At 33.4% G+C, this 72,089-nt stretch overlaps 4 protein-coding genes, 2 non-coding genes and 1 pseudogene across 6 annotated transcripts; 6 read left to right on the forward strand and 1 right to left on the reverse strand.

Moving 5' to 3' along the window:
- The first annotated feature begins 1,265 nt into the window (after window positions 1-1,265).
- Window positions 1,266-1,337, forward strand: TRNAG-UCC (transfer RNA glycine (anticodon UCC)). Its single transcript has one exon. It is a non-coding gene; the product is annotated as a tRNA-Gly (tRNA).
- Window positions 1,338-3,859: 2,522 nt separating this feature from the next.
- TRNAG-UCC (transfer RNA glycine (anticodon UCC)) lies at window positions 3,860-3,931 on the forward strand. The gene has a single exon. It is a non-coding gene; the product is annotated as a tRNA-Gly (tRNA).
- Window positions 3,932-32,430: 28,499 nt separating this feature from the next.
- LOC108342607 (uncharacterized) lies at window positions 32,431-33,535 on the forward strand. Its single transcript, XM_017580403.2, has one exon. It carries the CDS (start codon window positions 32,693-32,695, stop codon window positions 33,365-33,367), a length of 675 nt encoding a protein of 224 aa, XP_017435892.1. The 5' UTR covers window positions 32,431-32,692; the 3' UTR covers window positions 33,368-33,535.
- Window positions 33,536-35,463: 1,928 nt separating this feature from the next.
- Window positions 35,464-37,812, reverse strand: LOC108341861 (pentatricopeptide repeat-containing protein At3g62470, mitochondrial-like; annotated as a pseudogene).
- Window positions 37,813-41,518: 3,706 nt separating this feature from the next.
- LOC108341672 (ethylene-responsive transcription factor ERF119) lies at window positions 41,519-43,101 on the forward strand. Its single transcript, XM_017579326.2, has one exon. It carries the CDS (start codon window positions 41,855-41,857, stop codon window positions 42,917-42,919), a length of 1,065 nt encoding a protein of 354 aa, XP_017434815.1. The 5' UTR covers window positions 41,519-41,854; the 3' UTR covers window positions 42,920-43,101.
- Window positions 43,102-53,033: 9,932 nt separating this feature from the next.
- LOC108342594 (WAT1-related protein At3g30340) lies at window positions 53,034-55,608 on the forward strand. Its single transcript, XM_017580386.2, has 6 exons — window positions 53,034-53,281; window positions 53,665-53,727; window positions 53,842-53,958; window positions 54,063-54,480; window positions 54,932-55,083; window positions 55,171-55,608. The coding sequence occupies exons 1-6, from the start codon at window positions 53,097-53,099 to the stop codon at window positions 55,349-55,351; spliced, it is 1,116 nt and encodes a 371-aa protein (XP_017435875.1). The 5' UTR covers window positions 53,034-53,096; the 3' UTR covers window positions 55,352-55,608.
- Window positions 55,609-66,403: 10,795 nt separating this feature from the next.
- Window positions 66,404-70,721, forward strand: LOC108341124 (target of rapamycin complex subunit LST8-1). Its single transcript, XM_017578768.2, has 11 exons — window positions 66,404-66,542; window positions 66,736-66,887; window positions 67,299-67,400; window positions 67,489-67,601; window positions 67,701-67,770; window positions 68,211-68,288; window positions 68,644-68,760; window positions 68,846-68,940; window positions 69,627-69,706; window positions 69,791-69,850; window positions 70,384-70,721. Exons 2-11 carry the CDS (start codon window positions 66,780-66,782, stop codon window positions 70,509-70,511), a joined length of 951 nt encoding a protein of 316 aa, XP_017434257.1. The 5' UTR covers window positions 66,404-66,542; window positions 66,736-66,779; the 3' UTR covers window positions 70,512-70,721.
- Window positions 70,722-72,089: the final 1,368 nt, after the last annotated feature.

The following is a 72,089-nucleotide window of genomic DNA, read 5'->3' on the forward strand; positions in this document are numbered from 1 at the left end:
AAAAACAACCGACAGGATTTAGGTATTTGGCTGATAACATTTAAGTTAGCATTGTAGTTTAATATCAAGATTTTGATGTTTTTTATGTTAATGGTGTGAACTGAAGAGAAAATGTGTGTGGTTTAAAATGAGATTTGGAAATTAGGAAGCAGTTGGCGCGTGGGTGTGGAAGTTAGGTTGGTAGAGTTGGTCTTCCTGTTTTTGGTAACTTCCCATAAGTTTCTGTGTTTGATTTGTAGTGTATGAGTATGAGATGACGATGTTAGTATTGAAGTCAATGCGTCTTGGGCAGCTTGCTTTTACATTTCGAGACGATTCAAAATAGTCGGTGTCTTCTGCACGCCTTCTTCTTACTCTTCACTTTTAACAACTCTCATAAATCACACAAATATTAGATTCAACATTATACCATATTAACCAATTAGACCTTTCTATTTTTATTTTCCTCGCTTTCAACAAGCTGTGTGTAAAAATTAAAATACTAATGCAAAATAATAAAAAATAGAATAAAATTTAATATAATTTAACAAAACAATTACAAATGAAAATAAAATATTAAGAAAAAATTGAAACTAAAGAAAACCACTGGACTCATTATTGCTGGTGGTGACAATAACTCGCAAGTAATTAGGGTTTAACTAGGGTGACTTTTCATAAATATTTTTAATTGATTTAATTCAACCTTTTTGAATTACAATTTAGATTGACTAGAAATGAGGACAAATGTATTGGAGTGAATGTAAAGAAGCTAAAAGGTTACGATTTTTTTTGCTTTTTTTTTCGATGGTCCAAAATAACATGCATATTACACTAGAGTGTTAGATTTAAAGTTATTTTGTGTGTACGAATTTTGACTTTCTATATAGAAATATATGTATTGATAAAGGTGTTTTTGTGTAGTTTACTAAGTGTTAAGAGTTTTTTTTTTTTTTTGTGTGACCAAACTTTGTGTATAATTTGTAGATCATGTGACTTTTCCTAAATATAAAGAACCATTAAAGAATTATTTTCCAAGCTATTATTTTTACTTAAAAAAGTTATTAAAAAGTGCCAACACTTAAAATCTAAGAAAAAAGTTATTTAAATATATTATGTATATTATCATTGCTCTTCATTCTTATTTACTTAAGTTGGGTACTGACTCAAATGGAATGCCCTATAAAATAATCATATTTAGAAGACCAAGCATGTGACACTATTACATTTTTACGTGGTAAACTTTAACATATTATATATAAATTCTTAAAATTACAAGAACTCGTCAAGCGTTTGTAGTCCAACGGTTAGGATAATTGCCTTCCAAGCAATAGACCCGGGTTCGACTCCCGGCAAACGCATGTCATCTTCTTTTGGTTTTAACGGTCGTGTTATGAGAAATATCTACCATTTATTTTTTCAGAAAAAAATCTGCTTAAATTTTATTTATATAATAAAAATTACATAACTATAATTTTCTATCTTATTTTACCTCATTTGATAATTACTAACAAAAACTTTGGTTTTACAAATAAATAAAATATTTTAATTTTATTTAGCACAAGTTTAAATTCTAAAGGTCAAATTATATGTGTATACTTATATGACAATAATTTTTCTTTATCAAGATTTTAGTTGTAAGAAGGTTGTTAAAAATTGTAATATCCCATTGTCATAATAGGTAGGTGTGATTTATATTTGTGTATTGTTAGGTTAGTGTTTAATTGAGTCCACATGTATAAAACTTGGATGAAGAGTAGGGTATGGGGAAAAGTTAAGCAATTTGCAATATTTTCACTATTTCAGTGAGTTCAAAATATTTTTATCTGTGCACTGACCATTCTTGGATGCATAGTCTAGATTTGCTTTGTCATATTGTAGAAGCTACTTTTCTTACAATCGTAACAAGAGAACATTCTTGTGAAATGCAAAGGCATTTGTGAATGCTGCCATAAAGAATCTCATATTAATTAACTAATTATCATATTCACTAGTAAAACTTTTAAACTACTACATCAATTAACACTTTGAACAAAAGTTGTTTCGAAAACATGAAGTGTTTGAAGAACATACGCACCATGTTCTTTTCTTAATGGTTTTAGATGTGTGTATATCTCTTACATACTTTTATTTTGTACTTTTTTTATGTGTGAAAGGTTTGAAGCACTCCAAATGTTTTATAATTAATATATTCTTTATTGCTCATAAGAAAAGTACAGTGTTAGATTTAAAGTTTTGTTTTTTAATTTATTTTAAATTTTTAATTATAAAGTACACGTATTTTTTTTTAGATAATTTAAACTTTTTAAAAGACTTGTTTTTTTTAAACTTAAAATATGAAACACTCATTTTACTAAAGGAAAATTAGAAGAATTGGTAACAATGTATACATATAGATGTAAAAAAAAATTCTAACAAATATTTTTTTAACACATTATATTAGTTTTTTTAAAGCATATATTTCTTAATTGCTATTTTTATTTTTAAAATTTAAGAAAAAGTGTCAAGACTTAAAATATAAGAAACAAAGTGGCCTAAGTGAGCATTTCAAATCTAAGATGGATATTATCATTGCTATTTCTTTAATTTGGGTTCTGACTGAAGTGGAGTTCCGTATATTTTATGAGTGATTCTCCTTACACCTCATCTATTTCGTCCTGCACCTCCAACCTTTGTTTAATTTTCATCTTTGTCCTTGTCAGTCTTTCTCAGAAGAATCTTTAATCAACACATACAAAATTCCTACACCTCCTACGCATTTCAATTTCCTTTCTCAATGCACTTCATTTTCTTTCTCACAACACTTCATTTTATTTCTCACAGCACTTCACTTTATTTCTCGCTGCACTTTACTGCATCACTCTTTGCTTCTCTTATGGCTGGAGCACTTCACTGCTTCAAATTTTTTATCTACTTTTGTTGCAATTTTTTTCTAATTTTTTGTTAATTTATTATTAATTTGTAATTGTTTGAATTATTTATTAATTATTTCAATATTTTTTATTACGTAATTATTTATTGTTATTTTTGTTTGTTATTATATTTTTAATACAAAAAATCAACTACTAAAAAAATTACGTTTACAAAATTAACTAATAAATCATAAATAACAAAAATATTACAAACAAAATAATAAAAAAATAAAAACATATTTATTAACAAATAAATATCACAATTTAAATAAACAAATAAAGAAACATAAAAGTATTAAACAAATAAATAAAACATCATAATATATATCAAAAATAAGTTAACTAAAACTAAATCGTATTAAAAAAATATAATAACTCAAAAACATATAACATGCACAATTGGAAGTGGGCTAAAAATAATGGCAGAAGTTTGAAGTGCGTCAAATATTAATCGAACTTTGAAGTTCGGTTGAGGTCTATCGAACTTCAAAGTGCAACAAGACCTAACCGGTGTTCGGACGTCGGTGTTTCCTTAACCGCAGTTTCAACATTGGTTAAAGGTGTTTACTATTGTAACAAATAATCTCGAATGCTTTTCGAATGTATTTTTTTACTCTCTTTCTTCATCTTTTTCTTCCACGAACCACACTACACATACGACTACCACTAATATCCAGATCACAATGATCATCGATGTATCATCACGATACTTCAGAAGACAAGCTCTCATGAAAAAAAAATCTTACAAACAACAACTCAACAGTGAAATAATCAGCGCAGTGGTACATATACAAGGTTTATAATAACAACCGACAAAAATGAAAATAAATGAAGGATAAATAAGTCTAATGGGAGATACATGACGAAATGGATGAGGTACAGGAAGAACCACTCATCATATTCTAATTTAGATAATCAAGTATATTAAAAGATCATTAATTTCATTATAACATGCCTTAAGAATGCAACAAGCGTTTGTAGTCCAACGGTTAGGATAATTGCCTTCCAAGCAATAGACCCGGGTTCGACTCCCGGCAAACGCATTTTTATTTTTAATTACTTTCGGTTTTCAGGATACAAATAGTTTCATCTGTTTTTTTTATATGCTTGTAAGTAAAAAATCTATCAAATGTCACATTAATAGATATTTTTTTCTTCATATTTTCTACTTATTTTAAAAATTTGAAAATAAAATTTCTTGTGAATATTTTAGACCTAAATATAATATTTACCGTAAGTATTTATAGTATAAATTCCTAAGTTGATAGCGTAGACACGTCATAACTTGTTGAAAGTTAAACTTGACAAAAAGTTTTACTTACACAATTTCTACATATTACGAATTTTGCGCAAAGCAACAATGATTTCTAAATTAAAAAAATGTTTCCCCAAATTTTATGGTTAAGTTTAAATTCGCATAAAAATAAAAATTATATAAAAGCAACAAAAATTTTAAATGTTCATGTCAATTTTAAATTTACAGGAAAACTATATCCCAAATTTCTTAATTTAAAAATTTCACAAGAAATTATCTTTTAAATATTAAAATAGATAGAAAACATACTGCAAATTTTAAGTTCAGAAAGAAAACCATTAAAATATTATTTGTGAATTGTTATTTATAAGATAATTGACACTAAATTGTTATTTATCTCTAACTGAAAATTTGAGTTTTTCTGTGTTTCTACGTACTCGAACTCTCTTTTTTCGTTCATTCACAATATAATAATCTCTCTGAGAAATTAACCTCTAGGATGAGAAGCAAATTTTTGTTTTGTTTTCAACTCTTTCATTGAGCGAGGGAACATAGTTGCATGCTTGGGTGCTGAGCGAGTGAACTGTGGCCGAACGAAAAGGTTCTAAGAGACAGTCCTTAAATCTTCTTTAAATGTTATTTTTTTTTACACAATAATATAAAAAAAATCACAATATAAAAAGGAACAGAAAAAATTACATCATCTAAAAAAACACGTAATACATGAACAAATATAAAAGAGATTAAAAATAAACATAAATAATAAATATTTATCACACTTCTCAGTATTCCTTACTCAGTCTCTACGTTTCTTGGTGTATGGAGTCAGAAGAAGATGGAGAGAAAAAGAAAAATTAAAGAGGTAGAGAAGATGGTATGTGTAATGAAGGAGGCTATGAACGTGAGTGAGTGACAATGAAAGAGAAGAATGGATGAAAATTGAACAGTGTACATGGATGCTTGTTTGATGAGAAATAAAGAGATTTAAAGAAAAAATATAGAAAAAAAAATGTGGAAGCGAAGATATCAAGATAATAACGGAATTGCGCTAAAATTGGTTTGAGAACAAAGGAAAGGAAAAAAAAAAGTCATATTACAAATTATGTGAAAAGTATATGTATCATTTATAAAAGAAAAATGATGTTAATATATATTTTCCAGTTCAGAAATGGTTTGGCAAGTTATCTTATCGTACTACTGAACCAATAAATGAATGGTGTTAATATCTTTTCTTTTATTTATCAGTTGTCACTGTCTAAGCCTACGTATGGCTCTGACAAAGGAGCAGGGATTTAATAAAATAATTAAGACACTTTCAATTTCCAACCACCCACGCACTCCTTCATCAAAAGTCTTCAGAGTTATCTCAAGAAACTTACAGTCATTGTTTAATGGCAGCATTCCGCAATAACAAGGAACCTTCTCCCATTTACTATTCTACTTTTATACTTTTCATGTTATAACAGTTGAATTTAGCCTTCTAAACAAGCCAATCATCTTCGCCTTCAATAATTCCTTTTCCTATAAATATACGCAACAGCCGGAACCTAGTAATCGACCATTCCACTCCAAAAAATATTCAGAATCCTTTCTCGATCTAAATGGGTTTGGCAGGATTTTTAAGAAAACTTCAAGATTTTTATGCTGCACATAAAGCCATATTCACTATTTTCGTATGTTTCTGGGACGCACCTCTCTCCTTCTTCTACTGCTTCTCTGTGACGACGTATTTATCCAATGTTCTTGTCACAAATAGTGAAGACCTGAGCAGCTTTGCAGATGCAACCTTCCAGTATGTTTCATTTGTTGCACAAGTTGAATGTTTTGCCGTTCTGGGCATATCTATGTTTTCCTTGCAAATGCCTATTTTACACCTCTTAGCCTCTAAGAAGAGAGTGGATTCAGAAGCGGAGTTGAGCATCACAAGCCTGATATCAATAGTCACTAAACCCGCGAGAAGCTTACTTGCTACGTGGCTCTTGGTAAGGCTAATTAAATTGGGTTTTATATTCTTCGGAATGTTAGTTTTGCATCAGCGCATGGCTTTGATTATAGATTCTAGTTGTGAGCAGCAACATGAACTAAGTGAAATCTTAGCCAGCAACGTTGGTACAATGATTTTGGTTGCAGTAGGTATCTTAATGTTCTCGTATGTGGGCACTTTTGGGAACTTGGCAATTGCTATATCGGTTCTTGAAGAGATCAGTGGATGGAAGGCATTGAAGGCTTCAGAGGTATTAAAGGGAAAGAAGAAAGTTATTGGATTTGTGATGAATGCGGTGCTGGGAGTTATATCTGTAGGGTTGTTTTTAGGGTATTTGTATTTGAAGACATGCTCCAAAGTGTCGGTGGAGTCTAAGAAGTTCATGATGATGAGCATATGGAATAATGGTATATATCAGGTTGAGTTTTACACGTGGGGACTCTTCTCAATATTGCACTCAGTATCTCGCGGGAATAAGGTTGAACCCCTGGGAAGCTTTAAACACATTCTGATGAAGGAGGAAGAGAAGATGCCATTGGTTTAAGAAAGAAACTACGATTCCAATTGTAACTTGTTAAAACATGATGATAAATTTTAAGTTTTTATTTTGTAATTATTTATATTTTTATAATAGTATAGTTGTGGCTTATATTATCCATAAATTAACTTGATTGAGTCTCAAATAAGAACGAGACTGATGTGTATCTCTAAGAATGCCATATTTAAACGATTAACAAAGGAAAAAAAGTATTTAACAGATAAAATAAAGTTCGGAGATCGACAACATGGACTCACGGTTCCATTTTGGTCGGTCCCGCACGAGAAAGAAATATGAAGTAATTTTCTTTCCATCTTTCTTAACCGCTTTGTCGATCAGTTTGTAAAAGAATGATTTTGTTTTATAATTTTTTTTCTTTTAATTATAACATGGAAAACAATATGACGTAAGATTTTAATAATTTCATTTTTATTTGATTAAATTTTTATAAGTTTATTTATTAAAACAAATAATATTCAAAATTTTATAATTTTTAGTATAAATTTGTTAAAATATCACTATAAAAGTTTAGAAAATCGTGTTTTAAAATTGATCAATATATTTAAAAGGATGAGAATTTATTATTTTAATGTGAAAAATTTTAAGTTTAAATAAAGTTATTATAAATGAGTTTTAATATAAAAAAATGTTTTTTTTCTAAAAAAGGTTTAGAATTTTTTTATTCTCTAAATTATTTTTAAGATATCTTATGATCAGTTAATTTTTTAAGATAAGAGACCATAAGATTGGTGGTGAGCTCATTAAAATCAATCCATCAATTTTAAGGAAAACCATATGTTGTGATGTGTAGTGTATGTTGTAACACATGAGAGTTTAGAAAGTAGGTATTTTTGTATTCTACCAACAGTTAAACTTATATAGAGAGAAAAGGGGTGTGTGTGTAGGGGAGGGGAAGAGAGAATTGTAGAAAATCTTAACTATTAAACTATTTGGACCTAGGCGTGGAGGAAACTAGCCTTGCAAGTAGTAAGATGATAACTCCAAAATGTTTCGGCAGGATTTATCCAAAATATTTAAAGTTGTCCGCTCCATCATCAAGTTGCGTTGTCTTTTTTTTTCTTCTTCATATCTAAGCCGCGGGAGAGAGTGCCCTGCAAAAGACACTCCGACGCTCAAGTCAGTGACTTTGCGTAATAATCTTGTAATCAAGATTAGTTATCAGGGTTCAAAGTTACCTGTCCCCTTTGTCAGATAAATATTTATAAATTATAATGAGCTTACCGTTAGGTCTGACTCATTAATCACCAATAAATGATATTATTAATTGTCAATAAATGACAATTATTTTCATTAACTTCCGACAGTTATTACTATTGATTACCTTAACGGTTATTTTTACCGATCGATTAACTGTTTGTCCGCTCAGTTCATTTGCCTGGGAGGTATCATCGGTCGGCCATGAGTCCAAAATAACTTAGAGGCTCTCTTGCACCTTTACCGTTCGGTCGGCTATAAGCCCATAGGTACTTTTATTTATGGCTTTGTAAAGAATAAATACTTCTATTAGTGCACATATATAGTGAAATCCTATGTTAAAAGCATGTATCTAGATAATTGAGTATAGTGTTAAGTGTCTTGTGTGTTTATCTTGTGTGTTTATTTAAGTTAATGTATTTCATAAATGTTTAATTAGATATATAACGTACTTTAATTATCTTATGATATTGTTTTTTTTGCATATGATATTGTTTTTTTTGCATATTAGCTTACTCTGTTTCTATTTTCTTTTATATGTTATTGTGTTTTTGCAATGATTATATTTCAGTGTGCTGATAGTAAGTTGGATGCTGACATGTCTATGGTGAAAGATGATAACGCGAAAACATGGTTGTATAACTTTATCTAGTTGTTATGTACATGAATTTTTTTTCCTTTGAACAACTCACATAGTTTTCAGTTGTTGTGTACATATAGTATGTTATTTTATATGATTTATGTCAATAGGTTATTTATTATCAAAATTTATAATATTTTATTTAGTAGTTTTATATTATTAAATGTGATATTACAATCATAGTAATTGTATATAATTAGAATAACAATGAAAACTAAATTTTAAGTAACTAAATTATGAAACACAATTAAAAGTTAGTGAAATATTTTCTCAAAATTAAACTTAATTAATATCAAATCAATATATATATATATATATATATATATATATATATATATATATATATATCATAAATTATATTTGGAAATAAATCCATGGTTTTCTTTACCAAAGTGGTGTGCTTTTTGTACACAATTTACCATAATGGATAGTTTAAAAAAATTACATCGTCTAAGATAAGTTAGACCCAAGTTACATAACTTCAACTTCTATTTTACTGCCATCTTAGACCCAAAACACGATTTTGAATTTGAATGTAGAAAATTAAAAGTTATGTGCAGGAAGTACGCCTTCATTACTAAAGTCGTGGGCTGAGCCCATAATTTTCAATTTTTCTTTTGAAATTAATAGTCTGTGCAATAGAATTTTTGAAGTGGGCAACTAAAACCATGCGCTGGAGATACGACTACAAATTTAATTTTTGATGTACTAAAATAGTGCTTTTAGCTAACAATCTTCATTATAGAATTTTTCTTTTAAAGTTGTCGTGTTCGTTTTATGTGTTTTTTTTTCTTTGCAATGGTTTAAGAACTAAAGTGTTTAATAGTAAGAATAATTTTTGCTTAAGAAATAATATCTTTTTCTATTTTAAGGATGTTTTGGTTGAAATTGTCCGAGGATTGGTCGTCTTTTTTTGCTCTGCTCTTTTTTGATTATCTAATCCTCTCCGAGAATGCAATCCACTCTGATAAGTTGTTGACCTGCAAAAGAAACTCTGACCCTCAAGTTAGATATGTTTCATAAATATGTCACTATTTTATTGGGATAGTAAAAAATATCTGTACCTGGATACCAACTATATATTTATAGAACTTGTGGTAACCAAGTCGATTGATTAACCATTAGTGCACTATATTTTTGGACAATATAATCTGCGAATCACTCAAAAATACGGTATATTCATCCTTAATATGACCATTAAATATATTAATTCATCATCTATTTTTTCTGGTTTGCGCTTGCCAGCTTGCCAGACAGCCGATCGATTGACTATTTTCACTACGGATCTCTCCTTTGTAGATCGGTCACTTGGGGTATAATACAAAGGAGATACCTTGCATATTTTCATATTAAAATATTTTAGTATCTAGGTAGAAATTGTTTATTATGGTACGTGGATAATTTTTTTTAAAATAATTCGACATATTGTTTGTTAGTTTAGTAAATAATTATAAATTTATTTAAAAATTAATATTATATAGTTTAGAAAAAAATCCGTCCTCGTTAACAATGTCATCAACGCGAACACATTGTAAGTTTATACTTTGGTGAGATATTTTATTTCTAATTAATTACACGTGGTTATAAAAAAATGTCACTGTCACATTTATATTATTTACAAAACTATTATAAATAAATTGAAGTTATTTTATAATAATTTTATCCCAAATGTTTTAAAATTTAACTTATGTATATATCAAAGTTAACTTGATAATACTTAACTCTTTCTTGTAGACGTACGGACTCACTCGGCGTATAGATACTCTCCATTAAGTCTTTTAATTTTACCAGATAGGTTGTGAACACATTGTGTTTGCATTGTTGAGTGAAGGTTGGGATAACTTAATATCGACAATTTAATATTTGACAATGTTGACTGAAAATGTTCACATGCTGGGTCACTTGGTCCAGTGTCGTTTATACATCCATCTTCTTTTCCCTATATATATATATATATATATATATATATATATATATATATATATATATATATATATATATATATATATATATATATATATATAAACTATTTTTTGCTCTCTCATATAAAGACAAGGATTTTCATTGTTCTCTGTGTGACACTATGACTTTTAATACTATTCTTGTTTCTATGAAAAAAATAAAATAATAGTGAACTAATACCACATTAAGCAATAAACACAAAAAGAATTTTTATATTTGTATTGTTAAATGAATTATATATTTTGTATTATCCAATATCACTAAATTTTTTATTGGCATGATTTACTTCAATTCTTCAATTGAAATAGAATCTTTAAATAAAACTAAAGTAAAAGATCATTTTGTCCTAACTTCCATCTATATATAAATATATAAATATATATATATATATATATATATATATATATATATATATATATATATATATATATATATATATATATATAAAAGAAGAGTCGCTGTGCATATTTTGAAATCTATATGTCAATGCTGCTTCAAGTCTTTGCATAAAAGGAGCAATGTTAAAAGAACTTTCAACATAGAAAAGCAAAACCGAATATATTTCAGAATTTTCTTTTTCAAAGGTTAGTTTATACTTTTTTAGACTAACATATTCACGTAGAAATGTTTATTATATTTATTAATCATTACTAAAAGCATTTCAAGCATGCCAACGGGTTAAATGAAAATAAAAGATTAATTATATAATATCATGTCATGCTTGTGCATGTTTGATAATACAATATTGCTCATTCTACAAGTGTTCCCAGAAATCAACACTATTTGAGATACAAGTTTAGAATTGAATGTATTGCCTTATTAGAACTAAATGAAACTATAATTGAATAAAGTATAAAGAATTACAAGATGGTGAAACAATTGAATGGACCAAATTATAGCTTTGTGTAAATGACTTTACGGTTTCCCATTCAAGAAATCAAGATTTAGAGCATCACCAGTAAAATTACATAACCTACTGTTTAATCCGTAATGCATTTTTATAATTATAATTAGAGATCTTATATTTATCTATAAGGGAAAATTTCATTAGAAAGTTGAGAATGAAAGAGTCTGTTTAAATAAATTTCATACGATTCTACAGCCATTATGTCCGTAATACATATAGAGACATGTATCATTTTATTTAATCTTTTTACTGGCGATTGAATAAAAGGATTTCAGATAATAATAAGAAAAGAATGAAGATCAAACTTGGATATATCAGGTGCAAATACAATATCACAAACAACTTACAGTGATAAATAACAACTTACAGTGATAATATTAGCCAATCCAAAGGCTTTATTTTATACGTCAAAACCTTCCTTTAAGTTTGCCCAATCTGCTGATGGGGACATTACTTAAATACTAACAGTGAAAAAGAAACAAACTATAATATGTGTTCTTTAGTTAATTAGGTTGGAAGTCCGAACTCGACCAGAAATAATATCATTATACGAATTAGGTTTAAAATAATTTTTTTTTAGAAATATTTGTTATTTATTTGACATGTTAGTGTTAATTTATAGTATACTTGGTAGTTGCATTCGTTACTGACTTACTAAACAATTGGATGGATGTTTGCACAAATTGAAATATCTGAAATAGTGAAAAAGAAGAAGCAACTGACAAGCGGTATAATGCTAATTGAAGAATATGTCTGCTCTGCATAGAAAGACAAGGAAACGTGAAGGCATTCATTCACGATCGATAAGAAAAATATGTTAAACTCAAAGGAATAAAATGGTGTATCTTGAATGGAGAATTTTCATATGAATATCATTTAATTACAAGATGTGATCATACTGATTTTCAACCACCAAAATAGCCAAACTGCATATGTATCAGTAGATTTTCCTGATCAAATCAGTAAGGGTAACAAATACAATACAGTAAATGTACTATTGCTTATACTTTGTTTCTGCACTAAACTCCGTTGACAAAATATCCTATATAAATAGGCCTTAGCATATAGATATATACACACTCATGATAAACTCATGGTAAACTGTGAAATGTAATTGAGAAGATGGTAGGATTGTAGAATGGCAGGGCAATTCTCCTTTGGCAGAAAGGCCATTCTCATGCAAGAATAGATGTAGCACCATGCCAAGGGAGAATCGCACTGTTATTCTTACCCACCTATAAAATTAAAGCATACCTGGTAGCCCTTCTGTTTGCTGTGCTGCAAAGCAGCACAAAGAGGCAATATAGTCTACATTATTCGCACATTAAAAATGGATATTCGTTAAGAAATTGTTTGTTGGCATATGCTTTTGGATCATTCCTTGGGAAATTCTTCTGCTGTTGTGGCCACTGTGGTCCCCATCACAGCTCCCTTTTCATTCCAAAAGACCTTGTAGGTATACAGACACTATAAATAAAGGACGAAGACACCTTAGATTGTGCAATTAGTTTTGGTTTCCATTCACTTATATTGAATTGTAAAACTTAGTTAGTAGTTACTTATTCAATTGCCAAGCTCAGCAGCTTGCTAATTTCACCATTATGTCCCTACATTTCTGAGTAATTTATGCATGCAACATCAGATATAGAAACAAAATTTATCAATAATATATGCCTGGTGCTTCTGGTATGCAAACCTTTTTGCCTAAATTTATCTCTTTTTCTTTAGATTTTGTTCTTAGTTCGTTCATTATAGAAAAACGAATTGAACACTGGAAAATGTAACTGTTTTCTTTAGGCCAGTTCATGGTTCAGTTTGATTTGCTGAAACTTTTTAAACAGCCCTATATCGTGTCTAATTTTTCACCATGAAATTAAGATACCTTTCACATATCTGTTAGTGCTAATATCTAGCTCTATGATGTGTCGTGTTTCCTTAATACCAAAGGAATGAAAGGGACCACTACGTATTTTGGACAACTGCAATTTGATTGTTTAATAATTAAGTTATCAAAGATGTCAAGAGTCTATAGACCCATATTTTTCTCGCATCTTCTATTTTTTAAATAGTTCTCCCTATATTAATTCAATTATAGAATGAATGAAAATCTATGTATATGTACTTGTTCGTAAAAAATTTAGTAAAATCCAATGATAAAGATAGTTATTATTTACTCCATCTCTAGAAGAATAGCCAAAATAATTAGCTATTTTTTTTCGAGCGATCCTTTTACATGCAATGTAGGTCCATATACAAATATTAGTACAAAAGCTAAAGTTTGACAAAATATAAGAGCAATCCAATTATTGGATAAATATTAAGTTGAGTTGAAGTACGTCAGCTCCCTTTGGATTCTAGCCTAGAATGATAACTTTATTATCCTCTTTATCATGAGGGAGTTCGTGGCATTTATTTGATGGACAATGCCATGTGATGCTGTCACTTTAAACTGTCAACTGTACAAACAACTGTGGATATAGCTATTGCGTAAAGAAATAGTGACTAGAAGAATTTTTTTTTTTTTTGGCTAGGAACAACATATGCTAAGTTAAATTTCGTGGAAGCACCATTATTTGACAGAAATTGAAAGTGGTTAAGGAATGGAAGAGGGGAAGAAGATAGACAGAAAGTGAGAGAAGACATACACCTTTTTCTCGGCAACCTTATTATGGAAGAATATTTTACATGCACGTTTCTTAATTTTTCTTTACCCTTCCAATACCTAATTACAAAAATAATATTTAAACTTTTCTAGTTGATTCATTCCATACCATTTTATATTTTAATATAAAAGTGTTATTTTGTTGGTGTTGGATGAATGTTGAATAAAAGATGAGGCGTTTGTGTATCATCATCCTATTATATTCTTTTTCATCTCACTATTGTTTGGCAATCTTTTTTTTTTCTCAAGAGTGCACACATTTGGGTTTCATAAAATCCGACAAAATAGATTTTGAAATCTTTTTAGATATTTATAATATTTTAAAAGATTTATGTATTTTAAAAACTTGTTCCAGACAAACTCTAAGATTTCTAGATAGAGCGTTCAACATTGAGTGAGTTGTTCTTAGTGAAAAGGTACAAAGAGACTTGGCTCCCATCACTCTGCACCAGGTCCTCGGAGATTTTTCATCTGCCCGTCAAATTTTGGTAAGAACATGTCAGCTTTATTTATAGAACAGTTCCTTCAGCAAAAGCTACTGTGTGGAATTTTCAGGCGAAATATCATAGCATAGTTCACACAGTAAAAGTACAAGATCTGAAACTAATTACAAAGTCATATTCAATGCATGCATTTCTGGGGTATTATATGTTCACTATTACATACACACATGTTTGATCCTGAAATTATTGAGTGACGTGCAACAAGACATGTGTGTATTGTTGGGCAAATGACTCTTTCATGTCCATTTCAGGTTAAGAAGGGAGATTTGCCAGCAATTCATACTCCTGCACACTGCACAAGCTAAACTATGGTACGACAAGACATGCTCCAAACATAGTCATCTTCATATAAACACTCATATTACGATAATAATGTGAAGCACGTGCTATCCACCACATGTTCTTCAGCGTGTAGCTGGCTTTACGTTATTTGGGACCTTTATTGTGTTATTATATATTGCAAAAGATAAATATAACGTTGCGCAAGTTTCGTGCAGTTGCCAACGTTAATTTATTTTGTTATGCAACGTGCTGCCAACGTTTTCCGCAAGCAAAGGGCTCCAACGTTTTGCAACGTTTAAATTAATTAAAATATTATTTTTCTAAAAGATATTTTGGACTTTTGGGATCATGGGCTTGATCCATGAACTCTATAAATAGGGAGCTCCTCCTCCATTCCAATACACACAAAAATTTCATTCTTTCTTATTCTTCTCTTTTCTGAGTTTCCTTCTCTAGCTCTTTTTCTCTCCTAAAATTTATTCTGGGTTATTCTTATACTCTGTTTAGAGTTCCTTGCTAGTTCTGAGAACCTCAGAAATATCTGAGAAGTTCCTGTTGTATCCTGGGGGGCTTGCGCAATACACCGCGGATAAGTCCTTAAGGACAGTGATCTACACGCCTCAGGAAGTATTTTGTTCGTGATCTTTATTCTACTTTTATCAGCTTTTACAACAATCTTAAGGACTTATGGCTGACAACAACAACAACTCAATCCCGGAGAATCAAAATAATGTTTCCGGAACTCAGACGGTCTTCGCGAAACCTTTCCCGGATGTATCAAAAATTGAAGTCTTCTCTGGTCAGAATTTCCGGCGCTGGCAAGAACGCGTGTCGACCCTCTTAGACATGTACAGAGTCGCTTTTGCTCTTTCATCTTCAAAACCCGACTCCAGTCTCCCTCCAAATTCAAAACAAGTTGAAGATTGGGTTCATGCTAACAAGGTATGCCGTCATACTTTACTTAGTGCACTCTCTAACGATTTGTTCGATGTATATGATGAACAAATTTGTAAGCACCAAAATATGATGTCACAAACTTGTTTCACAATCGGCAAGTATGACCGAATCGTTCAAGTAATAAACTTGGTAAGACCAAGTATCGTTCTTCCCAAAGGACTCACGGCCTAGTTTAGTTGTGTGGTTTGTTGATTAGCTAAGACTTACAAACGAAATAATTGGATTATATTATGCAAGACGAAAACTAAACATGTATGCATGAATTGATCAATGGCAAAGACTAAAGATAAACACTTTCAATGGATTATATGAATGAATATGTTGTTGGGGGTCAATTTCATCTCATCCACTCTCATACATTTTAGGATTTCAACATTCAAATCATCATTGTTAATGCCACTCTCTAAAGTACCATTCTAGATGGCTTCTCCCTAATCAAATAGTTCATACAATTCCTAGCATTCCTAATGATTAGTTCATGAGCGCAGGAGCTTAACGACAACCAATATAATATTGTCAGTATAATATTGGGAGAAATTCCCCGGATCTAGACTTCCCCGTACGTGTCCGTATCGACAAAACCAATAATCATGCAATAGAATGAGTTAAACAATGCACGCATTGAGCAAAGAGGAAAAACCCTAACTAATGATGAAAGAAAGCATAAGTCTTAGATTAAGATGCAAGCATAAATTCCATATATGAGAGCTTCAAGAGATTACATTGATTCCCCAACAAACATACAAGGTTTAGTTCACCATATTCATGGTGAACCTAGATGAACAATAATGAAAGAATGAAAGAATAAACCCAATAAAGGTGAAGAGGTAGCCTGAGCATCCAAGATCCTCCTTCAAAGGGGTGGAAGAGAGAGTGTTTGCCTCGTTTCTGCCAAAGATCACTAACCCTAGGACGTGCAAGTCCTTATATACTATTCTAGAGTTACAAAAGATTACAAAAGCCCAAGCCCAAAAAGTGCCGCTCAGCGCTATTTACCGCTCAGCGGTGGTTGCGTGACTCGTTTCTTCCCCTCAGCGGCCATTTTGCCCCTCAGCGTGACTCCCGCAACCTCCTGAGTGCCGCTCAGCGGTAAAATGCCGCTGAGCGGTGCCTTCGACTTCTCTTTTTGCACTCTTTCTTGTCTTTTCTAATGTCATCTCTCTCCTTCTTCACTCTTTTCACTAAATTCACCTCAAAACCTGCACAAAAACACTTAAATCAAGCATAAACCTGTCCAGCTCTCTTATTTATGAAAATATAGATAAACTGCATGATTTCAAGCTAGTTTTTAAGTCTAAAGGTTGCTTTTAGTATCAATATTAAGCATGAAAATAACAGTTTTTCAACTGTTATCACAACCCCAAACTTAGAACTTTGCTTGTCCTCAAGCAAACAAAATGTAACTCCATCTCCAACCAATTCATATGATGGTTTACTCATTCAAAATCCTTTTCTCAAGATAAGTAACAACTTCACTCAAACTTATGACCAAGAGTTCAATCAAGATGTGCTCATGCTTTAGTGTTCACAAAGTCATTTAAATTCCAACAAATGCTATTTTTCATGAATGATCAATCAATTAAGCATGGATGTTCATGTGTCTATGGAATATTTCCTCACTAGGTAAAGTGTTTCACTCAACACACAAGTGTATAAGAGGTAAAGTGTTTCACTCATTCACTCCACTATCACAATGTCACATGAATCAACTTTGCCTTTCATTTTACCATAATCCAAAAACATTCACAAGCATGCATCATCACAAGGACTTTTCAATGGCTTATAATGTGGCTGGGCTAACAAGAAAATTGGTTTTTCTGGATCACAAAATCCTTGAGTTAAGAGAATCATAACAACACAATCATCTTATTCATTCCCAACTTTCTTTTACCTTTGCATTTGCATTGAGCTTTACTTCTTTTTCTTTTCTTTTCTTTTTCTTTGCATATTCTTACTTTTTAGCTCTTAGCTCAATGCTTTTCTTTTCATGTTTTCCTAACAACCCCAAACTTGAACATTTAACAATACCATACAAGATCTTCTACTTAACTCAAGGTAAAGATTTTCAATCAAAGGGTTTCAGTGTATGTTCAAGGCTAAGGGTTCAAAGGATAGAACACAACGTGTTCTCTTTTAGTAGGCTAACTTTATGAATTTGGCCAATAAAAAGGGTTCCAACAAATGGCCTTGATCACATGATGCAAAACAAGCAATTGATTCAATCATAGAAAACCTGGGCAAAATCATTCATGCTTTCAAAGTAATAGCATTCAATCATACCAAAAACTCTGGAGCTCAAAACCTCACATGTAAGCTCATTCACATTTGACATACACATCCTGCTTAATCTCACAATCACAATCATGATATCATGCATTTGTTCACAAAGCTTGTGAATCACCTGTATAAGCATTTTAATGTGCACATCTATCTCAACATCAATCAATCAATAAGCATCATCAAGCAGTACTTATCACACAATCACAGTTAATAGCAAACCATCATAACAAACTAGGTTTTCAATAGAGTACATCAAACCCTAATCTAAAAACAAAAACAAATGAGTTCAGAAAACTTAAACCACAAAAGCATAATCATTTGATAGGATTCATCAGTAAATGCTATCTCAGCTCCTCATCAGTCTGAGCTGTCCTCTGTATCTTCCTCTTCTTGGATCTTCTAGTCTTGATTCTTTTTGCCCGATGAGGAGGCCATCCCTGCATCAAACATAATTCACAAAACCAAAAGATACATTGTTAAGCATTAGTAAACCACAATGAAGAAATCAGCCCCTTCAATGATGCTCTCTCCCAACCCCAAACTTAGATGGAAAACTAGTGAGCAAGTGAGTGGAAGAGATTTTTTTCTTAAGAGGTAAGAGTGAAAAGATGTGGAAAACCTAGGAGAAGATGTGTGGAAGTGTTTGTGCAGAGAGAAGCCAGAAAATAAACCCTAAAACGCAGCTTGGGGTATAACAATACCCTAATGGGCTCGGGTCCCGCTAAGGGGAACTTAAGCCCATCTGCGATAGTACCGCTCAGCGGTAATTGCCGCTCAGCGGCACTTTCGTGAAGTGCTCCTCTCCTTCTTTTCTTGACCTACGTGCCTTCCCTACATGTCCCTCATAGGTTCCCTGCAATTCAATGTTAAAAATGCTTATGCAAAAACTAAAAATAAACAAACAAACAATCAACTGGGTTGCCTCCCAGGTAGCGCTTGTTTAACGTCACGAGCCTGACCCAAAATCCACCAACACCCATCAGTAGGTGTTTCAAACTTACCAGCACCCATCAGTAGGTGCAAAATTTCTTACCAACACCCATCAGTAGGTGTTACAACATAGTATCCCTCAGTAGATACTTAACCACCTAGCATCCTTCAGTAGATGCTATCTCCAACAAACTAGTTACAAAATAAAGTCCACAACTTAAAAATTACAAAACCAAAATAAAATCAAAAGTTCTTAAATCACTGGGTTGCCTCCCAGCAAGCGCTCTTTTAACGTCATTAGCTTGACCCAAACTCGAGTTCCTTCTTTTTTTTCTTCTTTCTACTGAACTTCTTCAGAAATTTGATCAAACCAGGAACCTGTTGTAGTGTCTCAATCATAGGAACTTTAATCTCCAATTTCTTGAAGATTTCCATAAAGCACTTGAACTTCTTTTCCTTCCTATGATGCTTCTTTAGATGAGGATGTGATTTTTCATATGATTTCTTCTTCTTTCCTCTCATCTTCTTTTTCTTCCTTTTTCTCTCCCTCAATTTTCTCTTTTTCTTTTCTTTTATTTTTTTCTTCCCTTTTCTTTTTCTTTTCAACTTCTTTATTTTCACACAAATCTTCTTTCTCTCTTCTCTCTCAACCACTTCGTTCTCTTTTTCTTCATCTTTATTTTTCTCACTCAACTCTTCTTTCTCTTTTCTCTCTATCTTTCCCGCATATCCCTCTATTCTTTTCTCATCAAGAATCTTGTCACTTTCAGTGACATTGGTTTGCCCTTCCTCCTTAAGGTTAACTTCAGTATTAACCTCATCATCCAATCTCTGATTAATGTAACGAAAGTGCATCTCCATCCTTTTACATGATTCTTCAATGCTTTTCTGAGTAGAGTCGGAATTTTTCAAAAATCGTTGAAGGGTGTCCTCCAACCTATCCAAACTTCCTGATAAAAAGGGTTGTTGCTGCCATTGTTGTTGTGGTTGGTTCTCAAATTGTCCGGCAGCTTGCCAAAATTGGCTTTGATCCATGCTTGAGTGAGGTTCCCACCATTGGTTGAGATTACTTTGGTAGAATTGAGTGCCCATATAGTTAAATTCTTGACCAAATTGCATTCTGCAGACATTAGGCACAAAACTCTAGGAAATATTTGTTAGCACAAAAGATATAGAAGAAGATATATATTCAGAAGATAAAAAGATTTAAAAGATAGAATCAAATAAAACCTAATCTAAAAAAATAGAATAAAATAAAATCTAACCTAATCTAAAAGATAAAATAAAATAAAATAAAATAAAATCTAACCTAATCAAATAAAATAAAATAAGATCTAACCTAATCTAAAAGATAAAATAAAATAAAATAAAATAAAATCTAACCTAATCTAAAAAATAAAATAAAATAAAATCTAACCTAATCAAATAAAATAAAATAATATAAAATAAAATAAAATAAAAACAAAAAAAAAATAAAAACAGAAATTCAAAAAGTCAAAGATAATCAATAATCACACAAATTAACCAGTTAAACCACGAGTCCCCGGCAGCGGCGCCAAAAACTTGATGAACAAATTTGTAAGCACCAAAATATGATGTCACAAACTTGTTTCACAATCGGCAAGTATGACCGAATCGTTCAAGTAATAAACTTGGTAAGACCAAGTATCGTTCTTCCCAAAGGACTCACGACCTAGTTTAGTTGTGTGGTTTGTTGATTAGCTAAGACTTACAAACGAAATAATTGGATTATATTATGCAAGACGAAAACTAAACATGTATGCATGAATTGATCAATGGCAAAGACTAAAGATAAACACTTTCAATGGATTATATGAATGAATATGTTGTTGGGGGTCAATTTCATCTCATCCACTCTCATACATTTTAGGATTTCAACATTCAAATCATCATTGTTAATGCCACTCTCTAAAGTACCATTCTAGATGGCTTCTCCCTAATCAAATAGTTCATACAATTCCTAGCATTCCTAATGATTAGTTCATGAGCGCAGGAGCTTAACGACAACCAATATAATATTGTCAGTATAATATTGGGAGAAATTCCCCGGATCTAGACTTCCCCGTACGTGTCCGTATCGACAAAACCAATAATCATGCAATAGAATGAGTTAAACAATGCACGCATTGAGCAAAGAGGAAAAACCCTAACTAATGATGAAAGAAAGCATAAGTCTTAGATTAAGATGCAAGCATAAATTCCATATATGAGAGCTTCAAGAGATTACATTGATTCCCCAACAAACATACAAGGTTTAGTTCACCATATTCATGGTGAACCTAGATGAACAATAATGAAAGAATGAAAGAATAAACCCAATAAAGGTGAAGAGGTAGCCTGAGCATCCAAGATCCTCCTTCAAAGGGGTGGAAGAGAGAGTGTTTGCCTCGTTTCTGCCAAAGATCACTAACCCTAGGACGTGCAAGTCCTTATATACTATTCTAGAGTTACAAAAGATTACAAAAGCCCAAGCCCAAAAAGTGCCGCTCAGCGCTATTTACCGCTCAGCGGTGGTTGCGTGACTCGTTTCTTCCCCTCAGCGGCCATTTTGCCCCTCAGCGTGACTCCCGCAACCTCCTGAGTGCCGCTCAGCGGTAAAATGCCGCTGAGCGGTGCCTTCGACTTCTCTTTTTGCACTCTTTCTTGTCTTTTCTAATGTCATCTCTCTCCTTCTTCACTCTTTTCACTAAATTCACCTCAAAACCTGCACAAAAACACTTAAATCAAGCATAAACCTGTCCAGCTCTCTTATTTATGAAAATATAGATAAACTGCATGATTTCAAGCTAGTTCTTAAGTCTAAAGGTTGCTTTTAGTATCAATATTAAGCATGAAAATAACAGTTTTTCAACTGTTATCAGTATACTGTTCCTATAAGGAAGCAAAAGAAATTTGGGATTCGTTGATTCTCAAATACACTGCTGAAGATATAGTTAGGCAAAGATTCATCATAGGGAATTACTATCGCTGGGAAATGGTTGAAGATAAGGACATAAAGTCGCAAATTAATGAGTACCACAAGCTACTCGAAGATATCAAAGCGGAGAACGTTCTTCTTCCAGATGAGTTTGTTTCAGAGCTTCTGATCGAGAAACTGCCGCCTTCTTGGACTGATTACAAGCAACAACTAAAACATAGGCACAAGCAAATGTCACTTTCAGAGCTGATCACTCACATAATTATTGAAGATACCAACAGGAAAGAATCTGCTGCTGTGAGGGCCAAAGCATTGTCTGCAAAAGCAAACATGGTAGAAGACAAACCTGCTCCAAAAAGGTACGAACACAAACCTGATCACAATAAGAAAAATAATTTTCGAAAATTTCGCCCCAACACATCTAACCCCACCTTTAAGAAGAAAGGAAATTGCTTCGTATGTGGGAAGCCAGGCCATCATGCACCGCAGTGCAGACGTAGAGTAAGAAACGACAATCCTCCTAAGGCTAATATAGTCGAAGGAGATGATATTATTGCTGCGGTCGTTTCTCAAGTAAATTTGATGACCAATGTGAGCAAATGGGTGGTAGACTCTGGTGCTACTAGGCATATCTGTGCAAACAGAAGTACTTTTACCTCTTACACTAGTGTAGGGGATGGAGAAGAAAACGTTTACCTCGGTGATTCCAGGACCACTCCTGTTCTGGGAAAAGGGAAAGTTCTTCTCAAACTCACATCTGGAAAGACTCTGGCCTTGAGTGATGTGCTACATGTGCCATCAATTAGAGTTAATTTAATCTCTGTAGCACTACTGGGAAAAGTGGGGGTTAAAGTGTCATTCGAGTCCGACAAGATTGTAATGACAAAAAATAATGTTTTTGTGGGGAAAGGATATTGTGATCAGGGTCTCTTTGTACTTAACATTTCTGAAAATATTAATGAATTATCTTCTTCTGCTTATATTATTGACTCATATGATATATGGCATGCTAGATTAGGACATCTAAATTCTTCATATGTTATGAAATTAAAACAACTAGGATTAATTAATATGCATGATAAACAGAGTAGTAAATGTGATATATGTGTAGAATCTAAAATAACAAAGAAAACATGTTTTACTGTAGAACGTCAAACTGAATTGTTAGGGTTAATTCATACTGATTTAGCTGATTTGAAACAAACAATGTCTAGAGGAGGTAAAAATTATTTTGTGACCTTTATAGATGATTATTCTAGATACACCAAAGTATACTTAATCAAACATAAAGATGAAGCCTTTGATGTGTTTCTTACCTACAAAGCAGAAGTAGAAAATCAATTGAATAAGAAAATTAAGAGGATTAGATCAGATAGAGGTGGTGAGTATGTGTTATTTAATGACTATTGTGTTAAAGAAGGTATCATCCATGAAGTAACCCCACCGTATTCACCTGAGTCTAATGGAGTAGCTGAGAGAAAGAATAGAACTCTAAAGGAGATGATGAATGCTATGCTTATTAGTTCTAGTGCACCTGATAACCTTTGGGGAGAAGCCTTGCTTACTGCGTGTTTTTTACAAAATAGAATACCTCATAAGAAAATTGGTAAAAACTCCGTATGAGATGTGGAGAGGTTATCAACCTAACCTTAAATATTTAAGAGTGTGGGGGTGCCTAGCTAAGGTGATGTTACCCGATCCTAAGAAAAGGAAAATAGGCTCTAAAACCTCTGATTGTATGTTCTTAGGTTATGCTGAACATAGTGCTGCCTATAGGTTTCTAGTTCTTAAAAGTGATACACTTGAAAGAAATTCTATAATGGAGACGAAAAATGCTGAGTTTTTTGAACATGTTTTTCCTTTAAAGGTTAGTGAGACGTCTCAACCTATAGAAGATAATAATAATAGTGATGCCATGTGTGAGGAATTAAGAAGAAGTAAAAGACAGAGGAAGGAAACTTCATTTGGTAATGATTTCTATACCTATCTAGTTGATAATGATCCAAGTAACTTTGTAGAAGCCATTAGTGCTCCTGATGCAAAACAGTGGGATAAAGCCATTAAGACTGAAATTGAATCAATTCAGAAAAATAATACTTGGACCTTAGTAGATTTGCCTAAAGGAGCAAAACCCATTGGTTGTAAGTGGATCTTTAAGAAAAAGTATCATCCTGATGGATCTATAGAGAAGTATAAGGCAAGATTAGTAGCAAAATGTTTTACTCAAAAACCCAACATAGATTACTTTGATACTTTTGCCCATGTGACTAGGATTTCCTCTATTCGAGTGTTGTTAGCTTTAGCAGCAATCCATAAGCTAGTGATACACCAGATGGATGTTAAAACTGCTTTTCTAAATGGTGATTTAGAAGAGGAAATTTATATGACTCAACCTGAAGGGTGTGTTGTACTTGGTCAAGAGAATAAGGTATGTAAACTTTTAAAATCTTTGTATGGATTGAAACAAGCACCAAAACAGTGGCATGAAAAACTAGATAATGTATTGTTATGTGATGGTTTTTCACCTAATGATGCTGATAAATGTGTGTACTCTAAATTTGAAAATGGTGATTGTGTCATTATATGTTTGTATGTGGATGACATGTTAATTTTTGGTACATGCAATGAGATTGTTACTAGAACTAAATTATTTCTAGGATCGAACTTTGAAATGAAAGACATGGGTGAAGCCAACGTAATTTTAGGTGTTAGAATCATAAGGAAGGGAGATAGTATATTACTATCCCAAGAACAATACATTGAGAAACTTCTTAAGAAGTTTGGGTATTATGATTTCAAACCCGTGAGTACCCCTTATGATGCTAACTCTAAATTAATGAAAAATAGAGGAGAATCATTATCTCAACCTCAGTATGCCCAGATAATTGGGAGCTTACTGCACTTGATGAGCTTTTCTAGACCCGATATTGCTTATGCAGTAGGTAGACTAAGTAGGTACACTCAATGTCCAAATCAAGAACATTGGGATGCACTTTCTAGGATTATGAGATACTTAAGAGGTTCAATGGATTATGCCATTGAATATAGTGGATTTCCCGCTGTACTAGAAGGGTATAGTGATGCTAACTGGATCTCTGATTCAGATGAGACAAAATCCACTAGTGGTTATGTATTCACACTTGGGGGTGGTGCGATTACATGGAGATCTTCCAGACAAACTATTATTGCAAGATCAACAATGGAATCTGAGTTTGTAGCTCTTGAGATGACTGGAAGTGAGGCTGAGTGGTTGAAAAACTTCTTAGCAAACATTCCACTAGGAATGAAACCAACCCCATCGGTGTCAATACACTGTGATTGCCAATCGGCAATAGCTATAGCTAAAAACAAGAATTACAATGGAAAGAATAGACATATTCAATTGAGACATAATTTGGTGAAGCAGCTGCTAAAGAGTGGAACTATTTCCATTGACTATGTGAAGTTAGAACGGAATCTAGCCGATCCTCTAACAAAACCCTTGGGAAGAAATATGATCTTAGAAACATCGAGGGGAATGGGACTTAAGCCACTAGCAAACAAACAAGTGATGGTAACCCAACCTTTGTGACTGGAGATCCCATGAATAAGGTTCATATGGGTAAAAACAAGTCATTTGTTAGTTCTGATAGCACTAATTTGATTTTAAATCAAATATGTCCATTCCTATGGTGTGTGTGAAAGTGCTAGAGACTGCATAATTGAGAGGTTAAACTTTGTAATTAAACAAAGTTTTTAATGATCTTCATATCCCTTACGGGTGGTGTATGAATTGCAGCATACACTTGATGAAATCACCTATATGAGTGTCAAGTGGGGCCGCTTGCATGAGATCTTGGCATGATCTCTAGAGCACTCATGAATACCGGGCACGCGCATGGCCTATTAAGCGCATCACAGCGATAACAACAAGGATTGTGGGGGTGTAATGTGATTGATAAACCTCTAACACACTCAAGTATCTTTGGTTCATATAGCTTGCTATACCAACTATACTGTGTGTTAAGTTTTTCATTCTAGGACTGGTTCATATAGCTTGCTATACCAGCTCTGATGCATTACATCTTATAAAACCCAGGATATTTTTTTCTTTCTTTCTTTCAATCATTGTTTCTTATCTTTTGCAATATGTGGGGGATTGTTATTATATATTGCAAAAGATAAATATAACGTTGCGCAAGTTTCGTGCAGTTGCCAACGTTAATTTATTTTGTTATGCAACGTGCTGCCAACGTTTTCCGCAAGCAAAGGGCTCCAACGTTTTGCAACGTTTAAATTAATTAAAATATTATTTTTCTAAAAGATATTTTGGACTTTTGGGATCATGGGCTTGATCCATGAACTCTATAAATAGGGAGCTCCTCCTCCATTCCAATACACACAAAAATTTCATTCTTTCTTATTCTTCTCTTTTCTGAGTTTCATTCTCTAGCTCTTTTTCTCTCCTAAAATTTATTCTGGGTTATTCTTATACTCTGTTTAGAGTTCCTTGCTAGTTCTGAGAACCTCAGAAATATCTGAGAAGTTCCTGTTGTATCCTGAGGGGCTTGCGCAATACACCGCGGATAAGTCCTTAAGGACAGTGATCTACACGCCTCAGGAAGTATTTTGTTCGTGATCTTTATTCTACTTTTGTCAGCTTTTACAACATATTGCATGTGTTCTCTTAATCCCTCTCTAACATATACCATTCATCTACTTGCACAAGAGCATTCCTATTCTTCCACTTTCAATAATTATTTTCAATTTTTTCAGGTAATAAAATCATCATAAAAATTTGATGCCATATATACGTTTCTATTTTCAAGTTTTTTTTTTTTGGAATTTCTTCTAAGGAACTTTTCTTGTAGCACAGAAAAAGGAGAAGTTTCTTCACGATCATGACCTAATATTGTGTTCACTTGTACGCTTGAATTTCGAATTTTGGTGTAGCCGTGTAGCATTGGTTATTCGTATGCATTTTCCGCGGTTTCAAATTTGGTCTTTGAGGTAATTTGAGGGAAACAACGCGAACTTTGAAAAATCCGCTCTTAGCGGTCAGCAGTTGACAAAATGCAATAAAATAAATTATAAACCAAGGAAATTGACAGAAGTATTACAAAAAGAATTAGTCTTGTGAATATATAAAGTATCTGCTGTGCAATTATTATATTTAGTGTCTACCGAAAATTAAGTTGTTAATATATATAGTACTATATATATTTTAAGTGAATTTTTACTTAAATATATAAATAAAATTAACTAACTACTGATTAAAAAAATATTTAATATCATTTAATTTTATTAATCATAACCAGAATAGATTTTTTAAGTATCCTTTATTAGAAATTTATAAAAAAATAATAATGAAATCAAATTTCAAATAATTAAAGAGTGTTTTTAGAAGTAATTGCGTAATTGTTATATAAAATGAAAAGAAGTTAAAATTTATTTATGTTTAGAAAAACATGACCCGTTATGTTAATATTGTTCTATGCAGCATAGAAAATTTAACTTTTTGTTTCAATTTGTAAAAACGGATGAAACCAAAATGAAGAAAAATTACAACAAATAATGAAAAAGCAAAAATCAGACGAATATTTTGTAATTAACGTTTTTTACTTAATAACGAAAATTTGTATAAAAAAGAAACACATTAAGATATAAAATAAAATAAGTAACAAAATAATCAATTTTGTGAATAGATAATCAATTTTTTATTACATAAAATCGATCTGTTTACTATTTTATTACATTTACGTATGTATTATATTTTTATATAAGCAATTGTTATTAATTTATTAATATTTATATTTTTGAAATAAAATGAAATATAATTAATGAATTTATCTCTCAATCCCAAAAAAGTATATGCTTTTTTTATATCAACATAACTATCTATTATTGTGATTCGTACGGTTATGCTAATTAACAATATAATTATTTATTAGATAAAATTTGTATATTGACACTGGTAATTAATCCTTAGGTATGAGATTTCTTGTCAAGGAATTGTATTGATTCTAATTTGGATTCATTCAACAATTGAGTTAGGGTTTTAATTCGTTACTACTGGGAAATCTACTTATATGTATTTAATTATCTCAGTAATTTAATATAAAAAATTGACTTTTTTAATTAGTTTTTATGTCTAAAATCAATTTCCAAAAATGCTGTATACTTGCATTTACTTGTATTATTTATAATGGTTTAATAGGTTCGGAGGTCCCTATATTTCTGGGTTCGTTTTAATTGGGTCCTTGAAAGTAATCAATTTGGTCCTAATTTAACAAAATTGAGTCAATAATACTCTTTCCGTTAAATGTAATGGACGGCGTTAACTTTTTAAACATGTGGCATGTTGAGGCATCCTTTTATTTGCAGGTGGCACAGTTTTATTTGAAGGATGCTTCAACATACCACATGTTTAAAAAGTTAATGTCGTCCATTGCATTTAACGGAAAGGGTATTATTGACTCAATTTTGTTAAATTAGGGACCAAATTGATCACTTTCAAAATTGGAGGACCCAATTGAAACGAACCACAAATATAGGGACCTCCGAACCTATTAAACCTATTTTTATCTATATTCATACTTTTTTTGTTATTAATGTGAGGATTTTTTTGTCAAAATAAAAATAAATTCAGATAATATTTATGAGAACAAATTTATTTGTTATTCTTCTAAGTCAACATTATACGTTTTAAATATTAATGGAAGAGTTGAACCGCAATCTCTTTTACCCTCTAATCCAATTTTATCACTAAATCATCTTATAATTAATAATGTAATTTATCATCATTCAATTAAAACAAAACGATCTCATAAAAATTGATTTATATAACCATACATTTTATTTTAAAGTTATTAGCATTGATTGATTCGTATCAATCTAGATTATTCCAAATGGATGAAACTCTTGCACAACTTGTGGTATTGTGTTCTTCCTTGTGGCTGCAGGTTACATAACATTAAGTGCTTGTATAAAAAAGATATGCTCTAATAAATGATGTTAGAAATTTTGCATTAGTGATCTGAAAAAATATAGATAATAAATAAGTGGATAGAAATTATTGTCTTTTTAGTTGCTTTTTAGGAAATTGAATTAACTTCAAATTTAAATTCTAAGATAATGTTAAAACGTATTTCAGTTGTTCAAACATCGATCACATCGTTCAAATGTATAGTTTTGTAAATTCAAAGTTGAAATGTTGAATCTTTATATACTATGACTTGTTTCAATCAATAAAAGAGTTTAAAAATATAGACAAATCACCGGTTCTGATACTACTGTTAGATCTATCACGGAGATGGTTTACTAGAAAGATTCAAACACTAATAAAATATGAGCTCAATCACATAAGAAACTGACACTATTTTTTACCAAAAATCTTAATAGAATAGGTTAATAGATCTTTCATCTTTATATATTGTTCTATTTTCTCATCTCTATTCAATATGAAATTTAGACTCACACTTAGATTCCCAACACATCCAACAACTCCAATGCAAAATAAAAACAATTAATCTGCAAAATACAATAAAAAGTCGTTTATTCAAGACATTGGGCAGATATTTTGAACCCTGCCAACATTACCTATCCACGCTCTATTACTGATGTAACCACAACAGTGATTTCAAATAATAATGTTAAAATTATCTATAGCTAACATTGACAGTTATGTCTTTTTTAATAATAGAAACTGTCATACATGCAAAATATTATCTTACAAATATAATAAGAAAATATCTGTTTAAAAGATTATCTTTATATAGTTAATTCACCACGACGAATTTAGAACATGTCCAACTTTGAATATACATGTATAAAGCAATTTCCAACTGAATTTTTTTTATTTAAGCAATTGTTACGGAACTCTTCTCCTCCAGAGTGGTCCTCTTTTCTATTTGCATATTATTTATTGATCTAAAATATCGTTTTTCATAATTTTAGAATATTAATTAATACTTATAAATTATAATCCAGGGTTTAATTTATTATATATTATTCAATGTTGTAAAGTCATAAGATCATAAGTCTTCTTCCAATCCAACAACCGTCCTCGGTTTACACAATCTGACAAAAGTCCCTGTTTGTGAATTGCAACTTCTTAGCTTACAAAAAATAATTTATAATGACAAGTTTCATTAAATTGAAGTATTAGGTAAAGGCCTATACCCTATGGTTTATAACATTTTTTTTTCATTAGCTTATAATGTTTTCTCATGCACTGTTGAAGTAGTACTGGAGGTCATTACGTGTAGCTTAAATGTTTTTCCTCTTTTTTTTTTTATCGTTCTTATTTACTTTATTAATTCTCTTTATTTTCATACAATTAAAAAGAACAGTACTTTTATTTTTCCTTTCGAATTTTTTATTAAATTTCCGTTAAAGATATTGTTTCTGCTGAATGGGACCGGGAAAAACTCCTGCTACCTCTGTCCGGAAACACTCCTCCTCCGATCGGTCTTCCTCCTCTCGCTGCCTTTGCACTCGGTATCAGTATGAATGGGTTGACCTGCAGCAAACACTCCGATGATCAAGTCAGAATGGGCTCTCGCAAGTCTATAATTATCAAAAGAATAGAGAATTTACCTTCTCCTACTATTTATACAATTTCAGAGAATATTCCCCATTAATTTACCTCTTAATGGCTTTCAATGCACATTTTAAATACTCGACAAGGACCGTTACCTCATTAACCATACATTTATGAGCATTCAACTGTTGTCTCCAGCCCGCAATTTTACACAACTACCCGATCGGCTACGTTGTGCTTACTAGCTCCGATCGGACATACCAGGTATGAAACACCCGATCGGGTGCGTCTAAATCTTCCCAAAGGGTGAAACACCCGATCGGTTGTGTCTAAATCTTTCCGGTCGGTTGTCCATCCTTAGTAGTAACAGATATTCTTTTCAATGTTAGATGCTAGTCAATCCTTCGAATGAAGAAAGATATCAAGTCTTTAATGGTAAATATTTATTTTAGGTTAAATATGAAGGTTTTCCTCTTATTTATTTAATATTATATAACTAATTAATAACTCTGTTTTTAATGAAGCGGTGATGTGCATGCTATGGCGAGGAAAAACGTAAAAGGGAAATCCCGTCTTCCCAATGGAACGTAAATTATTCTTTTAAAAAGGAGAGAAAATTAGATAAATTTTCTATAAATTAAAATTAATTTTAAAAAAAAATCATATTAATTTTTGTAAAAGATTATTTTTAAGTAGTGTATAAGATAATTTTATTCGCAACAAATTTATATTGTTTTTTATTAACAAAAAAGTTATTAAGCATACCTTTAAATTAAAATCATATACAAATGATGAAAATAAAATAGAAGCACGTGCGAATTAGGCTCTTCTGTAATTCCCGTCCTCGTTTAACAACGTTGAATGATTGAATTTGCCACAAAAACATACATGGTAGAATCTACGTTTATTATCAGAATATTCCAAATATTCCTTTCTGCGATGTGGAATAAATATATTTTATGTGGCTGAAGCCGCAGAAACTACAGAAAAGACCACTCACTTTATACGACCATAGATTACAGTCACAAAAAATCGTTACTTTTTACTTGTCTTTTATGTTTGGATAAGAAAAAAACCAGTCTGACAAATTAAACTCAATTCGTTACTTCTGTAAAGGGAATGTGGAGTGATGAAAGGAATTAGAGAAGAATATAACAGCAGAAAAAGATGAAAAGAAGAGTGTTACTGTTGTTATTGTTTTGTTCATACATGATGTAATAACTAATAAAAGCGATATATAGTACAATTAGGTACAGCACACATAGATGCATGATGTAACAAAAAGTGATACAGCAGCATGTTACATTAATTATTATAATACTGTGCTTTCGTTAATCACGTGAAGCTTAATTTAACATCAATTCATAACTACCATGAAGTGAATCCCACTCTGATTCCTTAGTTTTAGACCTATATATGTAATTTAGCAAATTTTTAACAGGAAAAGGGGAGCATTATATTAGATGTGTGTGAAATATCAGAAACAGCTTTAAATATCAAACGAAAATTATGTCTGTGGAGTAAATAAATTGGCAAAACCTGTTGAATCCATAAAAAAGGGCACATGCATTGTACCTTTCGTTAAAAAGTTTTTCTTTCTCCAAGTCTAAAATATGTACAGTGCTAGAAACTTAGCACGAAAGTTGCATCTAATGCCGATCACAGTAATAGGCTTTCAATTTTTGTGTAGTTTGGAAGCAACTGTCAATTATTGCTATTGCTACTGCTAACGCAATTAGTTTACACATGAAAGCTTTGATGCAATCACCAAACCAACAAGAAAGAGATGTGACCAAAAAATGTCAACATCTAAGAGAACAGAAAAAGATTGGCAACAGTGTTGATATGAACCAATGGCCAACCTCATATCTGGCTTTATCTAGTAGCATTCATAATTCTGTATTTTGTCATAAAAAGACCTTTTCTCTTGCCTCTTCTTAAAGCCATTCCATTCCAAACACTTTCATTTTTGTCCAAAACTAACGTTTTCCCCTTAACAAATACGAATATTAAACAACAAAAATCATACATTAATAACAAAATGTCTCAAATCCAAAACGTGGAAATGATTGGTTGAGTTCTTCTCGTGATTTCAAGGTTCAGCAAGGGCAAAATGGTCATCAAGGGCATCACATAATTATATAGGATATCTTATCTACCATGTCTTGACAGTTTCTGCTAATACAATTCTAAAGGCTCAGCTGATTATCCAAAGCTATCAGCACTCGTCATGGATGCAGAAGAAGTCTTGAGCCTCTTTGATTCATGCTGGTTTGGGTATCAAACATCGAAGGAACGCTCAAGTTCATCAACACCGACAAATTCTCATGAAAATTCAGATCATCAAATAAAAGAAGAACCATCAGAACCAATGCTTTTGCGCTTCCAAAGCACTCACAACAGGTCCATGAGCGACCAGTTGAGTTCCATGACATGTTTCAACGATGATTCTCTTTCCCCAGACTCAGTTTTTTCGCCAAAGCTTCAAACCATTCTCTCGGGAAAAGATGTCACAGACTCAGAAGTACAGGTGCGGCATGAAGTGTTGCCTAAGAAGAGGGAAAGGAAGAAGAAAAGGCAAAGCAAGAGTTTGTCAGACCTTGAATTTGAGGAGTTAAAAGGGTTCATGGATCTGGGGTTTGTTTTCTCAGAGGAAGATAAGGACTCTAGTTTGGCTTCAATCCTTCCTGGCTTGCAAAGGTTAGGGAAGAGTGACGAGGAAGAAGAGGATTGTGATGGGTCTGCAGTACAAAGACCTTACCTCTCGGAAGCGTGGAAGGTTCAAGAAAAAAGTAAGAAAGAGAACCCTCTCGTGAATTGGAAAATTCCTGCTCTGAACAATGAAATTGACATAAAAGATAGTCTCAGGTGGTGGGCTCATACTGTTGCTTCCACTGTTAGATGATGGAGTTTTGTAATTCCAGTTTTTCTTGTACTACATATTTTGCTTATATTTCAGAAATTTTGTTTAACTTTTTGCTATAGCAGCTTTTTAACCTTTTTCCGTCAGGAATTTCTGGAATACCACATTGTAATTTCAGATCAGAGGAGGGAAATGCATCTCAGATTTTAAGATCATTGTAGGTCACAGACAATTTCTGTTGCAGTAGGTCCATCTCAAGTTTGAAATTTTGTACTTCAAAATTAAGGCCACAAAGCTTGCACCGAACCCAATACCAGACTCTCCAAACCACAAAAAGGTTAAACATAATTAAATCACCCACTCATTCGGCTTTTTCCAATCACTTTTGTTTTGCTACCTTCACCGGAATGTATGAAAATGAGAAAGTAAGAAGAGAAATAATAGAATTACATTTGATATTATCTTTTTTTTATTTTTAAAATTTTTTAAAAATATAAAAATTTATTCTTTTATAATTATTTTATTTTTATAATATTTGTCAAATAAATGTAAACGTGTCTTTTTATTATAAGTAATATCATTTCTAATATAGTAGAAAAAAGAAAATTTGTTAGTTATATTGATTGATAAAAGTTTATCAATTTTAACCTTTACGTATATAATTATATGTATTCACTTTATTCAGTGACTGTAGAGAAGTTAAATTTAATGAAGCAAAAATCTGTTAAATGTATAATATTGGTAAGATAATGAATAGTGAATAGTGTATGAATCATTATTACAAGCTGATTGGCAAAACAATACTGGAAAAGTGTATTGGCAATATTTTAATGTTTCTTGTTCAGTAATTTGAGACGATCCAAGCACAAGGATAATTGTTGTGCAATCATTTGATTGATGTTTTTCAACCACTCAAAGATACTGCACAAGCGGTTGACTTTTCATCTCATATCTTAGAAGAAATTACCGATATGAAAATAAAATTCTCAATTATTATTATTCTCCTCTTTATCCTTTTTACCACCTTTCAAATTTATTTTTCCTTTATTTTAATTTTATTACCATTTAACAATGGAATAATATATGGAAAAGTTGAAAACGCATAAAATTTGACAGGAATCAAATTTAAAATATTAACCTCGAGGGGTAAATCTGTAAACGTACTTTTGTTTTGGTTGCCTTAACCACGTCACTTTAAAACCTACGCTTTTAAGTTCCGATTGGGGGGACATGAAGTCCGATAGATAGATATGTTGGGCCAAAAATTGGTAAGGAAAGACCTAAATTTTTGGATCTGTGAGACTGGTTTAGTTATATTCTGCTACATTTAATTATTTTCGTCCCATTTAATTATATTATTTCAAAAATACTTTTCAATTAACTAAGAATTTATTTTATATCAATAATATTTAAAAATTAAATTTCAATAAAGAACATTTCAGAAAAGAAAATTAAATGTGATGTGTAAAATTAAGCTATACTGATTAACTTTTTAATTACCACAAAGATTAGTTATTCTTTTATGAATCTCGATTATTTCATTGCCATGTCTGTTTTTAAAATATTTTTATTAATTTTTGATTATTTATAAAAATACATTAAGTGTTTGAGACAATATAATTAAAACATTTTTTGTCAGCAAATAAGAGGATTAATAGAAAAATATTGTAAAAGATATATAATTATTCTGTAAACTTTATCCTGCACAATACTTTTAGCATGCTCATAATCTAATAAATTCAAACTCATCCATGTTTCCATGTTTCAGTTTCTAAATGATAATCAGATAACCATCCTAGAGTTCAGGTTATCGATGTTAGAATATATGCCAATTTTGTATAGATTACATTTAACCAAGAAAGTAAAGGAAGTTCTTCCTTATTATATCTAATCACAGATTAAACTTTTAACGCAAATCCCTTGCTTACACGGATTACTCGTATAAATACAAAGAATAGAAGGTAAGAGATCCAATCAACTCGTATTTTCATTGAATAAAATGTAAAACAAAAAGAGATTATGCAAAAATCATGTGGTAAACCTGCTATTGTTGGCTCCAGTATTACTATAAAGCAAGCTATACATTTTCTATATCAAAAATATCAATTTTGTTTATTACTGCAATGTAAAACAGCATATAGACAATGACCTCAACGAGGATCAGCAGGATGTTTCATTTAAAATAATATATGCCAATGTACAACACAACCAACAGCAATTTACAAAAATAAAGAGCTTGGGTTTACCTTTTTTGAGGGGAAGGGGAAGAAAAGAATATCACACAATAACTAGAATTTAAAGAAGAATTCAAAGAAGATTAGTAGCTTAGTGTTGCTATGTCCTTGGACCAAAGAGGTCCTTGGTCCTTCGTCACATTCAATTCAATCAGGCAATCATATAAACTGACTAGCAGATTTTGTAGGCTCTCTTCTCTTGGCGTTTTTCTTCATCATGACAACCCAACTAGCTAATATATTAGACTCTTCAAACTTACCAACAAAATTCATCTTTCTAGCTAACTCCTCAAGGATGAATGTATTCCCAGTTTTAGAAATATCAGAAGCAAACTTGTTATAGTCAAGTTGAGGAGCTTTCATCCCCTTCTCTAACATTTCCTCTAGATACCTGCATGCGTCACCAGACCTGTCCTGTCTTATAAGCCCACCAATGAGTACAGCGTAGGAATTTTCATCAGGACAGCACCCCTTCTGATGCATCTCATCCCAAATTACGTGACCCATTTCATAATTTTTTGTCATAAAATAGGATTTCATTATCATGTTGTAGGAGTGAACAGTTGGTTCAATGCCACTTTGAATCATTTTCTTGTATATTCTCACTGCATCATCTGGCATATATGCTGGCTAGTCATCAGTTTTATCAAAGCATTGTAGGTCCTCCCATCGGGTGAACAACCTCTTTCCCTCATTTCCTTCAGTAGATTGTATACCATATCCATTTTCTTCTGCCTCCCAAACCCAGTGATCAAGCACGTGTAAAGTGCAACATCAGGTTGGCACCCTCGATCTACCATTTCATCAAAATATTCTATCGCTTCTCTTGTCATCTTCTGCTTGCAGAAGTCCTGTATAATAATTGTATAACTCCGAACATTGGGTGAAGGACCTTTGGCCTTCATAATTCCAAATAACTTGATGGCATCAGACTTCTTCTTACACTTCAACAACCCCTCAAGCATAATATTGTGCGCAACAATATCCGGCTTAAATCCCCCATCAATCATCTCATTCCACACCCTCCCTGCTTCCAGCAAGTTTTTCAACCTGCACCAACCACTAAGAAGTATGGTGTAAGTTTGCAAATTGGGTATAAATCTATCTCTCAATTTCTCAAAAACAGCTTGCGCTTCTTTACCGAGTTTTGCAGTGCCAAGACTTTCAAGCAAGAAATTAATCACATCAACACCCACTTTAAACCCATGCTTCTTCATCAGATCGAAGATCCACACAACCTTCTTCCTTTGCTTTGCTTCAGAAAAGGCTTTAATAGCAATGGAGAAAGTCTCCATTGTCAAAAGACCCTTCTCACCCATTTCCTCAAACAATGCCACCATTGTCTCAAACTGTCTAGTCCTCCCAAGAACACGCATCATGCAGTTATAAGTTCTGGAATCATGAGCAAACCCAGGCCTCTTCCCCGCCCAACAAAAGAACCGAAAAGCCGGCTTCCTAGCATGTTTAAACCTTTGCAGCACCTCCACCACCAAATCATGCGACAATCGAACCCCGCATTCATCAAGAACAGCTTCCATGTTCCTATCTAATGCAAACAATTCGTCAATCACCTTGCATACCCTATGAACCTCATCAAGGTCTACACAAGATTCATCACCGACACCTCTACCATCACAATCTTCCTCAAGCCCAGAATCAGCATCGCTAGCAAATGTCCTACTATTGTTCAAAAACGGAAACTTTTCATGATGAAAAGGGGAAAGGGGTAAGGCGGAAAAAGAGCCCAGACGGATAATCAACAGCTTTTTTGGAAAAGCAAGGAGTGGAGAGGGGTGTGGCAAAAGAAGTGAAATTTGACAACGAGAATGATGGAAAGTGCAATCAGGAGAAGCACGAAGCAAACGAGACAAGGGCAGAGAGCTACCACAAGGTAAGCGCACTTGCTCTCCTCCTCTTTGCGGTAGTTGTCTCCGATGGAAAGAGCGAAGCTGGGTGGCGGAGAAGACGCAGCATAGGCCATGTTGATGTGGCAGTGGAGAATGCGCGTGGTGTCGCAGGATTAATGTCAAAGGTAGAACGTTGGAGGAGGTTCTTGTTGTGTGACCAAGAGAGAGAGTCATCAAGGTGCCATTCACATCACAGGCAGTAGAATTACTAAGGAAAAAATGTAGTGAGTGAAGTTCTGTGTTTGGGTGATGGGTTATGGGTTAAATCGTGATGGGCCCTCGGCCCAGTTAACCCGTGATGGGCCCTCGGCCCAGTTAAGTTGGATACAGATTAAAAATATTCAAATCCAATCCAAAGTTTGTAAAAATAAAAGGTCAAAAGATTAGGGCAATTACTCCCTCTACCACCACACAGTTCCTGCACCTCTCCATTTCTTTTTTTATCCTTTAGAAATATTTAATTTCTAATTTTAACTTTTACCGACATTCATGAACGGAGCTCGATATCCGTGAACAGATCTAGATATCTGTTAAAGGACAAACATATGTGCCTTATCTGCCGCACGGTTATCTTCTTCCTCTGAACACAAAAAACGCAGGCAACCAACTAGTACAGCAAGCATACCGCACACAGAATGTATATTCAAATACATTAAAATGAAAATCAATCATGCACATTACGTCAAGCCGAGTAGCAAGCTCTTGAAAGATTTGATGGAGTATACAATTGTAGTTTCACTGGCAGACAAAAATTAGGGTTTCATTTTATTTGCCTAGCTCGCTGCTTTCTCTATTCTTCAATTGCGTGAGTACGTGCATAATTTGGATGAATTTGATATTGTTTTTTAATTTTATTTTCTTTATTTTTTGCGTTTGTGCTTCTGCATTGATGTATGATCAATTTGTTGTTACAATATGAGACTCTTTTATCTGAAGAATGCTCAAATTCTTAAATTTGAGACCTTTGTTCTTTTAACATTTCTGAATAACGATCGTTTTTGTGTTAGTTTTTCACCGCCACACCACCAACGCACCACGAACACACAAGGAGGACCAAAATGGAGAAGAAAGAAAGAATGAAGTGGAAACGAATATGAAAAATGGTAGAAGAAAATAGATACAAGAAAGAGAGAAAGTGAAGGGAGTGGGGACTGCTACTGCCAGTGAAAATGAATGGTAAAGAATTAGAGTTTTCATATAAAAGTAAAAAAATAAATGATTAAAGTAAAAAAGGGTAATTTGTAATTAAGAAAAAATTAGAAAGGCATAGGAAGCGGTTGGAGTGATAAAGAGAGTAGCTCTCAAAGATTAGATGCATTTGTGAATGTCTAATTATTTTTTTTATAAAATTTTCATTATACGGTTTTCTAAAATTAAATTGCCATAATTCACCATTAATTTCGTATTCAATGATGGGAAAAAAGGTTAGTGTATGTACTTTGCTGTTAAATTTTATTAGTAATATTTTACATAAACAAGACACCGCTATAACGTAATAATTTGTGACAAAAATTAGATTACGTAATAAAAACATAAAAATTGCTTAAATTTGAAAAAGAGAAACATCATATATGAAATTAAAATTTTACAAAAACTGTTACAAATTTATAAAATTAGACTCTAAGCACATTTAAAACAAAACAAAAGTTTGAACTATCAACATGTTGGTTGAATAAATCAAAATCAAAATCCTTTAAGTTCACAAATTTGAGCTATCAACATTTTTTTCAAAGATGAATTATTAGATACGTATACATTTTACAAGATAAATTATAAATATGCATACATTTTATTTCGTATTTGGATAAAAAAATTAAAGATAATTCATTTTATTAAAATATTTAAATATTTTATTATAAAATATATTATTTAGATAAAATAAAATAAAATTTTACAAATTGATGAAAATAATGTCATTTCCAAAAATTATAAAATCTTAAATTTTAATATAAAAATTTAAAATTTAAAATGCTTCCTATTTGTTTTTCTTTAAATTTATAATCTTATTATTTTATATTTTATTTTTGGCTCAATTTTAAATTTTAGTTGTGATATTATTTTGATATAAAGTTAGTTGGATTGCTTATAATAATCTTGATTATAATATAAGTTAGGATTATTTATTTTTGGATTTATTTAATATTCTCTGGATTCATTGATAAACTCAAATTTAATATTCGTCCAGTAATGAATCTGGAAAATGCAAACTCATAATTCTGCATAAAAGAGAGTTCTCTTAGCACTAATGAATGTTTTTATCTTTTATCTAAATCAAAATAGTACCAATTTCGCCAAAATGTCTTATTAGAAGCCCAGGACTGTAGATCTAACCCAAATTTCACAATTCAAAAACCTATTTTATCATTTAACCGTATGTTTACTTATTTCTCAAAATTTCCCCAAATAAATTTAACAAATATAATGCACCAATTCAACATTCGATTCACATAATAACAAACAATCAATTAATATCATACAAATCAAATATACAAAGATTAAAATTAACTTTCTTTATCTAGTTAAACAACCTCTAGCATCTCAAATACTCTTTAGAATTATATTTCTCACAAAATGACCTAACTAGATAAATAAGATCCCAATTAGAAATATAAATATATCAGCATGATTATAGAGGAAAATAGATTCACTTAGAGCACCTTTGAATCACATGCTTGCCTTTCAACTCAATGCAACCCAAAGAACAAAACTGTCTTAAAAATAACAAAAAAGAAACTTACTCTGTTCTTCACTGTGACTGAATAAATATATAAAGTTATTTATTAGGAATACTTCCACAATTTTCTATATTTAAAGGGCTAAAGATTGGAGTTAATATTTTAAAAAATTAGTAAAAAGAAAGGTTTTGGAAAGAAAATTTAGAGATGATAGTTTTAATAAAATAAACTTCACTTAATAAAATATTTATTCATAGGGCCAATTTTTATTATTAAAATAGTATAATGTCATCTTTTAAAAGACACCACCTCTTTTACCGTTTTATACAATCTTAACCTTACAATTCTTTTAATTAGTGATAAAAGATTTTTTAAATTAATTTTTTAGAATTCTACAAGAATCATAGATGTGTATTGATGTAAACAATCTAATTTTTTAGAAGCGAACAAATAAATTTTGGAATAAAATTTATTGTTTTCTAAGTTATTTATTAATTTTTTGGGATAAAATTTAGATGCAATTCCTAGTGTTTTTTATTATGAACTAAAATTTTACTTCAATAACATATTTAACGAAAACTTTTATAATTAAAAAGTCCAGAAAGTAAATGATAACTTACAGATTTAAACTTAAGAAATAAAGTGACATATGACCAATATAGTTAATGTTAACCTCTTGTGTTGCGATGTTATCTTTTTAAGCTCCTCAAAGGATTTGTTTGTTTGTTATTATGAAGAGGAAATGTTATATTTTTAATTCTTTGGAGTGTATAAATCGCCCTCCTTGCGCCAGTTATGAAGATATATATCAACCTTATTTTATAATATTTCGCTTTGACGTATATACGCATGGAAACACTTTTATGTCTTATATTTATCCAAAAAGACAAAAAATGAAACAGTAATGAGGAAAGGATAAAGAAAGAAAAGGACATTGATCTAATAAGGACAATAACTACTACTGTAAGTAACGCCTAAGCGTTTGTTTTTTAATTCAACAGAAACATCTAACCTAGTCTGCATCCTCGTTCTTAAAGATGGTAAACGTTGGAGCCAAGGATTATTTGGAACTATTCAAATGTCCTTATTTGCTTTTCTTTATATTTTAATTACCTTCAAATGTGCAGTTAAATCCTGAATTAGGAGATAAATCATTTCTTAATGTAGCCATACAACCAAAACAGGACAACTTTGCATATGATTATCAGATTGTCACCATTCATGACTGTGAAGGGGTGATTGTAACATACGCATTTGAATTATCTATGTCATTCTCAACACATCTTTAGCTATAATTATCATATTTTTTAATGACCACAATTTTCGTTTAAAATTGTTCATTTTCTCTGAAGTGTTATTTAAGTTGAGGGATGGAAAAGGAGAAATATAACAAATTATTGGTTTCTTTGCATGATTAATAGTTCAAGTACATAAACTCTAAAATTTACTAATATTACAACAACGATAAAAGGGTGCGTCCTTTGAAAAACTTTGTGTCGATATCAACAACACGGCCTGCAATGGTGGCATTCTAAAATACACATAAATCATGCCCTATGTGTCATGCAGATTTTGGCATGTTCTTATTTGTCCCTTTCGAAGAGATGAAGATGCTTTCCTTATCATTCAAGCTTATAAACCGTGTTCCCTTGAAGCTCAAAAGGTTCGGTAAGTCTCATAGGGGCATGTTTTGAGATTTCGTAAGAAGCAAAAATGGGAGCAGTGAATGATGCAAACCGCAGCAGAAAGAAGTCATCATCAAGAGGGCACCACAGGTTTGTGGGGGTTCGACAAAGGCCATCAGGGAGATGGGTGGCAGAGATCAAAGACTCTCTACAGAAGGTCAGGCTTTGGCTTGGAACATTTGACACAGCTGAGGATGCAGCTAGGGCATATGACAATGCTGCTCGAGCCTTGAGAGGTGCCAATGCTAGAACCAACTTTGAATTGCCTGAAGCAACTTCTGGTGATGCTTCTAAGCGTGGTGATGGCGGTGGTTCAACCTTTGTGCCCAATTGCTCTGAACCCTTTTCTTTTGAGGATGTCAATGAGCCAAGTGAAGAAGCTGAAGGCCTTCTTGGTGCACTTAAGGCCAAGCTGCTTGATGGAAAGAAAGGAAAGTTTCACTTTCCATTTCTTCCTAATAGTGCTGCTTCCCCGCTTGTTCAATCTGGCTGGGTTTCAACATCAACTCAGAATGTTTGTTCCGCGGAGAAAGATTTATTGTTACCATCATCAGCCAGTAATACTGTCCTCTCAAGTATGAATGGAACTGGAGCCAACCCTTTACTTGGTGTTACGAGTACTTTAGAAACATCAAACACTTGTTCAAAGAGTGTGGTTATCCCAAATCATGATCATGAAGGTTCTGAAGGAAGAAGTTCTAGAGTCGACTCTCATCAACTTTGTCAAACTCCACCTGAGGCAACATGGTTCAATGAAGTGGCATATGAATTGCCTTGGCCTACACAATGTATGAGCCAAGTTCCTGATAATAATAATAATAGCCTTCTTGCATCTGCAGCCACCTTGGCATGGCCACTTTCCGAGGTGATTGAGTCCATTGATATGGCATGCCCAGATCAAGGGCCATCAAATTGCAACAAAAGTGGCCAAATGATGAATATGGTGAGCATGCAGTTACCTCTAGTTGGTGGTGCAACTGAAGGGCTTTGGACATTGGAACAACAACAATTTGTGCAATATGAGAACAACAGTTGGTTTAGTTATAATGGCTCTTGGGATCCTCTCCTTTATGTCCCTTCTGAGCTAGCTTGATTAGTGTTAAATATTGTTTGTGAAAGAAATCTTAAGTTGTCAGTTCTTAATACTATTGATTTACCAATCATTCTTTAATTTTAATTTCATAATGTACCCTTTTGTGTCAAATATCAGAAAAATCATAACAGAATGACACGTATTGCAGGCATGCAACGCACTGCACTGTACTGTGTGTTTTATTGAATGAGCAACGTGTGTATTTATACAATGGAAGAAGAGAGAGAAAAATAAAATATCAGAGAAGCACTAGAAGCTTCCGTAACAGCGGTGAGACAAAACTAATCCAAAAGACTAATTATGATTAAGACCCCCCCTCAAGCTGGGAATAAAGATTGAACATTCCCAGCTTGGTACGAAGAGTGGAGAACAAAGAAGGAGACAGAGACTTGGTGAAGATATCTGCAAGCTGCTGAGAAGAAAACACGGGTAGTAGTTTCACCAATCCAGATTGAACTTTTTCACGGACTAAGTGGCAATCAATGTCTATATGTTTGGTGCGCTCATGGAACACTTGATTGGCTGCAATTTGGAGGGCAGACTGATTATCACAGTAGAGAAGAGCAGGTTGCTTGAAAGAAATGTTTAAATCTGTGAGTAGATAAGTCAACCATTGAATTTCACATGTGGTGGCAGCAAGAGCACGATATTCAGCCTCTGAGGAGCTGCGAGAAACTGTAGGTTGCTTTTTAGAACGCCATGAAACAAGTGAATCTCCAAGATACACAGAAAAACCTGTAACAGAACGGCGAGTGTCGAGACAACCTGCCCAGTCAGAGTCACTAAACGCCTTCAATTGGAGAGAACTCTTAGTTGCAAAAAACAGACCGAAACCAGGTGCTTGCTTTAGATATCGTAAAATACGAAAAGCTGCTTGAGAATGTGCTGATGTAGGAGCTGACATGAATTGGCTGAGATGATGGACAACATAGGAGATGTCAGGGCGAGTGGTAGTTAAATAAATTAATCTCCCAAGAAGACGACGATAGGATGAAGAATCAGGAAGCGGTGTGCCAGATGAGGTGGAAAGCTTAGCAGTGTAATCCATTGGCGTGGCAACAGGACGAGAAGCCAACATACCACAATCTGTCAAAATGTCAAGAGTGTACTTTCGTTGAGAGAGATGAATTCCAGTGTTGTTGCGGGCAACTTCTAGACCCAAAAAGTAACGAAGATTGCCAAGGTTTTTGATTTTAAAAGCATGATCAAGGAGGGCTGTAACAGATTCAATCTCTGCAATATTGTTGCCGGCAAGGACGATATCATCCACATACACAAGAATAGCTGTAGTGGAAGATTCGGAAATCTTCAAAAATAGAGAATGATCTGAAGCTGATTGTTTATATCCATGCTGAAGAAGAAAAGAAGAAAGTTTCGCAAACCACTGGCGGCTGGCTTGCTTCAATCCATAAATTGATCGTTGAAGTTTACATACTTGGTTTGGGAAAGAAGGATTGATTCCCGGAGGTAGAGTCATGTAGACTTCTTCATCTAATTCACCATGAAGAAAAGCGTTATTTACATCCAGTTGTTTTAAGTGCCAATTTAAAATTGCAGCTAAAGCCAAAAGTAGTCGGACTGTAGTGAGTTTTGCCACAGGGGAGAAAGTGGCAATATAATCCAAGCCTTCCATTTGAGTGTATCCCTTAGCAACAAGACGAGCTTTGTAACGTTCAATACTGCCATCTGCATGATACTTGATTTTATAAATCCATCGACAACCAATAACATGTTTATGGGGGGGCAGAGACGTGACAATCCAAGTATTATTCAATGTTAAAGCCTCCAATTCAGCTTGCATGGCCTTTTTCCAGCAATCATGTTTAACCGCTTCAGCATAGGAATGTGGTTCGGTGATTGTGGAAATGGAAGAAACAAATGATTGAAAATTGTTAGAAAGGTGAGAATAAGAAAGATGATCTTGAATGGGATAACGCATACCTGGATGAAGATTGGTAGTAGTTGATGTGAATGAATGATGGTAATCTTGAAGATAAGAAGGAGGATGATGAGCACGACTGGATCGCCTTAGTGGGTTTGTTGGGGAAGTTGTCTCAGCAGAAAGAGGGGAAGGAGCTGGATTAGATGTAGTAGATGGATAAGGAATAAAGTCAGGAGAGAGAGAAGTATTATGAAATGGAGTTGGTGAGACAGTAGAAATATTAAAATCAGGAGATGGAGGTTGAAGGAATGGAAAGTGATCTTCATAAAAGTATACATTGCGTGAGATGACAATGCTACGATTATGAAGATTATAGGCAAGGTATCCTTTTGTATTGTGTGGGATGCCAAGGAAAATACAAGGATGGGCTCGTGGGTCTAATTTCTTACGATGGGCAATAGATGTAGAAATGTAACACAAACATCCAAATACTCTCAGGTTAGAAATATCACATGTATGACCATAAAGTTTTTGAAAAGGAGTGTTATTATTGAGAAACGGTGTTGGGATAAGATTTATCAAATAAGTGGCATGCAAAAGTGCATAATTCCAAAAACATGCAGGTAAATTTGAGTGAAAAAGAAGAGCCCGAGTAACATTAAGTAAATGTTGATGTTTGCGCTCGACAATTCCATTTTGTTGTGGAGTTTCTACACAGGATGTTTGATGTATGATACCTTTAGATTTGAAAAATTCATGCATAGAGAACTCAACACCATTATCTGTGCGAATGATTTGAACATGAGAGTTAAATTGGTTTTCAGCAAAAGTAATGAAATTAACAAGCAGTTGGCGAGTCTGTGCTTTATTGGTCATGAGAAAAATCCATGTGAAACGTGTATGATCATCCACGATTGTGAGAAAAAATTTGTGACCATGCATGGAAGGGGTAGAGTAAGGGCCCCATATGTCCATATGCAAAAGAGAAAAAGGTTTTTGAGCATGCGAATGACTTGTTGGAAATGGAAGTTTGCGTTGTTTTGCATAATGACAAGAATTGCAAATGAAAGTTTCATTTATGGTCAAACAAGGATATATCTTCTGCATAGTATGTAGACGAGTGTTTGATAAATGCCCAAGGCGAAAATGCCAAAGATCAATAGGCAAAACATTACAATCAGGATGTACTACAGTAGAATGGATTTGGGGAAAATTAAAAGTCTGAGGAACAAGCTGGTATAGACCATTCTTTACATCAACTGAACCAATCTTCATCTTGGTTTTTGTATCCTGTATGAGACAAGAGTTAGCTGTGAAAAGAATCTGATAAGATGTATTCAAGACCAATTTTGACAGAGAAATCAAATTGTATGTGAATGAAGGAACATATAAAACATCAACAAGAGCAAAAGTGGAAGTGAGGTGAACTGTGCCAGCATGAGTAGCTATAACACGATGACTATTAGGAAGGTTAATAGTAATAGGAGCAATGGCATGATATGAAGTGAAAAATTGTAAGGAATTAGAAACATGGTCTGTGGCTCCTGAATCAAGGATCCAGGGAGCTGTGTGGAGTGTGTGTGTGGTGCAAATTATGGATGAGATACTACCTGAAGGATGTGATGTGTGTGTAGAAGAAGAAATTGAACCAATGTGATTAACATGCGCAGAACTGGATGCTGAAGCAGTGTGAGATGGTTGCTGAATCAAGGCCAATAAAGCTTGATATTGTTGAGGAGTAAACCGAATTTCTGAATTCTCTGAAGCAGTATGTTGTTCCTTTTCAGCAACTGGTGCTTCAGTGAGTGAAACACTATTAGCAGAAGAGAATTTGGCATTAAAGAAGCGGTGACCAGGAGGATATCCATGCTTCTTATAGCAAACTTCAATGGTGTGACCGGTCTTTCCACAATATGAGCAAATTTTTCCACGAGTGGGGGCACTCTTACAAGCAGAATGATTTGGGAAACCGTGTTTGCGGTAACAGGTACTTTCAGTGTGACCAGAACGTCCACAAAAGGCACAAGCAGGAGCGGTGGTGGTAGGAGCATTAACAACATTTATAGAATTTTGTTTTGTCTCTGTATGAAAAATGTCAGGAATAGAATATTGTCTTTCTTGCTGGGCTACATACGAGAAGATTTTGTTGATTGGAGGTAGGGGATCCATCAACAAAACATGAGAACGAACATTAGCATACTGATCATTTAGACCACGAAGAAATTGCATAGCTTGATCTTCTAATTTTCGTTGAGCAAGGGTTGAAGACAATTTACAAGTACATTGTGCACCACAAATGCAAACCGGATCTGGCCGAAAATTTTCCAGTTCATCCCAAATAACCCTAAGCTGAGTAAAATAATCGGTGACACTGAGATCACCTTGTTTTAGAGAAGAGGCTTCAAGCTGTAGAGCTGAGATGCGAAGAAGATCACCCTGTGAGTACCGAGATTTGAGATCGCGCCAAATTTCCTCTGCACAGTCCATCCAAAGGATGCTTTGTCTGATAGATGAAGAAACAGAATGGACAAGCCAGGAGACCACCATGTTATTGCAACGCTTCCAAGCTCCAGAAAGACGATCAGAAACTAATGGCCGTGGAGTGCTTCCATCAATGAGCTCCACTTTATTCTTGGCACTAAGAGCGGTGAGCATAGATCTGCTCCAAGAATGGTAATTGGTTGAATCAAGTAAAGGAGAGACTAAGGGCATGGCAGGATTTTCATTGGGATGAAGATATAAAAAATGGTGAACGTTAAAAGAGGGATCAGTTGCATCACCCATGGCAGCAGAAGCAAAGAATGGTGATGGAGAAGAAGAAGAAGACCGTTAGGCTCTGGATACCATGTCAAATATCAGAAAAATCATAACAGAATGACACGTATTGCAGGCATGCAACGCACTGCACTGTACTGTGTGTTTTATTGAATGAGCAACGTGTGTATTTATACAATGGAAGAAGAGAGAGAAAAATAAAATATCAGAGAAGCACTAGAAGCTTCCGTAACAGCGGTGAGACAAAACTAATCCAAAAGACTAATTATGATTAAGATTTTGTGTGCTCAAAGGTTTAGCAATTTTCTTCCGTCGTGGGAAGTAATGTTTTGCGTTTTGGTTACGAAACTGATGTTATATGTCTACTAAATTTGGAGTATGGTCAAATAAGGAAGTTATTTACCGAATATACTTTGGTTAAAATCAGTAAAAATTAGACGAGTTTAATCAAATTTAATTGTTAATATATAATAAAACACAGTCTCTGTGATACAGTTACTTAATCACCCAATGGTCTAATTCACGTTCCTGTGTTCCCGGGGACACTATGTTTAATTGTTCCTGTCCTGCATAAAACCACGTTTAATTCTGTAAGACCTTATTTTATTTATCCTGATAAATCATGCCAGAGAATAATACTCCGAACAAACGGGAACAGAATTTTTCTTTTTGGAATTCTTTTTATTATTATCAAAAATTTATTAAGGAGTATATCAATTTATATGTCTCACTTTTTTTATTTAATAAGTTTTTTTCTATAATGCTGTCAAAGAAAGGTTCTTTTGTAAATTTTAATAATGTTGACTAATTATAAGAAAATTATTAAAAAAATTCAGTGTCTCTCTTAATTATTCCCATCCAGTGGATTTTTTTATTGAATATTTGTTGAAAGCGGCTAATAAATTAATCAAATGCTTTTTTCCCCTTTAAACTAAGGTATAATCTTCCTTTTGGGCCAAACTTAGATATCTTAATATTCTTTTCGTGACTTTGCCGCCCTTCTTTCTAAAAACGTTATTTTTTTTTAAGAAAAAAAGAACTGAAAATTTCTATTTAGCTTGAAATGATGAAATAACTATTTTATAAAAGATGGTCCTAATTTCATTAAAAAAAACAAATAATAATAACACAATTAACTACTCAAGTTAACATCCTATAGTAGAATTACACAAGCGTTTCTCAGTATCAATCTGTCCCTATAAGTATATGGTGGAGTTCTATGACTTTGCTATTTTAAAGAAAAAATAATTTCTTTTTGAAAAAAGAATATAATACATTAAACTAAAAATAATATAGCAATATAGCAATATTAGTTAGTATAAGTGATCTTGTGTGGCATAATATCTCTTCTAAATTGAAGGAATATGGTCGTATGCCTCGCCTTTTGGTTCCACTAGCATGTCATTCGTAAATTCTCTTGTGTGAAATTAAAAAAAAAACTGGAATAATTTAACAGGTCAAGCTTTATTCTTTCAATATCCAAATGATCTTTATTTGGTTTGTATGTCACGAGGTTGAAGAGGGAATGGATAGTAATTAAATATTGTAGAATATAACTAATATTTAAGTTGTAAAATACAAATGTTATAGAATTTGTGCTATTTTTCATTAAACCATCTGTTGCATTCTCCACCAAGACAAGTAGGCCATGCATGCATGCATGCATATGGTTCCAGCATCATGATAATATTGTTTAATTAATTGGAACTTTTGTACAGTCAAAGAATATAATATCATCTCTTATAATCAAGATAAAGTGGACAATTATTTGCATCCCCATCTTTTCCTCTGCAAATTTGAATAGGCAAAGAATATTAATTGTTGGATTGTTATCTTAAATAAAAATCAATTGTTTTATACTTTTCAATAACCACCTTCAAAATATATTATCTTTAGGACAATCTTTATAAGATACTCCAAAGTATAATAAACTAGTTAAATTATTGGCTACTTTTAAAATATATTTTACATTTTGCTAAAATGCCCAATGAGAATACTCTAACATTTTTTTTAATCTTTCTCAACTAATTCTTTACCATAAATCTATGACTAAAATAAATCTATGCCCAATGAGAATACTTGCAGAGGTGGAGCTTAAGAGGGGCGGGTGACATGGCCCATTTTTAAATTTTTTTTATATTAGGATTTTTTTAATTTTTAAAGTTTTTTAAAATATATGTAGTATAATTAAAAATTGAAAGAAATTAAATTAACCATCTTTTTATTTTTTTTATAAAGCATAACATTTAATATTAAAAATAATAAAATATAAAATCAAATATAATAAAGAATCAAAATATGTATTAAAATGTTTTTATTTTCTTTTTTATTGTCTTATCGAGTTTTCAATAAATTGTATTCATGTTTTAGTTTTTTTTATTATCTGAAGAAAAAGATAAAAAAGAAAACTAGGCACAAAATTATTTTTTTTTCTCATTTTTCTTTGATATATACTATTTTGGAATAAACAAAAAGTAATTTGTCCGTTTCACTTAATATTGAAATATTTCTTTAATAGTTAGTATTAATTTTTATCTCATAAGTATTTTGTATATTATTTTTTTATGAATATAAAAGAAAAAATAATTTATTATGACTTTTTTTCATAACCAGTTTTTAATTATATTGATTGTCATAGATTGATAGTACGTTGAGGGAATAATTGCTTTTAAATTCTTGATTTTGTTCTGAATTGATGACCGATGTGTCTAAGAATGTTGTGCTCATAGATAAAGAAAAAAAAATTCTGTAGGATTTTGAAACTGTTTTTACCTCTAATCTTTAGACAAATTAGTTAGTTGATATTCCAAAAATTGAAGTTTAACTAATTAAAAAATTAGGCTCTTATTCAAGAAACTAGTGTTTACATATGCTGGAAATTAATGATATTTGAAGTGTAAACTCAATAAATGGCATTTATTTAAATTTCGGTGAAGTTTAAACTTAGTATTTTTCTTTATATTTGGTAAGCCATTTTCATATTACTTGAAAAGGAATTTTGGTGAACTTTAAACCTTGTATCTTTCATTATACTTGGTAAATCATTTTCAAACAATTACTAAAGGGAAAAAAAATATTGAACTAGTTTTTCCTAAAATTCTTACATTAAATATATTTTTAACCTTAAACAGAAAGTCTATTTGGGTATGTGATGCATTTATATGTCATCTTCTTTATGCACTTTTTTTTATATATAAATTCTTCTATGTTATTTGTGCAATTAATCTATAAGTTAATTCTTATACAATTTCTAGAATTTTAAAAAATAAATAATGTACATAAATAAAAAAGTATTATAAATAATTAGTAGTATTACTTTTAAAATTTCAAAAAGGAATTGGTAAAAACATATATTAAAACTTAGAGCTATCAAAACGGGTAACTCAGCTCAACTCCACTCGATCCACCACGAGTTGATCACTTAGTGAGTCAACCCAACCCGACTCACTTATTAGCGAGCTGAAAAAATTCGAACTCAACCGGACCCACCAAGGGTTGGTGGGTTAAACAGGTTGGCTCACTGACTCACTTAATTATAAGTTTTTTTAAATTAAAAATATATAATTTTTTAAAAATGAAATGTAAATAAATTTCACTCTAAAATAATGTTAAACTACAAAGACAATTCAAAATAAAATAAATCTATAATATTTCTCTCTCTTGAAACATCTTTTTTTTATCCCATCTACAATATAAAAAAAATGCTAAACTAATAATATTAAAACACAAAATAATAAATAATTAAATTAAATTAGGTGGATTGGTGAGCGCTCTACACGAGTTCAATCCGAGTGAGCCGGGTTGAAAACTAACTCGCATAAAAAAAATTACATTTTTTTCAAACCCAATCTAATTCAAACCCGTGATGAACCGGGTTGACTTGTGGGTTACAACCCATCTTAAAAATATAAATAATTCTAATAAAAAATAATATTTCCATTACATTACATAATATTATCAAATAATAACATTATTATTATTATTATTATTATTATTATGTGATATTTTTAAAATTCTATTTTATGGTTAAATATGTTTACAGGCTTTTGTATATAAAATTGTAATTTAGTTTAGGATTAGATTTTGATATACCAGTTTTGTCAAAAATGGATATATATTTATATATATATATATATATATATATATATATATATATATATATATATATATAATCTAATTGTGTGAAATATTTTTTACATGTTAAAATATATTTTAAAGAAAAATTATCTTTGAAATGTTTCCATTATTTAACACATTTCAATTTAAATGTATGTTTAAAACACTATTTAAAATGTAAAAAGAAAATTATTGAGTTAATAAACTATATGTATTTATTTTATTGGATTAAAAAACTATATGTATTTATTTTTAAAATTTAAAAAACAAAGTATATCAAAATTTTGAATATAAAAAAAATTGAATTTGGTTTAGGAACTAAAATCATGTTTGACCATTTATTTTATTATATTTTATACTATTATTCTGACTAAACCAGACCTAAAGACTTCATAACATATTTTAAAATCTTTATCAGTGGTTGAAATCAAATCAACAAGAACATAAATCAACTAACCTAACTTATTTCAGTATCAATATGTGGATATAAAATTTATATAAGGAAAGGTTTGTGACTCATTATACTCCTACATTGTTTGAGCGGTATTGGTCTCAATAGCAAAAAATAAAATGCTTCGAAAACCTCTTTTTTTTCTTCCAAAACTTTAAGCAAAATGTCTTAGCCGTCCAATATTTGAGCTTATATATATAGCACATTGGAGAATCTAATTCGTAAGCCATGGCACCTGAAGACTTTGAACTTCTACTTCATTGGAGCCTTAATTTTCCATGCCTTAAATGTTTTCCCTGCTTTGGTCACCACTATATTATTCTCTTTCCTTTTAAGTGATTAATTTGGAACAAGATTTGACAATTTGTTCTGGCTTTCCATTAATTTGAGATGGTGCTGCTGCTCATCCTACTAAAGGGGAAAGTATTAGATGCCATGTAAACGAGGGTGAGAGAAGCATAATTTCTTGTGCAGTCACACCCAGAAGATATGCCTACAACCCATTATAGAAGCTTCAATTGCCCAATTGGAGGAAAAAGAAGAGAGACAGAATGAAACACAGCAACTTCCTGTCTAAACGACACAAATGCAAAAACACGTGGCCTATTTTTGTTCATAATGTCAGTCATAGATCATGAATCAACCTATAAATATTTGTATCATCCATGATTCTGGAATAACTGCTGATGTTGAACGGAATCAGTCAAAAGAAAACTAAAGGAAGAGTATACATATTAAACTATTGCCAAAGCTGGTTGCTTAAAGTGTTGAATGAGACTGCAGAATTTAATCTTGCTTTCTTGCCACTTATTCTGGAATATTTGTTTTAAATAAATTCACAGGTAGCTGTCTGTGGCATTGCTACTATCACTTTTTCAGCCAAATAAAAATATAAGGAAGGGAAAGCATCACCCTGCCCCCATCAAGAGCAGTGGAAGAACTGCATTGCCGAAATGAAGAGTCGTTGTGATGAATGGAAGCCTTTTATAGTAATGATAGCAATTGATTTTTCTTTTGCTGTAGTGAATATTCTTCTCAAGAAAGTCCTTGAAGAGGGGGTGAACCATTTGGTTTTTATCACATACCGGTTGACAATTGCTACCATTTTCATAGCCCCTGTCGCCTACTTTAAAGAAAGGTTGGTAAACTCAATTTCTCTATTTTGTAGTTATCTTGTTTTGTGAGATGGGAAATTTATGATTTTGTGAACCTGCAAAACAGACCAAATTGCATCAATGAATGATTTTGAACTTACCCACTGAGCAACAATTTGTTTGTACATATTGATCTCAAGAATGTTAAGCTAGTAATTTATCCATTACTCTTGCATGACATTTTACAACCATGACCATGAATTTCTTATTTTCTTGAAGACTAATATCAAATTGCAAAAATGAATGATTTTGAACTTACCCGCTGAGCACCATTTTTCTTGAAGACTGTTGCTCAAGTGAAGCCATGAGTACTTGAAGGAAAATTAGGTTTCTTAAAACTATGAGTAACCATATGTTTTAATTGCAGAAACGACAGACCAAGGCTCACATTTCGAATTCTATGTTACCTCTTCTGCAGTGCCATTGTTGGGTTAGTAATATTTTCATTTCTCACTGGCACTTGTTTTCTCCTCGTGAACTTCCAAATTCTCTGTTTTTGGATGATTGTCGGGAGATACTTACTGAATACAACTTTTTTTTATAGGGCATCAGTCACTCAATACTTTGTCCTTGTGGGGATACAATATACTTCTGCTACCTTCGCTTGTGCTTTCATCAACATGGTGCCAGTGGTCACATTCATGATGGCATTACCTTTTGGGTATGAACCAAAATTCAAATATATACTATTCTTATATTCTATGGGAGCAAGCTACCAAATTTGATGCAGGGTAACCGTGTCCTTTATCCCTTTATATCTTACAGATTAGAGACTGTGAAAATCAAATGCAACAGTGGGAGAGCTAAGATTCTCGGTTCATTGGTGTGCATAGGTGGCGCATTGATGTTGACACTTTACAAAGGAAAGCCACTGGTTACTTTTTCTCACAATGAATCCGCAGCTTCTATGGTCAAGAGTTCTGCAGTGAATATATATTCTACAAAGACAACGGAGAAATGGACTATTGGTGTAATAGCCATGGTTATAGGAACCATCTTTTGGTCTTCTTGGTATATTTTACAGTCAAAAATAAGCAAGAGATATCCATGCCAGTATTCTAGCACAGCCATCATGAGCTTCTTTGGAGCCCTTCAATCAGCTGTTATTTGCTTGTGCACTGACCACAACTTGTCCATTTGGGTTCTCAAGGGAAAGATACAAATCATTGCTTTTCTATATTCTGTAAGTTCACTTTTTCAAGTCAGGAGATAAAGTGTTTGGCAGTACCATTCGAGATAAAAATGATTAAAAGCAAACAGGATAGAAATTACTATAAAGTGAGTTAATCACTCAATTTAGAGGACACAATTATCTAAATTATAGATGTGAAGGAAATAATCTAAGCTATAGATGAAAATTAGCCGTAAATATTACATGCAGATGCCTGTAACATCTTAAAATACTAATTATGGATTTTGTCCTTGAGTCCAAGTTACTTATTTTAACTTTACAGAATCAAATCCTTTCTTTCGTGGTTTGTAAAAGGTGTGACAAATTCTTAGGCTATGTCTGGCTTTTGCGTGATGCTGTTTCCTGATTTGAGCTGTTGTGTTAAAATAGAGAAAAGATAAAAGCTCATGATGAGGAATCTAGAATTGGAAACAGTTGAATTTACGACTTGGTTTGTGTACAGGGGATAATAGGATCAGGTTTGTGTTTTGTGGGAATGTCATGGTGTGTGAAGAAGAGGGGTCCTGTCTTTACTGCAGCATTCAGTCCTCTTGTTCAGATAATAGCAGCAATGATTGATATACCTGTCTTGCATGAACAGCTCCATCTTGGAAGGTGAATTCGTTTACCTCTCTATACACACAGTTAATATACACTCCTTCACCTGATCCTGATTTAGTTTTCATTTACCTGGTTGCTTAGTGTGATGGGATCCATCTTGGTGATTATTGGATTATACATTCTTCTATGGGGTAAGACCATGGAGATGAAGAATCGTGTGACAAAGTTAGTCCAAGAAGCTGAAGAAACCAAGGAACAAGAGCCGCAGCCGCAAATACAACAGTTGACAGTGTATGTTCACACAGAATCGTGTGATTCGTAGAACCACTGCCACCAAGTCGCGTTTATATATGTGTGTTCATGTGTTTCCTAACACTTTCTCTAAAGTTTTTAAGTTTTTATTTACTTAAACAACACGTCAAGAAATGTATAGAAGCTTATGGTTGATCCGTGTGCTCTTTGGGAATAAGGCAATGTACGGAAAAGCAACTACAATTGTGAAGTTATAAAGTCAAAATGTTACATTTCTAATCAAAACAAAGTTGTGCTAGGTGGTAATAAAGTAATTGTTTTATTTTCCTTTTTTTTCTTCAAAATCTAAGTTTAACGATTTTGTTTAAATAAATTTAAATAATAATATTTTATTTAAAATCCATTTAATTTATATTTTTAAATTTAAAATTGTTCTTCAATTTTTATTTTCAATTGGAGTAAATAGTCTGTTAATCCAATCTACGACTTATTGGATTAATTTTTTTTATTTAGGATTTAGATTGTGTGCACGTACTTTTTTACTCAATATGTAATTCGACACGATTAATTTTTTTCAGTTCTATTATATACTTATAAAAAAAATTAAGTGAAATTGAAATTTTAAGTAAAGACTACAATTCATTTCTTTATCTTTGTAGTGTGTCAATATGTGAGACCCTAGAAAATCAGCACTGCAAATCCCTGTCACATCACAATTAATACACGCCACATCACTGCTAAGGGAAATTAAAAACCCACTTTGCACCGTATGCACGTCTGCCAGGTGTCATTCTAAAATTCTTAGAAAATCTGTGGTGGGAAACAGGAGTCAGTATGAGAGTGCATGTCCGTTTGACGTTGGGGAAGAAAAATTTATTTCTCTGAAAACACTTCTTCTCACTCTCTGCATTCACTTTCTTCCTCACGAAACTTTGGCCTTTCTTCTTCTCCACCTTCTCTCTAGAAACCTCTACCTTCTCTCTACTGAAACTTCTTCTTTCTCTTCTCCGTTCACGTTTCAGAAACCGTAGAACCATTCCTGGTGTCGTGAGCTTCGTTTTGAACCGATCACCTCAACGTTCTGATACTGGTAAGTCTCTCTTCTTCGTCGAACGTTTTCTGTCTCATGCAAAGCCAAATCCTGGTTGCATGAAGGGTTGAGTTCTTAGTATTTCTTGGTTTTTATGGTTAGATCGGGTTGGAAGAATTAAGTGATCCTGTGTGAGTAGAGAACTGTTAGCGGACGAACCAAACACCTTGAGTTAGGACGTTCACTTCTGATCCAGGTAAGGGAAGCTTATTAAATTTAATTCGTATGTTTGTCGTGTACTGTATGAACATTATGTGTGTCGCATGAAGTATGAATTGTGTTATTTGATTGTTGGTATATGATCATAAGTATGAGGTGTATATTGGTTGAGTATGCATGATCGAACGTTGTTGTACTACGTGAACATGATATATGTTGGTTGAAATGTATGATATGGGTGATACATGTGAATATGAAATATGCATGCTTAGAAGTAGTGAACATAAGTGAAACTTGAATATCAACTTCCCTATGATAACGTATGTCCGACATTAAACGGTTCTCGACCGTTTGATGTTCCAGTAAACTTCTTTGAATTGGAATACTTTCATTTGGGAAGGGTTCTGGTCGAGCATGAACTATGTAGGTCTTTTACTTAGAGCTCATAATGAGCAGTGTCGATCTTACACATAGTAATCGTATTGGGCAGTGCTCGGTCTTACATCAAGCGCTCTTACTCTTTTCTGGAAAAGTCTTTGTTACTACAGATCATCCATCTGTGTCGACCTACCGTGTCGATCACCCTTATGACTACAGATCATTCATCTGTGTCGACCTATTGTGTCGATCACCCTTGTGACTACAGATCATTCATCTGTGTCGACCTATTGTGTCGATCACCCTTGTGACTACAGATCATTCATCTGTGTCGACCTATTGTGTCGATCACCCTTGTGACTACAGATCATCCATCTGTGTCAACCGACAGTATCGAGTACCCTTGATTTAATACATGTCGTCCATCTATTTGGAAATCGGTTCTATTCTGTTTTTGGAACGGAGTAAATTCTTCGGTCTTGTTCTCCACGGTTGTCCTCATTATAAAGGGGGCTGAACGTTTGTGATCTTATATACTTGGATTGAAAGATAAAAATGAAAATAAAAGTGAAAGATTATAAATGCCGAACATTATATGAGGTGAAACTATGGTTGTGGGATTTGGGCGAGCGTTCCGTGGAGGAACGACTCTATGAATTGTATATGAGAAGTGTGTAGTATGACCATGGTAAAATCGCTGATGGCTGTTCATCCTGATATTCCGTGAGTGCTCGTCCTCATGTAGAGGGGAGTAGGTCATGCGTGGGAATGGCAGGAGACTCTAGTCCTATTGAGTACTTTGGACTGATAGGGTTAACCTCGGGTGGCAGCTGTCGAGTGTAATACAGTTACCACACCACCCGAGTGCACGAACGCCTGCGGTTACATGGATTCATACAGTCCGGACGGTCGTCATTTATATTGCTACTACATGATGATTATAAATTGAACTATGTGTTGTGTGGAATGAAATATTTGATATGTTTGATGTATTATGAAATGAATGATTTTACTTGAATTAAATTCAATAAGCTTACCCTGTGTTCTCTTCCTTGCGTTGTCGATCGTCTCTGTACGTCTGTCATGTCAATGCAATGATCATCCGTGTGGATGTGAGCAGATGGTGAGGTGTTGCTCGAGGAAACGCTGGAGGAAGAAAACTTGGAGGAAGCAAACCCCGTAGATGTTGAAGTGAAGGCCGAACAGTAGACGTTCGGTTATATGTTAGATTAGATATTTCATTGTACTAATTTTTGGATCGACCTTTATATTATTTGGTCGATCGGTTTATATCTGTGCTTTGTAACCATTGGTTGGGTACGTTTATGTCGAGCGTGTTTTTTTTTAATTAACCTCTCGTAAGGTCGTTCGACCTAAACCTTTGCTTACGGTATTTAAGACTGATTTGTTTATCATTAAATGTAATTAATTCTACTATATGGTGTTACTATATTTTGGGATGTTACATTAGTGGTATCAGAGCAGTTTTGTTCCTTAAAGGAACACTGTAGGTTATGAGCATACTATGCTTTTGCTGAGTGCTCAACGTTCGTTTGATGAATGATTCAAACTCCTTAAAAATCTATTAATCCTTGTTTTCTCTGCTTCTCAGAGAACTAATGGCACCAACACCTCCTTCTCAACCAACCGAACGTGATGCATTTGATCACAATAGGCTATTGAAATCAGTAATAGGAGTACTTCAACAACAGAACGCTGCATTAGAGCAGCAGATTACGATCGTTTTACAAAGTTTGGAAGCCGCACGTGCCAATTCTGAAGCGACCCAAAGACAGCTGGTGGAGATCTTAGAAATCACTGAGAATATTTCAGGAACATCCACTTCCTCTGGGAATAAAAGGACCGAGTGGAGTTTGGAGAGTTTCCTTCGACATCATCCATCTAAGTTCAATGAGAAGTGTCTTCCTGGTGAACTAGAGAAAGTCAATGCATTAGAGAAGAACGTGACAGTAGTGGAGCAACACATGAAGCAACAGCAACAGCAGGTAGTAAGAGAAACCACATCTTCAAGGAATAATACTAATTCAAGAAGGACAAGGAGGACGCCCTACGCTCGTACTGAATTACCAACTATTTCTAGTGGTTCTCAGGCACAACCTTGGGTTGCTGCCAATCGGTCCGAACAGAAAAAGACCATAAAATGTTTTAAGTGTGGAGGACCACATTTCCGATCATCGTGTCCTCAACTAGTGGGAGCAAAATATTGCCTTCAATGTGGGGGAAGCGGACATGTCAAGAACAAGTGCAACATGGGAGAACGAGCAGTGTTGGGGCCACCAAATGCTGGAAGAGGTCAACCAGGAAGAGGTGGCCGAGCACAAGTGGGATGAGTCTATGTCTTAGCGAACGCTGAAGCAACGAGCTCAGGTACGCTCATCACCTGCACTTTCTGGCGGTATGAACTACCCTACTGTGCACTGTGTAATTATTTTGATAAGAGGGGTATTCGGTCTGGTAATGTATACACCAACAATTGGATTAGTTTTAATATTCGACAGTGAGATAGATGCTTATTATTGTAGTAGTGAAGAGTGTAATTTTCTAGGATTGACTAACTTAGGAGAATACTTCACGAGGGCGGTGTGTCGACGTTCGGTTTCTTTTAAATTAGACAGTTCGGTAGCAAGAAGGAAACCGAACGGTAATAGTAGATGCTTGGACTGATGAGTCTTCCTAAAGCGGCACCACAGCTGTCTACTCAGAATAAGAATTCAATCTCTTTCACACTTATGCTAGGTGTTAGATTAACATCAGTAACTTTTTACAAAATAGCCTTTACATAGTGGATGGAACCCAAGAACCAGTTGAATGAGTTGAACGTTTCATTATGTAGTACGCACGTTTTACTAGCGTACAAGAATGATAAATCAGAATGAAACATTTAAGAGCACTGCTAGGAACGTTAAGGATAAGAAGAGTTGTGTGTGGAATTGTTCAAAGCATAAATTACTGGATGAGCAAAGTACAAATACTAGGGCGTGTGTAAACAGTGATAAACCGAGAGTTGGGTTGATTGAGAAGTTTTAGGCACTTAACATTATAAGTGATGATACGAACGTTATTAGGGGCTTAGGTTGGAAGTAGGAAGTGAAGCGTTCGGTAGAACAGGTCGAAAGTGAGTAATGAGCAGATTTGGAGTTACGAATGGACGGTGTGTTGAAAGTTCAACTAAAAGATTTTTGTCCTTATAGTGATTTGGGAGATGGATTTTTGTAAGGTCATCGCGATCAATTTAGTAGATGGGTTTATAAGCCGAAGTAACTAGATTTATGTGTTATAGTGTAACATGTTAAAATGTAAAGGTAGAACTTTCGAGATCGCACGACAACAGGATAGGGTTACTGATAATGCTAATTTTTACCACTATCTAAGCATCAATTTAGTAGCAAAATCAACTCCTTTATAACTTATAACTTGTTAAATCCTCTTCTTTTGTCTTGTTTTCTAAATAATTGTATCTTTGGCTACTTTGATGTGCTTTCATCAATAATCCCTTATTTTGTAGCTAATAATGAGCTTGGAAGAGTCTCCAATAATGTCTAAAGCTGAACCAAGCATGAGAAGCAAGCAGATCTGCAAAAAAAGTGAAAATGATGCAGTGCTGAAAAGTCAGGCCCAAGCCCCCCCTGGCTGAGGGGCGCCCAAGCGCGACTGCACCAGGGTCAGTTTCTGCACAGAAAAGTGACCAGGTGCCAGTTTTGTGTGCTGGTCGCGCCCGGGCGTGAAAAAGGGGCGCCCGGGCGCGACTTTTTGCGAGAAGCTTGCGCCCGGGCGTGAGAAATGGGGCGCCCAAGCGCGACTTTTTCCGAGAGGCTCGCGCCCGGGCGCGACTGAGAGGGCGCTCGGGCGCGACTTTTGCTGATGTGTCAGATCTAGCTTATTTAACCCTAAAACGCGAAGGGGTTGGGATCTTTTGCTGCCCAAACACGATTTCTCTCAATTGGAGCTCTTGGAGGCGAGCTAGGAGCTGTGGAAACAGTCCTTCTTCAACCTTGGGTCTTCCTCCTTCTTCCATTTCCACCATTGTTGTAAGCTTGAGCTCTCCATTCATGGAGAGCTAGTTTCATTATTGTTGGGGGATTGATGTAGCCACTGAAATCTTATGTAAACCACTATGTTTTGAATGAATTTATGCCTCTTTCATTGATTGTTAGTGTTTAATTCCTTTTCTTAATGCTTGTTGTGAAATTGCTACCCATTACATGATTTTAGGGTTTGCTTGATATTGGAAAATGTTGGGTAAATCTGGACTTGGATTAAACACCTAAAGGAAATAGTATCTAGGAATAGAGCTAGGACCTTTGGTTGTCTTAAGATCTCAATTCTTAATGCAGAAATAATTGTTTAGTTTTCCAAGGAATTGGAGTCTAATAAGGAAGTCTAGGCTCTCTCTACCAAGGGATTGGATTTGAGTAATTTAGTAGATTGACATTGGCATATTAATGAAGAGGAAGTGATTTTCTATACATAAGAGTGAAGTAGGTGAAATCATACCCCCAACAATACCATTCCAAATCATTTCTAATCTTTCCATTTCCAAGTGTTTGAGTATCTAAGATCACTTTTATTAATTATGTTTCATGTTTACTTTATTTACACAAAAACACAAATTATGAAGCATTCTTTAGTCTAAGTTAGTTGGAAATTATACGATTGTTTGGTGACACGAGTCTCTTGGGAAACGATATCCGGTCTTACCGGTTTTATTACTTAGAACGATTTGGTACACTTGCCAAAAAGTTATCAGTTACCTAGCCAATTACCTTTGTCGATCGGTCATAAGGTCGAGGTACTATTGGAGTTACTGAGGGTATACTGGCCAAGAATTTTTGCTTTATGAGCATCGGTTTGAGGCCTTAACGATAATGATGGTTTAACCCCACAGTAGGTAAGCAGATTGATTTCTTAGAATACAAACTGGTAGCAATTCTGGTAGAATTTTTTTAATTCATCTCTAGGTTCCGTGCAGCCAATGAAGAGTAAGTTGGGTATCCGGTTGAAGAATTATCCAGTTATCATTCTGAAGGAATGGCTCGACGAGTAAATCGATTCTGACGTTCGCATATTTGTACAAACGTCTGCTTTGAATCAATTAGGGGTCAGAGATAAAAATTACCTTTAGTATAGATAAAGAAGAAAATCCTAGTAAACGATCTCTAAGAATCCTTCTTTTTCTACGCTAACCAAGAAATTCATTACCTAATCTAAACTTAAAATATTTGATACTATACTTCAAATTATATTTATTCAGTTTCTTGTTGTAAATCGTTTGGTTTTGTCTGATCATTTGTGGCCAAACATTCTCTCCCTTTGAGCGTTCGGTTATGAACGAACGTTCGTGTCTTTTGACTGCTCGGATTCATTCGTTCCTTATCGTTTGACCCTTTTCGTTCGTTCCTTATTGATTCGTTCCTTATCATTCGCTCTTTTCATTTCGTTCATTCTTTATCGTTCGTTCTCTATTTTTTTTATTATTATTTATCTAGCGTTCGCCATTTTTGTCCTTCACTTGGATTAGCTATATAAATATTGTAACTGTCTTAGTTTTCAATAATAATTTTTCCTTGATAATCATATTACTCGTTATGTGTTTTCTCTCCTCTATTTTTCTGATTTCTTCTGTTTCTCTGTGTCACACTCTAATCAAATAAGTGAGAAACTTCCATATTAAAATTTTTCCGCTTGAAAGACTTGTGACTCTTCCAAATAGTAATTTCTTCCGTTCGGTACGTATGTTACCGATCGGTTAACCCTTCAAAACCTTTATTTCCTTATTTAAATGTTATCAACCGTTTACTTACTTCAGAGTTCTTCTGTAGTTCACTCTCTTTCCATAACCATTCAGCCTTACCCAAATTTTTCCGTTCGGTATAATTGGAACCAGTCAGCCTTGAATATTTACTAAGGACGTGTGCGGCTAGGTAGAGCAGTTTGCCTTAAAAGCTGTTTCTTAAATTCATTAGTATTACCAAATCTTAAATAGAATCTGGCGAGTTGAATATGAAGATATCATTGCCTCCTCAATTAGCGAATCATCATCTAGTTTTCACGCATCACCACTCTGGATGTACATAGTCAATCCTTCTCATATCTTGGAGCTGGAAGATGTTCAATTGCGCCACGACCGAACGCTAGGATTGCAACCTGTTCGCGTGGAAGACAACCGCACCAAGCTATACAAAGGAAAGGATGTTCGTCTAGTTAAAGTGGTGTGGGATGCGAAGACTGGCGATTCAACATGGGAAGTGGTGGATGCTATGAGAGATTTGTATCCCCACTTAATTATGGGTAAGTTTCTAATTTTCGAGGACGAAAATTTTTGTAGTTAGGAAGAATGTGAGACCCTAGAAAATCAGCACTGCAAATCCCTGTCACATCACCATTAATACACGCCACATCACTGCTCAGGGAAATTAAAAACCCACTTTGCACCGCATGCACGTCTGCCAGGTGTCATTCTAAAATTCTTAGAAAATCTGTGGTGGGAAACAGGTGTCAGTATGAGAGTGCATGTCCGTTTGACGTTGGGGAAGAAAAATTTATTTCTCTGAAAACACTTCTTCTCACTCTCTGCATTCACTTTCTTCCTCACGAAACTTTGGCCTTTCTTCTTCTCCACCTTCTCTCTAGAAACCTCTACCTTCTCTCTACTGAAACTTCTTCTTTCTCTTCTCCGTTCACGTTTCAGAAACCGTAGAACCATTCCTGGTGTCGTGAGCTTCGTTTTGAACCGATCACCTCAACGTTCTGATACTGGTAAGTCTCTCTTCTTCGTCGAACGTTTTTTGTCTCATGCAAAGCCAAATCCTGGTTGCATGAAGGGTTGAGTTCTTAGTATTTCTTGGTTTTTATGGTTAGATCGGGTTGGAAGAATTAAGTGATCCTATGTGAGTAGAGAACTGTTAGCGGACGAACCAAACACCTTGAGTTAGGACGTTCACTTCTGATCCAGGTAAGGGAATGTTTGTCGTGTACTGTATGAACATTATGTGTGTCGCATGAAGTATGAATTGTGTTATTTGATTGTTGGTATATGATCATAAGTATGAGGTGTATATTGGTTGAGTATGCATGATCGAACGTTGTTGTACTACATGAACATGATATATGTTGGTTGAAATGTATGATATGGGTGATACATGTGAATATGAAATATGCATGCTTAGAAGTAGTGAACATAAGTGAAACTTGAATATCAACTTCCCTATGATAACGTATGTCCGACATTAAACGGTTCTCGACCGTTTGATGTTCCAGTAAACTTCTTTGAATTGGAATACTTTCATTTGGGAAGGGTTCTGGTCGAGCATGAACTATGTAGGTCTTTTACTTAGAGCTCATAATGAGCAGTGTCGATCTTACACATAGTAATCGTATTGGGCAGTGCTCGGTCTTACATCAAGCGCTCTTACTCTTTTCTGGAAAAGTCTTTGTTACTACAGATCATCCATCTGTGTCGACCTACCGTGTCGATCACCCTTATGACTACAAATCATTCATCTGTGTCGACCTATTGTGTCGATCACCCTTGTGACTACAGATCATTCATCTGTGTCGACCTATTGTGTCGATCACCCTTGTGACTACAGATCATCCATCTGTGTCAACCGATAGTGTCGAGTACCCTTGATTTAATACATGTCGTCCATCTATTTGGAAATCGGTTCTATTCTGTTTTTGGAACGGAGTAAATTCTTCGGTCTTGTTCTCCACGGTTGTCCTCATTATAAAGGGGGCTGAACGTTTGTGATCTTATATACTTGGATTGAAAGATAAAAATGAAAATAAAAGTGAAAGATTATAAATGCCGAACATTATATGAGGTGAAACTATGGTTGTGGGATTTGGGCGAGCGTTCCGTGGAGGAACGACTCTATGAATTGTATATGAGAAGTGTGTAGTATGACCATGGTAAAATCGCTGATGGCTGTTCATCCTGATATTCCGTGAGTGCTCGTCCTCATGTAGAGGGGAGTAGGTCATGCGTGGGAATGGCAGGAGACTCTAGTCCTATTGAGTACTTTGGACTGATAGGGTTAACCTCGGGTGGCAGTTGTCGAGTGTAATACAGTTACCACACCACCCGAGTGCACGAACGCCTGCGGTTACATGGATTCATACAGTCCGGACGGTCGTCATTTATATTGCTACTACATGATGATTATAAATTGAACTATGTGTTGTGTGGAATGAAATATTTGATATGTTTGATGTATTATGAAATGAATGATTTTACTTGAATTAAATTCAATAAGCTTACCCTGTGTTCTCTTCCTTGCGTTGTCGATCGTCTCTGTACGTCTGTCATGTCAATGCAATGATCATCCGTGTGGATGTGAGCAGATGGTGAGGTGTTGCTCGAGGAAACGCTGGAGGAAGAAAACTTGGAGGAAGCAAACCCTGTAGATGTTGAAGTGAAGGCCGAACAGTAGACGTTCGGTTATATGTTAGATTAGATATTTCATTGTACTAATTTTTGGATCGACCTTTATATTATTTGGTCGATCGGTTTATATCTGTGCTTTGTAACCATTGGTTGGGTACGTTTATGTCGAGCGTGTTTTTTTAATTAACCTCTCGTAAGGTCGTTCGACCTAAACCTTTGCTTACGGTATTTAAGACTGATTTGTTTATCATTAAATGTAATTAATTCTACTATATGGTGTTACTATATTTTGGGATGTTACACAATATCAAACATATTAAATTTTAAGTCTGTCAATTCAAAAAAATATGCAAATTATGGTAAAGTCATATAAAAAAAATACCAAACATTCATCAAGTATCTATACAACGGCAAGGCTACCGTGGAGATTAAAAGAAAATACAGAACACGTCACGAAATTTTGATACTCATTTATTAACAAAAACAGAACATAGTTTCGCACAGTACTTTCCAGAATCTTGGAAATAGAGGAATCGGATCTTACTTTCGCATGCACTGTAAGGAGAAATTATATAAATATTTGTATATTGCCAATCAAAACGAATATACAACTGTAATCAAACAAAATTATAATAACATTTTTATTACTTTTAATGAAAAGGGGCAAAGAAAATAGGTTAAACTTTCATATAAAAATAAAATTATATATTAAATAATACTATATGTTGTATATAAAAATAACATTTTTAGTAACAACTAAAAAATATATTTTATGTTATAAAAATTAACCTATTTTATTCAACATATAAGCAATTAAATAATGTTGTAAAAAGCTAAGAATCAAAAGTAATAGTCTTTAATTTTAGAGAGACGGAAACAAAGAAAATTTCAAGAGAAAATAAAAATTTATTATTAGAGAAAAAATAAAAACATATTTAAGTCTCAATAAAAATCAGGAAAGATTAAATATTGATTAATTAATAATGTAAAATCGAAAATAACTTGTTGGGCTTTAGTTTGGACATGGACAAGTATCCAAAGGCCCAACCAAGAAGAAGAGGGGTAAAATCGTAAACAATTATCTCACTAGTTCTTTCTAGTGCAAAACGGGGCGCTTTTGATGTAGGAAGACCAAAATGAAGTGGGGAATTGACTAGTGCGGCGCGCTCCTATTACCACCGTAGACGTGGCGGCGGCGGAAACACCGCGAGACGGCGATCTCATGAGGTTTGTCTTTTTTCCCACACTGTTCCGTATTCAATTAGGGTATTCTTGTGATAGTCAATTTGGGGTTATTTTGATTCACTCCGTTGTTTCTAGCAACATCTCATCGTATGTTCATTACTTTTCTTTATTTTGTTTCATACCATAGTTGTTTTTAGCAATCAAATCACATACCATATCGATTTTTGTTTAATAGATAAATGTTGGTTGAAAGAGGAAGAAAAAGAGTTGTATTGTAGAATGAGCCAACCAACCGTAATACTTGCAACTGCGAGCTATGATCACACCATTCGTTTTTGGGAGGCCAAGAGTGGCCGCTGCTACCGCACCATTCAATATCCTGATTCGGTTTGCCTTCATTATTCTCCTTCATTTTTGTCATTTTGTTAGTGGTACTTCAATCATTTGTAGGTTTATCAGATCAAATCTCATAACTAGTATTTTTCAAAACACTTTATGATGATGAGACACATTATTTCTAAACATTTCTATGAAATTTGAGACCGAGTTAAACTTGCGTAAACTTTTTGTTGTTCCCTCTTTAAGTCAATATTCTGCTGTTGAATGTACTGTGCCTCTTATGCGTTAGTGTTAATTATGGCGTGATTAAAAGTTTACTGTTTCAGTGCTACTCTGTATACCTAATGTTCGATGGTTGTTCTTACGTATTTCTAATTTATCAAGAAGGATGTCCTTTCTTTTTTGGAATGCTTAAGTTCATAACTCGTCAACATATTTTGCTATATCTTATTTGTACAGCAAGTAAATCGGCTGGAGATAACTCCAGATAAACGCTACTTGGCTGCAGCTGGAAATCCTCACATACGATTGTTTGATGTTAACTCAAATAGTCCCCAACCGGTTTGTCTTTTTCAGCATATACACTTACTTTCAGGCTAATCATTTCTTTTCTGGATTCAAACAACTTATGTTCCTGATTTTGTTGCAGGTAATGAGTTATGATTCACATACGAATAACGTTATGGCAGTTGGGTTTCAATGTGATGGTAATTGGATGTATTCTGGTTCAGAGGATGGTACAGTTAAGATCTGGGATTTGAGGTGAAGTATATATACAACATGTAATATAATATGTTTGTAATACGACTTGTGTCCTTAAATTATTTCTTTACAATCATTTCTTATATAACAAATATGCAGGGCGCCAGGTTGTCAAAGGGAATATGAAAGTCGTGCAGCTGTAAACACTGTTGTGCTGCACCCAAATCAGGTTAGGTTTCACCATTGTTTGGTGGCTATACAATTTATCTCTGACTTACAGGTTACATTGATCGTTGACAGAATATAGTGTGTTAGAAGATGTAACAAATAATAATGAAAATAACTAATGCATTAATCAGATTAGTTACTTGGACAGAATTGATGTTACAGCATCCCTGCTTTAGATTTTTCATATTTTATTTTACATCATTTAAGGTTCATATAACCATTAGTTTAGTAATAGAGGTTTAGATCTGGATTCTGACAGACTTTCAATAGTAAGTGCTTGTCTATGTTTCATTGCATTTCAGTTGAAAAATGGGGTCATTGATACTGTTTCTTCAATGATAATTTTGCTATACCCAGATACATCAGACTGTGGTTCTGTTGGGTTCTTCTTTTTGTGGTTGGTTCTAATTGATCTGTTTTGTTTTCTTTGTGATCTAACAGACGGAACTAATATCTGGTGACCAAAATGGCAATATCCGAGTGTGGGATTTGACTGCAAATTCATGCAGCTGTGAATTGGTACGAGTTATGATGTTTTCTGTTGTATATGGATATCATTGTAGAACAAGATGCAAAATATTCTATTTCCAAGAAAAACAGTATTTACAAGGAATGAACTGTATAAAAATTTTAAACGCTGTAACTCTCCATACGCCTTGCAAAAACACTCCATGCTTCACCCAAGGATTTTTTTCTGAACTAATTAAATGGTCTATAGATTTTGTAATATTTTTTCCTTTTTGAGAAATGTCATTCCCCAACTCCTTATGAGTATATATTCCTAATTCCTAAATGTCCTTTTGGAGAATTGTCAATCGCTTTTTGATAAATACTATGGATGAAACACTATTTTCAACATGTGGAAGAAATGTAGGTGCCAGAGGTGGATACAGCTGTACGGTCTTTAACGGTAATGTGGGATGGGAGCTTGGTAGTTGCAGCAAATAATCATGGGACATGTTATGTGTGGCGCTTGTTGCGAGGAACTCAGGTTGTGCCTTCACAAAAATATCAGAATGATATTGCCATGCTATCAAACTTTACTTGTTTGACCCAGTAGAGTATGTTGATTGCAGACAATGACAAACTTTGAGCCTCTTCACAAGCTACAAGCACACACGGGATACATCCTCAAATGTCTTTTATCACCCGAATTCTGTGAACCCCACAGGTTATAAATGTTATGCTTATATTTTACATATTTTTATTCCTCGACATCTTATTAATGTCAGCAATTGAATTGTAAAGTATTTGCAAAATGGATCAAATGTTAATGTTCTGTTTAGATAAAATGAAATATTGGCTCTCTTTTTTATGAAAATTAAGTAATGAAGTTGAGCGTAAGCTCTTTCAACATACATGTGTGCAACATGTTCACCTGCATGCTTTGTTGATGAGTATAATTTATAGGCTTTGGGAGACTGTTACCCTTTTAATTAAAGCTCTCGTCGGTGTTTTTGTTCTATAGCTAAGAAAGTACGGTGAAGCTACCTTTTGTTCTAAATCATATTCATGGTCCACTGTGTTGAAGGTGTGCTTCTCTGCACGTGCTTATTCAATATGCAAGTGGTCTAAGAATATTTAAATCTCTATACTTGTTTAAACTGGAAATGTGCAAGTTTAAATTGGAAGCACTTAACATTTAATACCGCACCTTGCTGGTGTCCCAAAACTGTCGACTGGATGGTTGCCTCTAGGTATAAGCATTTCTCTATATTTATATATCTAACCTTGACTGGATGAGGGTCCAGTTCAGCGTTCCATCCCAGTACTGATAATTTCTCTGTCAATAAGTATTGATGTATCTCATAGCTTCTGTAGGATTTTAATATTTCTTTTATGGTGTTATTATTTTAGGTACTTGGCAACTGCATCTTCTGATCATACTGTCAAAATATGGAATGTTGATGGTTTTACACTAGAAAAAACTCTTATAGGTAATTTATGAAGTCTTGTGATAATCAAGTGCTTTCTCACTTTTCCCAAAACTTCGTTGTCATTAAGTGAGGCTGTCTGACCAGGTCATCAACGCTGGGTGTGGGACTGTGTCTTCTCTGTTGATGGTGCCTATCTTATTACAGGTACTGAGTAATTTTTCAATAATTTTCCACTTTTGTTATTAGCATTCAGCAACCAGATGTGTGTGAAATGGAGTTTAACTTAGAAGAGGTGTTATATGATATTTTCTACAGTTATTCCATGATATTTTTTTCACATCACATCTTTACACTATGATTCCATGATCTGTAATAATTTGATAATAACTAGTGTGTTAATTGTGCTCTCTCAGAACATCTTTTTATGCGAAAGAGGGTAAAAAGGAAAAGGAAGCATTTAGTAGAAATTGTTGGTCTTGAAACATTTCTGTCAGCTATACATTTGAGTGGCCTGTCCACGTCGTTTCTTGTTTTAACTGCGTAGTGATTGTTTAGTGACCTGTTTTTGAAAATTGCAAATGATAACGTTTCCCCCACACCTGCAAAATAGAGTCCTTTCGTTATCGATTATTGTGCTTGATAGCCAAATTAAACATATCTGATCTTAGAATTTATTAATGATCGAATATATATTACAATATAGTTCCATCTATTTAAGCCCAGTATTTTCGTTGCAGCTTCATCTGATGCAACTGCTAGACTCTGGTCTATGTCAACTGGTGAAGATATTAAAGTTTACCAAGGACATCATAAAGCTACAATTTGTTGCGCTCTACACGATGGGGCTGAACCCGCAACATCATGAGATAATGATCATGAAGTTATTTTCTCCTCAGATACATTTTGTTTTGTATATAATAATCTGTCTCTTTGGTTGTGAAGTTTACTTTAGTTCTTTGAACTGTAAATCCTCGGTGAGGGATAAAAGAAAATGTTGGAATAATCTTAATTGTAACATGAGAGTATTTCTAATATTCTTTATCAGAGATTTCTCAATCAGAGTGATCTTATCAAACTAATTGCGCATCATTTTTCATGTAGATCAACTTCAATGATCACAATTGTATTAAAATAATCGTGAATAGATGTCACTACTCAGCTGGTTAAAGTTGCATATTAAGAGCATAGAATGATAAATTTCAATTTTTTCCCTCTAATTTAAGTAAGCTGTTTATTAAAAAAGAAACATCTCTGAAGAGGATAGATTATAACTGGGAAAAATTGACTTTGCGAATTTTTAATTTTGTTACATCTCATGTTATAAATTTTCAGTTGCTTTAAAATGTAAGCGTTTGCTTTATTTATCCAAAAAAAATTAAAATCTCTTTCTGCTATTTTGTCCAAACAAAAAATAATTTTCATTAAACGGCTTGTAACAAAAATTGATTATACATATAACTAATTATGAAAATAATATAATCTTTTTATCTACTCCAAATAATATATTCCACAAACGAGGACATATCTGACACCTTTTTGTTTAGAAGGGTGATCGGGGCGCTAACTTGTTACACCTTTGGAAAGATCAAACTTCTTGCGTTAGACGTTGGGATAAACTTTTATATTCCGAGTCTTGTTAGATGGAAAATTGGTTTAATTCGATAAACCTTTTTCTATATTTTTATCACATTATTTTTCTTTACAATTCTTTCTATTAAACAACTTACGAAGTAATATCGTTACGTTTATAAGTAAACTAATGCTTTATTACATGGATACTTTGTTTGATTTAATTCAGATGTAAACATATATTATATTATATATTAGAGTTGTTAAAATGGATAACTCCGCTCGACCCGGTCCGGTCCATTTTGATTACTTAGTGAGTTAATCCAACCTGGCTCACTTCTTAGCGAGCTGAAAAAATTTGAATCTGACCCGACCCACCACGGATTGGTGGGTTAAACGGATTGACTCATTTACTCACTTAATTATAAGTTTTTTTAAATAAATAAAATTATAATTTTTTAATTCAAATCTAAATTACTTTCACTCTAAAATGATGTTAAACTCCAAAGACAATTCAAAATAAAAAATATATTATACAATTCAAACGTAATCCAAAAATAAGGACAAAAGGTGAACAAATAAGTTTTGAATATTTATCATTTTTGTATCATAGGTAAACAAATAAGTTTTGAGTATGGATCATTTTTGTATCACTTGTCTATTTATAATATTAGAGTCTTGAATAGATAAATTTATAATATTTCTTTCTCTTGAAACATTTTTTTATCCCCATCACAATATAATAAAAAAAATGCTAACTAATAATATTGAAACATAAAATAATAAATAATTAAATTAAATTAAATGGGTTGATGAGTCACACGAGTTCAATCCGGACGAGTCCTTTTAAGTAAGCCGAGTTGAAAACTAATCC

The sequence above is a fragment of the Vigna angularis genome, chromosome 6, assembly GCF_016808095.1.
Source record: "Vigna angularis cultivar LongXiaoDou No.4 chromosome 6, ASM1680809v1, whole genome shotgun sequence".
Classification (NCBI taxonomy): domain Eukaryota; kingdom Viridiplantae; phylum Streptophyta; class Magnoliopsida; order Fabales; family Fabaceae; genus Vigna; species Vigna angularis.

Bases quoted from the DNA above. Each gene is read 5' to 3' on its own strand.
- LOC108342607 (XM_017580403.2), top strand. From the start codon at position 32,693: ATGGATGCAGAAGAAGTCTTGAGCCTCTTTGATTCATGCTGGTTTGGG.
- LOC108341672 (XM_017579326.2), top strand. From the start codon at position 41,855: ATGGGAGCAGTGAATGATGCAAACCGCAGCAGAAAGAAGTCATCATCA.
- LOC108342594 (XM_017580386.2), top strand. From the start codon at position 53,097: ATGAAGAGTCGTTGTGATGAATGGAAGCCTTTTATAGTAATGATAGCA. The intron at 53,728-53,841 runs GTTAGTAATATT...TTTTTTTTATAG, and splicing joins TTCTGCAGTGCCATTGTTGG to GGCATCAGTCACTCAATACT. The intron at 55,084-55,170 runs GTGAATTCGTTT...CTGGTTGCTTAG, and splicing joins GAACAGCTCCATCTTGGAAG to TGTGATGGGATCCATCTTGG.
- LOC108341124 (XM_017578768.2), top strand. From the start codon at position 66,780: ATGAGCCAACCAACCGTAATACTTGCAACTGCGAGCTATGATCACACC. The intron at 67,401-67,488 runs GTTTGTCTTTTT...ATTTTGTTGCAG, and splicing joins ACTCAAATAGTCCCCAACCG to GTAATGAGTTATGATTCACA. The intron at 68,941-69,626 runs GTTATAAATGTT...TTATTATTTTAG, and splicing joins GAATTCTGTGAACCCCACAG to GTACTTGGCAACTGCATCTT.